Source organism: Vigna umbellata, chromosome 8 (assembly GCF_029865625.1).
Source record: "Vigna umbellata cultivar VRB3 chromosome 8, Vumbellata_1.0, whole genome shotgun sequence".
Classification (NCBI taxonomy): domain Eukaryota; kingdom Viridiplantae; phylum Streptophyta; class Magnoliopsida; order Fabales; family Fabaceae; genus Vigna; species Vigna umbellata.
Window position 1 is genome coordinate 12907348 of NC_142172.1, and position 72089 is coordinate 12979436.

The following is a 72089-nucleotide window of genomic DNA, read 5'->3' on the forward strand; positions in this document are numbered from 1 at the left end:
TTTGAGCGGTCAAGATAAATTGATATATCTTATGAACCATATATCTAAATTTCAGATCTAACAGTAAACAAAGCGAAAATTAATGTTTTTATTAAAGTAACTTAAAAATGGACTTACAATATTGATGAAGTTACTCAAAATGTGAAATTTATCTCTCCAAGTATATATCTCTAATTAAAAATCTGAATGGTAAAAAGAGAGTAAGATTTTCAGAAATCATATATATAAAAATTTTAGTTTAATCTAAAAATAAATCAAGTAAGGATTGAGATTTTAATGAAATCACTTAAAAACAAAAATAAAGTAATAAACAATTTATTCAAAATATCAAAAATTATTTCTTTAATTACATACCTTAAATTAAAAGTATGAACAATCATAATAGAGTAATACATCTCATCAATCATATATCAAAATATAAATTTAATCTAACGGTAAATCAAATAAAAATTAAGATTTTACCTTGATAACTCCAAAAATGGAAAACAAAGACAACCTAATAAAGAAAAACCAAAACCCATACAAATGGATAGATAGTTAATATTTCTAAAATTAGAAAAACCAAAACCCACAGTGGATAGATAATTAATATTTCCAGAATTCAACATAGTCATATTTCATATATTCAAAATCATGAACTTAAAATATACTTCTATCATGCATAAAATAAAATAATTAACTCCCTCTAGCTCTTTTTCAAAAATTTTATCTGGATCGAAGATTTTTTCTCGTAGCCTTCCAAAACCTCTCCTCAACCAAAAAAAACTAAAGTTTTCTTTCTTCCCTTCGTTCCTTCCTTGGTTTCTGCAGATCATCCAATTGCCATTTGTAGGCCATAAAAAATCCTTTTTTTTAATTAATTATTTATAATTATTTATATATATATATATATATATATATATATATATATATATATATATATATATATATATATATATATATGATTGATCACCGAAAGGTGATTTGGCTGGACTTCCCTCTTTCAATCACCAGCGAAAGTCATTTGTCCATTTGCTTTTATTTATTTATTTATTTTAATATATATAAAAATACATTTTGTAGAAAAAGTACTATTTATTAAGATGAATACATGGTCTTACAGGGAGTAACAGAAACTTTCCAGCATTTCATGGCATGAAGGCAAGAGAAGTTTGATCCTCCTCGCATGAAACTAAAACTCTGTTTCCTTAATACATGAATGAAAGAAATATTATACTAATATAACTTATTACATGTAAATGAATCATTCATATAACACTTGTTTTGTATGGTGGAACACCTATCATTGGCTCCATAGGAGCCAGCTGAAGTCGTAGAAACTTGTATACTGATTCAGTTGTCTCAGCGGCCACTCGAACAACAAGACCAGTTTTCTGCACACAAATGAAGTTTCAGCCAGCAACATGTTATTATGTGAAACTCATGAAATTTATCAAATAATAAAAGTGTTTGAAACTTGACTCCTCTATGTCGAGACAAAAGAAGCCAATCCTAATGAATCACAAAGTTAACATTTTACAATTTTAGATAAATAATCAGTGTTTGTTCAATGTGAAATAATATAAACAAACCTTAGGACCAAATGAACTGCAGGAAGCTATGAAGCTTGGTTTCGTAAGGAAATGATCAGCCTTTTCTCTTTGGTGATGGTGACTCAAAGATGTAGAAGGATGCAGTAATTGCTCAGACATAATCTTTTTCACGTTACCTTGCACAAGATTCTGAATATACTGCATTTTTGGCCTAAAAGGTCACATAGTACATGAATAATGAATTCATGATACAATAAGTATTAGTCCAAAGATAAGACAAAATAAACCACTCACCCCAAGAGTAAAATCATTGCAATTACTTGGTAATTGTGCATGTGCTCTTGTAAGTGTCCATTTTTTTCTTTCTCTAATAACATCTGTTAGTAACACGAAGCCATTTGAGAATAATACAGGAGGAAAGGACATTAATCTCAAAATAGAGGGTAGTCCAACACACAAGAAATTTTTATGCTCAAATTTTAGTACCAAACAAGATGCATTGTCATTTCAGAAAGCTGATAAGCACAACATCAGAGGACAGAAAAATGCAAAACGAACATATTCTGCTGAATTCGGATATTCTCATTTTGGCTCTGAACATGATAATGTTAAAGTTTCACACGGTTTAAGAACAACTCTTAAAATGAGAAGAAAGAATTATAACTATTAGAGAAGATTAAAATTAATAAAAGGCTGAAATCACAACACAATTATATTAAGTCACGTGTTTCTCTACATTCCATCTTTCTCTCCTTTATCACAATTATACACATTCTCGTACTTGTTCTTACAAATTCTTCTCATTCAATTTTGAACATCATTGCCTTGCACATTGAAAAATTTTGTTGGAACAGACTTTCAAAAATGAGTAAAATAGATAAAAAGGAAGAATAAAAGAAGAATACAAATTAAATCATTAATGTTAGGAAAAAATAAATAAATTGAGATGAAAAGGAGATAAAAAAACAAGGGAACCCAACATAATTGTATACGATGTCCATTTCAAACATCCCCCGATATATGTATTGTGTGTGTCTCTATATACGAGGAGAGCTAAAAACATCCTATAACTTTTACTAAATATTTAGATAGTTCAATATCTCTCAATTCCATGATTTTTTTTTTTTAAAATACGAATGTTCCATTCACATAAACCACATACACAATTTTATATTAATCAAAATTATTTGATACTAACATTTGGGAGATATAAGGTTGGTTTGAAGGGCTTGGAAGGGAGAATGGGAGAAGTTGTGTGTTCAACTCTCTCCACTAGCAAAAACTAATAACTAACATTTGTCGGTAAAAAAAGAGATCAAAATTGACATAATATATTAAGATATAAATCATTGAACACCTTGCTAATTTTGTTAAATTCTAACAAAATTTGACATGGATAATTGATAGAACTAGGATCAGATCTAGAATAGTAACCAAATAAACAAGAATGTCTCCATTGATCTTAAGAAATCCTCAAACAGAAACACTTCTTAATTGAATTAGTCCTAGGTATTTTGAGGAACCTTAACCCTCCCACATAAATTATACAAATTTTTCCTACCAGCTTCTAACAAACTAACTGACAACTGTCCCAATTAACTATCACACGTTATAATATTTCTTTATTCTTTCTCTTATACACATATTTAATAGAAGGTTGTCTTCTTCTATCAATACCACCCTCAAGGGGGACCTTGCCCTCGAGGTGGAATTCAGAGAACACGTGTTGAATCCGTAACGGCTCGGACAAATCTAGTACAACCAACACTGGCAATGAGGTCATGGCAGGTTTTAACTTCTCAAATGCCACTTGAACAACAACATTCAATTCAGAAACATATTTCTTTAGTAAGGTAGTCAATGGTTGTCCTCAAGGTGAAAATACTTAAGAAAATGTCCAAGAACGAATTATTATTTGAAATTAATAACTATACCAAGGGAGAAAAGCCCCTTTTGCAACTGAATGATCAGATATTTACAAATTCATCTATATTTTCCTCCACTTAACCCTCTATCTTATATATGTAACCACACTACACAACCCTCTTTAATAGTATATGCATTTAATTGTCTAACAAACTATACATATTATAAGCATAACAAGAACAGCAGTAAGACAATTACCGTATCCAGAAATAATGGTTGACCATCTTCTAAGAAAATGTTATTGGTGCTTTTATATAGATCAAAATCCCATTTCTCACCACTTTCGTGGCGCCCACTTGTAATCCAATCAACCATGACCAAATTTGAGTCTGAAGAAACATTGAAGACTTGTTTCTGATAGTATCTTGCAGTGGAAAAGCATGTCACTGGGTCTGGAATGATGGCTAAAAGTGCATTGCTTCCAACTCTAGCCTACTACACAATGATTCAAAAGTTGTCAGTTGTCCCATGAGACCAATAAACTCGCCAATAGTCAAATCTAAACCACGAAAAAATCAAGTTCGTCAAGGCATTTCTGTTGGAAAGTAGAAGTGTGTTATGCCGTAAAAATGTACATTTATTAGACTCCTACTACAAGTATAACACTCTTGTCATGGTCATAAATCTTGTTATTGACATCAGAAATTGTATAGTGAAAAACAATCAATCCTAATCCTTTGTCCCCATCATGCAATATGACTGCTCTAACACAATAATGATGACAATAAAGGCAAAACAGCAAAAGAAATACTCTATTTTTACCTCTAGTATTTGCTGGGAACACTTAGATCCCACGGATTTGTAGACCTAAATAAGGAGAACAAAATTATCAATAACAATAATATAAACATAAGCCAAGTCAAAAGATCAGAATTCACTCTAACAAAAAGCAACAAAGTTAAGAGATAATATACCATGATTGTTATAATTATAGAAATAAGGAGCTAATCTTATATAATCAGGAATGTTTTATTTATTCCCATATCATATTGTATTAGAAGATATCAAATCTACACTATTTATTGTAGTGATCCCTTTTTCTCAATATAAACAAAGACTCGTGCTGTCTCAGAAACACACGGTTTTAGCACAATGTTTCTCTCTTTTGTAGAGTTTAACAATGATAGGACGTAAGCACCCCGGCCAAAAGTCAGCTCAAACAGAGGGAAACCCAAGCTTGGGGGATGAAAATAAAGAAAGAAAAAAAAAACCTATAAGAGAAAACAAGAAATTAGTCAACCTTGGTGGAACCTTGGGTTGTTAACACCATGGTACAAGAATCTCCCACACAAAACTTGCATGAAATGCGATCACCCTACACCTCACAAGGCAAGCACAAATCCATCAGCAAATGCAAATAAAAGCATAATACCAAGACAATGAAAGGGGGTTATGAAAAAAATACAAACTTACAGATACAATTCCTCCCCCATAATTGAGAGCATAAACCCATACAGCGTCAGTTTTGGAAGAACCCACCTAAGCAATCAGCGAGAGAAACAATTTTAGCATTCCAAGCTAAGATTTTTAAAGGGGGAAAAGTATATGTTTAGTTCTTATACTTCCAAACTTTCAACTAAACTAGGTCAAAGCCCCTACACTTCCTTATTGTTCAATTTACTTCCCTAACTTTAAGAAAGTGTAGATTTAATTTCTTTTAACTTGAAAAAAACATTAATGTAATGTATTTTAAACTTAAGAGGTATAAATTATATAAATTTGAAACAAACATAAAGAACGTTTCATACCATAAACATGTAAACCTGTGCAGCTTAATAGAAACATGACTGAGAGTATAAGAAGAATTTAATTTAGATTTAGTATTGAAATATATACAAGTATTACGCAGTCAACAAATCAAAAAATATATTTTTAAAGTAACCAGTACAAAACAAATTCAAAAACTTTCAGCTATACAATAATATAAAAGAGTTACTTATAATGCTCCTGCAAAAAAACTTACACTGACAAATAATAATCAGATATCATCCTTGAATCAACTCTAAATAAGAATTCAACGATCATATTCTGTTATATATATTTGCATAATGAACCAACTAAAAGTGAAATAAATTTTAAAATAGCAACATAATTAGATGACAGTTTATAGTATATTTTAATATAAATAGACCTTTTTTGAACCAAAGACTGATGAAATTAAAGAGAAAACCTTTTTGGGTATGAAGAACCTGAGGGGATATCTTGAGAAACAGGTTGTGGCAGATGATCTGCCTTCCACTTTTTCAACCACCACTGAACCCATTTCCCCTTCTGTGCTTCCTTCATCATTTCTCATCGTTCTGCACCGACCCTGAATAGATTCCAGTGCGTTGGCTGGATTCAACTTGAAAAAAATAATGTATTTAATCTTCTCCTTCACATGATTGGATTGAGATTTTAAAAACACGGAGAAACAGTAAGAAAGATGCTTTACATTTTTATTCAATCAAATTCATAGTTATGAAGAAAGATTGAAACTTGATTTGGTTGAAGGAGTGAGAAACAGAGTCGCAGTGCAGGCCGAGGTATATATTGGACACGCAATTTCGAAATTTTTAGGGTGGAGTAAAAGCTACTTAAATAATTTTAAATTGTTAAACAGTGTATTAAGTAGTTCTTAAATATTACAAATATAATTTACATTTTATAAAAATACATCAATTTAAGAATTAGATTGTTAATTATCAAAAAAAATCAAAATTACTTAAATAATATTGTTATTAAAATTTCCATTTAGAGTTAATCTAAATGTTAAACTTGTTTAATATCTGTTAACTATTCTTTGTGGATCTTAAATATTTTCTTTTCTGCTGGATATGTCCAGAACTTTGTACTTCTTGTTCTCATCATAACTTATCAACTTGTTTTTATAAGTATTATTTAAAGTTAGTCTGATTTATATGGAATTTCCTCCCACCGATTAGATATTGGATAATACATGATTTTTTAAATTGATATGAAAATCAGATGGGAATTTTCATTCTGATACTTGTTTCAATAATTTTTCAATCATCGTTTGTATTTTTATTTTAAATTATTAAAACATTTTTAATTTATTACGCAATTTTAGAAATTTTATGGACTTTTTTAATCTTTAATTTTGTAACTTATTTTTAAAACATATATTTGATATTTTTATTTATTTTTTCTATAATTATTTGAATTCATTCAATTGTTATTTTGTATTTTTAATTGATTTTGCATAATTATAGTATTTTCTTAATAGTTGAAGCTACAGAAAAAAAACAATAAACAGATAAATACGACTGTGGATATGGATCTGATGAGATATGTATTGAGTAAAAGTTTCATATATGTTGAATATAAAAATGATGATAAATCTTACTACGTGATATGTAGTAAGGATATTTATGTAATAACATAAATATCTTAGATATTTTAGACACTTAAGATATTTATCAAAGCTACTAACCACATTTTTAGGAAGGGTGGTTATTTTTATTTTGCTTATAAAATACAGTGACAGGACCAAAGTCCAGGTACGTTCTCTTTATGCTCTAGAGACCCTAGAATAATATTTCAGAGCAGTATCATAATTATTCTCTTGAGAGCTGAGGCTCCATAATTCACATCTGACTTGAGCGTCGGAGTATCTTTGCAGGTACCTCCCCTCCTTTGGCGAGTATGAAGAGCAACAACTGGAGAAGAGCAAGCGTCCCAGATAGCTTCTCAGACAGCCAGGAACAATAAAGACACACCAGACAAATGTACACCGAAACATTTTGGCGCCCACCGTGGGGCCGAGTGTCATCTCACAAAAACCGCAAGAGGAGCACTCGGCCTCGAGGAATCACTTTTTCGGAAAGAGCTACTCCATCAAATCGCTGCATCACTGCCAAGATTCTCCTCCGCGAGCCATTGACGCCACCACGAGCACCTCTGCGAAATCGCGCCCGTGAGCACATCAGCGAAATCGCACCCCTTTGCGGGTCAGATTCAGCGCAAGGTTAACCCCCAAATCAGGTCCGCCCATCAGCCTCCGTCGCGCTACCAGGTGCTGCTGTCACAGGAGCACCATTAGGTCATCTCCCTCGTCTCCACTGTCGCACAATCCGCAAATCAAAAAACCCTAAATTCCCAAATCGCCTCCCAAACACGATCACGCTGATCCTACGACAGTGGTGGAGACCATCGAACTCCTGTCCACGGTGTATCTCAACAGGAACAGCCCACACCAGCACCTTCAATGGCGTCACTCTTCAGATCCCAGAACGTGCAATCTAAATCAAAACCACAATTCCCACCAATGAAAATCCAATTCCACCGGGAATCCCTAATTTCCCAAATTCCACAAACCCGAATTCCCAAAATCGGAGAAGAACAGGAACCTTAAACCCAAAGCTCCGTGTCGCCGCCAGTGTCGCTGCCCTCGCCATCTGCAAGCGTTCAAAATTGCGAGCTCTTCACACCTGAATCGAAAACCCCAAGATCAGAATCGAAACTGAGAACAGAAAAACCCCAAACCGGGCCCTGTCCTGACCACGCATCACCGTCGTGATTCAAGAGCCACTGTCGCGCTCTTATCCTCTTCGGTGTCGCAGCGGTGGCGCCACCTCCGTCATCTCCAAACTCCATCAGGTGCGGCTCAAGCGACAACCACACCAGGGTCATCGCCATCAAAGTGCCACCGCAAAGCCGCCAGTTCATCCCAAGCCTGGGGACTCCATTGTCTTCGATCACCTTGGATCGCGGCTTCCGTCGACAACAACAGCTTCAGGATCGGCCGTTCCGCAGTATGGCTGATTCTAGGGTTTTTTGGGGCAGAGAGGATTTTACAGTGAGGCGGGAAGAAGACGGTTGTCACCCAGGGTAAACCCTTTCGGTGTCTGGTCGGACCCATTCTCCACGTCTTCCGCAACCCTCGCGCAGTCCACGCGTCGTTCAGTTCTGCCTCCACGTCATCCAACCCAATTTCTATTTCCCCAAACTTCAAACGCCTGACGACCGTTCAACATCTGTACGAGCGTTCAACAAAATATGTGTCGAACGTTCAAACAGCTCAGTCTCGCGTACGTCAAGGACGTTCGTCCTGAAACGTACCAAGTTCAGCCTCGCGAACGTCAATGACGTTCGTCCCGTAGCGTCCCAAACCCAGCCCGGCGTACGACAGTAACGTTCGTGCTGCCGGCTTCAACGTTCGATCACTAGATTTCTCTGACGTTCGGCCTAGAGCGTTCGTCACTTCGCTCATCATCAACATTCGGTCTCTAGCGCTCGACCTCACGTGCTACTCGATAGCTCGACAACTCATGTGTACGAGCGTTCAAGCAATCGGCCGTTCAGCCTCGACCATTATATTCGAACGCTCGACAATCACTACATGCGAGCATCATTGCTGTCGGATGTTCGGCCTCGAAGATGTTCGACCATACTTCAACACGAGCGCTCGTCAACACATGTCAACGAGCGTTCACTTGTCAAGTCCATATCAACGAGCGTTCGACACTGCTCGACAATCCCTTGGTACGAGCGTCCAAGCTGTCGGCCGTTCGGCCTCAAAGGTTTTCGCCCTTTCGGTTTCGAGGACGCTCGACATTCAACGGCTACATACAGTCCTCGACGCCGGTCTCGTTCGTTATCTCGGCCTCAACGTTCGGCCATCTTTGGCCTCGACCGCTCGACCATCCATGGCCACGAGCGTTCCAGCGTTCGGCCTTTCGACCATTCGACGCACTCCAAGGTCGTCCACATTGGTCAGCAGCAAGACCGAGTGTCGACCGTGACCGATCGACAAAACCTTCTTTGTCACCGTTCGACAATGTGCAGCTCGACCATCAAGAGTGAACCACCACCAAGGTCGTCCACCTTGGTCGACGACAAGACCGAGTGGCCTCAACGTTCATCCCTGGCAATCAACCATCCCGCCTCAATAACGTTCGTCCACTCGGATCTACAACCATTCGCCCATTCGACTACACCTGATGCTCCCACATTGGTCCTCTGTGACGTTCGGCACCTTGACCTCAGTCGTTCAGCCATCCGCGTCTCAAGCGTTCCAGAATTCGTTCTAAAGGACGTTCGGCTTAACGCATTCGACCGCCTCGACCGTTCGACCCAACTGACGTTCAGCCATCTGGCCTCAATAACGTTCATCCTCTTGGCTTCAATTGTCGTTCGGCCATTAAGTCCCACGGTCGTTCGGTCATTAAGTCTCACGGTCGTTCGGTCATTTGTGCTCATCCCTTCTGCCTCAATTGCGATGTTTGATGTGGTCTCAAGCGTCCACCATTCGGCCATACACATGATGGCTCATCATTGACGTTCGGCTTGGAGCGTTCGTCGTTTCGCTCAACATCGGCGTCAAACGGTCGGCCATTCGTCCTCGCCCTTCGGATTCGAACGCTCGACAGTGCCTGTGTACGAGCGTCCTAGAGTTTGAGCGCCACAGTCGTTCGACCCAGCTGATGATCAGTCATCTGGCGTCAATAACGTTCGTTCTCTAGGCCTCAATCATTAGGCCATTAGCTTTCACGGACGTTCGGCCTAGAGCGTTCGTCACTTGGCCTATCATCGACGTTCGGCATTTTGCCTCATTGATGTCGCCGCTCCCATTCTTCCCCATTGCCGTTCGCCACTTTCCAGGGCGACCATATATCAACACGATCACTTCAGCGTTCGAGCACCAATGTCGCTCGAACACCGCTCGACAGTCCATATCAACGAGCGTTCAGAAAACCGCTCGACAAGCAATGGGACGAACGTTCAACCCATCCCGACGTTCGTCCACTCAGTCCTCAACGTTCGCCCACTCGGTCACCAACGTTCGTCTACTCGGTTCCCAAGCGTTCGTCCACTCGAATAAATAACGTTCGTCCTCGCCATTCGGATTCGAGCGCTCACGCTCGACACTCAATGTGGACGAGCGTTCAAACAGTAGACCGTTCGTCCTCGCCATTTGGATTAGAACGCTCGACAATGCCTGTGGACGAGCGTTCAAGTAATTGACCGTTCGGCCTCGCCCTTTGGATTCGAACGCTCGACAATCAGTATGAGAACGAGCGTCCAAACAATCGGCCTCACATTCGGCTTCTACTGTTCAACCACACATCTACACGAGCACTCAAGCCTTGGACCATTCGACCCCACTGATGATCAGCCAGTCGGACTCAAGAACATTCGTCCGCTAGCCTCGGTTGTTCAGCTATAAGTCTCAATGACGTTCGCCCACATGGCTTCTACCCTTTCACCTCAGTCGTTCGGCGATTTGCGCCTCAAGATTTTCCAACATTCGTTTTCACGAACGCTCGGCCTAAAGCGTCCAACAATCAGCCTCCCTGACCTTCGACAACTCGACCTCTACAGCTCGACCATCTGTCGGCACGCCCGCTCCACCATACGATCCTATTGACGTTCAGCCACCAGGTTTGCAACTTGACCAAACGGTCTCACCTATATGCTCAATATTATTTCTTACAGTGCAGATAAGCATATCTTGTACGTAAAAGCAGACACCTAATAGCCATTCATCTTGAAGCACTCCTAGACCTGGTAGATGTTCGCCCTAGAACACCCAGGTGCATTGAATAAAGGGATACACTCCCGCTGGTAGATGTTCGCCCTAGAACACCCAGGTACATTGAACAAAGGGACACACTCCCGCTGGTAGATGTTCGCCCTAGAACACCCAGACCATCAAACCTAGGGGACCATCCTCTAGCCTAGCTTATGTTCGTCCAAGAACATAAAATTTTCAAAGATTCTGACGTTCGACAACGAAAGCGTTCGTCATTCGACCTCAACGCTCGACAATCAAATGTCAACGAGCGTCCACTCAGTCAGTCGTTCGGCCATAGCGCTCGACAATCAAATGTCAACGAGCGTCCACTCAGTCAGCCGTTCGGCCTTAACGCTCGACAACGAACATTCACAAAGTTGGTCGTTTGGCTTCAACGCTCGACCATCATCAACGAGCGTCCAAACATCGCTCGACATTCATTTCAACGAGCGTTCAAGAAGCGCTCGCCAATGCATGTCAACGAGCATCCAAACATCGCTCGACATTCATTTCAACGAGTGTTTAAGAAGCGCTCGCCAATGCATGTCAACGAATGTTCAAACACCGCTCGGCAATTCATGTCAACGAGCGTTCAAAAACGAGCGTTCAGACTCCGCTCGGCAATCCATGTTTACGAGCGCTCAAGAAGTTGGCCGTTCGGGCTCAAATTTGTTCAACCTTTTGGTTTTAAGCGCTCGACAACCCATGTTTACGAGCGTCAAAAACAGTCGGCCGCTCGACTTCCATTTGCTTTCAACCGCTCAAACTCACATGCCACTCGACCGCTCGACAACCTATGTGTCGAACGTTCAAAACAGTCCTCATGATCGACCTCGCATGCCACTCGGCCTCTACCGCTCGGTCATACGTATCCTCACGTTCGGCCTCACTTGCTCCAGCTTTTTGCCGTTCGTCTTCGCCTCCTTTTGGTCCATCAAATTCAACCACTCGGTCATCCTTGTTTTAAAACGTTCAGTCCACACATGAGCAATAACCAGGAACACGCTCTCTAATTACAGCGAAGACAGCCTCCCTCAAACTCATAAGTCCTATAGTTACCACGTCCAAAAAACGGAACGGTTAACTCGGACTTGGGGGGCATGTTATGTAGTAAGGATATTTATGTAATAACATAAATATCTTAGATATTTTAGACAGTTAAGATATTTATCAAAGCCACTAACCACATTTTTAGGAAGGGTGGTTATTTTTATTTTGCTTATAAAATACAGTGACAGGACCAAAGTCCAGGTACGTTCTCTTTATGCTCTAGAGACCCTAGAATAATATTTCAGAGCAGTATCATAATTACTCTCTTGAGAGCTGAGGCTCCATAATTCACATCTGACTTGAGCGTCGGAGTATCTTTGCAGGTACCTCCCCTCCTTTGGCGAGTATGAAGAGCAACAACTGGAGAAAAGCAAGCGTCCCAGATAGCTTCCCAGACAGCCAGGAACAATAAAGACACACCGGACAAATGTACACCGAAACACTACGAAAATGAGATGAAATAGTCACACTCCCATTTTATCATTTTTCTATCCGGATTCATATAATAGTGTGTCAGATGTAAGATATGTTAAAGCATGGTTTGTTTATTAAATGTGTGGAATTTCTTTTTAAATTTATTAAAATAGAAATCTTTTTAAAAAATCACATAAACAAGTAAGTTGTGTTTTCAAAGACCAAGTTGTATTTTATGCTATCAATTCATTACTTTTATTTATTTTGTTATTTAATAAATAGTCGGTTGAATACATTTTTAGTATAAGAAGAAAAAATCAATTTTAATACAGAAATTTAATTATGTTAAGTAAGTTTTAACCCTATTAATAATTAATGCATTTGAGCACACGTTTAGTCTTTAGAAATTGTGAATGTGACGTATGTTGAGAAAAATTAGAGTTAATATGTTTAATTTAAATGAAACTTTACTTTTTTAATACCCTCAGTGCTTCCTCCAATTACCTTTAACTGTTAACATAGTTGAAACAAATTTAAAAAAATAAAAAAATTTGTATTATGAATGCAATTATGTTTTATATTATATTCAAAAAAATATATTAATACTTATATACTAAACCGACTATTTAAATATTTTTTATTATTAAATGACTAAGCTTTTTCCAATTTTTTTACAATTAAAATTTATTTTTTATTTCAGACAAACATGTTTTTGTTTTTTTAATTTAAAAGCGTGTTAATTATTTAATTAGTAAATTAAAAATTAAATATTGAAAAAGGTCATATTTTTTCAAAAGATTTATATATGTATATAATAAGAATCACATAAATTTTAATAAAAAATATAGAAAAAGGTAAAAAGATGTAACTTCCAATTAAATAATCTAAAATACTATTCAAGAGTTATCATGAGTTTAATGATAGAATAGTTAACAAGTTAGGACATATTAAATATAAATATAGTAATCTAAACATAACCATAAATTAAATTTTATATACAAAATCATAATCCAAAACTATGTACAAAAGATCCTCAAATAGAACCAAAGAAAAAAAAATATACATACTATAATATCTACACATCAACAGTATCTCCACCACCCAAGGCTTGTTTAAGAGAAATGATCATCGCAAAAGAAAACAACGCACAAGAACACTCAAACAAGACACAAATAAACATGGTAAATTAGTGATACAAACTAATCATAATATATATTAACATTTCACACATGAGTCATATTTCACATAAAGCAAACCAAACATCTTAATCATGCCAAAGACTTAGATTGGATTATCCAGATTTAGTATGAATGCAAAGCTATAGCGGGTCATGCACTTGTGGTGGCTTCTACTGTTTTGTAGGGTCATTACCAATGGGTTTCACCTACTACACTCACAAGGTTAGTTTGTACCGTGTTTTAGGTCATATTAGAAGCACTTAGATTAAGACATTTAGCTACTCTCACCATATGATCACTCATTTCTAATTGAGAATGAATGATCATTAGAATGTCAGAATAACCTCAAAGACTAGGGATGACAACGAGTCGGGTTGGATACGGATGATGCCTATTCGTAACCCAACCCGAAAATGAAAACTCCACCCACAACCCGCGCGGATATTTGTAAATATTAAAAAATATATATTTTATACATTTTTAAAATAAAATTGCAAAAGCATATACAAAATTTAATATAAATGAAATAAAATATAAACTAAAATGTAATTTTAATTAAATTTAATGTTAAAAAATATAAATTAGTTTTATTGTAAATTTAATTTAATTAAAAAAAATATAAGTTAAATTATTATTTTTATATTTTGTGGGTAACAGCTACCTGCGGGGTCGGACAGTATAATACCCGCATCCAATCCGTTTATAAGCGGGTATTAAAATATCTGTTACTCGTAACCTGCGAGTAGTAAATATCATCAGGTATCAACTATCCATCGCGAATTTTATCTGCGGATTTTTTTGTCATCCCTAACCAAGACTTGAGCTCTCTACATTCATACCAACAACACTTTGATGAAACTATTAAGAATTTTCCTTAGAACTCTTACACAACTCATTCCATTCAATCATATATTTCAAACTATACCATGGATCATACAATACACTATTATACCATTTAAAATTATGCACATAAAATAAAGGGAATTATAACACCCAAACCTATCCAATTTTAAGCTACATAATTATGCCTCGATGCATAATTCTGCAACATTCAAACCACATAATTAGCACCCCTAAACTCCGCATGACCTATCCTATGCAATTTTACCAACTTTTACCCCTTATATATGAGATTTTAAGCTACTGTGGACATAACCAAATGTATATAAATCAACCTAAACTAGTTTTAAACTATTTTATCACAAGATTCCAATCCAAAACTAACTAAAATCTCACTTTAAAGTCTAAAATTAAACTCCACAAGTTCTAGCTCATATTTGAGCAACGTAGAGACTCTAACAAGTCAGAAATGACTTAACAAAACACTTCAAACCTACCATTTTGACACAAAACCTATAATTCAAAATTTCATTAGTCCAAACCCCCAAAATGAACTCAAAACCAACCAAGACTCCACCAAAGCACTACTACCTCTTTCTAGAACAAATTTTAACCAATTCACAACTCTAACAAATCTAAATCACATCTAAAGAGACTCTAAGACTTGATTTCCTCTTTTTAACCCTTAACTTAAAAAATCACATACCAAAACCCCCAATTTTGACCAAAAACACTTATAACTCAACTTAGTTCAATTCTCTTCCACATTTAACCAAATTCAACACCACCAAACATCTTAACAACACAATTCATCATACAATTGGAGTTTAACACCAAGTCATTCAACATCAACACTCATCATGTGATCAAATTCACCTACTCATTAACAATTCACATTAACTAACATTTCAAGCAATGACATTCAATATCTACAAATTACACACCTTAAACACTATCAATTCCTACTTTATAAATTAACATAAAACAAGAACTAGTTTCCCTTACCTCAAAGAGAACTATCACAACTCTAAGAATGCACAACAGTTGCTTCAAGTATAAGGAACTCGAGGAACGCCTACAAATCACCAAGTTGTGATACGAGTGAGTCCTTAGGACCTTAGATTAACAAAGAACAAGAAAAGAATACAAAAGATGATAGAAATGATAGAATCAGGAAAAAATGATAGAAACTTACTCTAAATCAAAAATGATAGAAATGATAGAAATGATCATAGACTGAGAATTAAAGGAAAAAATGATAGAAACTTACTCTAAATCAAAAACTGATCAGTAGAGAATGAAGATTGTGTTGTCGTGATCTCTTAGACACTTCTTGAACGTCAAACAAATGATTGAGGAATTAGAAATCTTAGAGAGAAGAGAACAAGAACTCTGAGAAAGAATTCTAGAGAGATTATTAGTGTTTTAAATAATGAGACGAATTTAAGAAATTCTATTTGTATTATTAAATTATTTTAACTTTAAAATACTCAGTTTCATTGTTTTAAAATATTTATCAACTCTAATACTCTATTTTTTAAATTCTTAAAAAAAATAAAAGAAGTTTTGAAAAGTAAAAAAACTTAAACATTTTTTTAATTTAATAATCAAATTATTAAAAAAATAACTCAAAATAAATATGTTCACAAAAATTAGAAAAAAAATCATTAACCAAATCACTATAAGAACATTTTAAAATAAAATAATATGTTTATATAAAAGTTTTGAAACATAAAAGTTAAAAAGAAGTAAAGAAGAAGTTGTATTAAGTATGTATGAATTAGTAATTTGGTTCAGGCTTATCTTTCATTTCATTTTCGTATATTTTTTAGTCAATTGAATCATTGCTTAAACTATAGAAAGTGTCATTCAAAATTTAAAAGAAGTTATGTGTCAAAATCTGCAATGTGTCAGATTAAATCAGGATCTCGTGAAGATAAAATTTTTAATATTTTATACATTTTAAGTAGTATTAATGTCAATTTAACATTAAAAATTTAAATTAGATTTATTTAAATATATTAAAACTCAATTGAATGAAAAATGAAGTAAATCATATAACTAAATGTAAAATAAATTACCAAGCCAAAATTAATTTATAATTTTTTTTTCTAAAATCACCTTAAATCAATTCCTTACAATACTATTTAACTAATAGCATTAGTTTCAACTTTTTTTTATTGAATAAAATTGAGTTCTTTTTATATTAATTTTATAACAAAAAAGTTCAATTGAAAATAGTGTCAATATATTTAATGGATCGAGTCTAACAAAAGCTAAACTTTTTAAGTTCGAGAAAATAGCAAAATAACACATTAAAGAAAATACTATATCTATTAATTTTCTTAACCCTCACTTCCCTTGGTCACCTTAAAGATTTTTTGTTATTAACTTGTTCAACTTCAATACAAGAACCATTCGCTTCTCCATATCAAACATAAGTTTTGGTTAGACACATAAAACACCAAAACAGATATGCTAATTCAACAAAAAGGAACAAAACTTAAAATGCATAGGACAAAACAAACAAATTGCTAGTAATAACATTATTTATTCTAGAAAAAAATATATTTTAATACAGATTTCTTTACAATATTTTAACACAACATACATATACTTTTTTATTAATTTATTTATTTATTATTGTATGACCTGTTTTAAATCCAATTAAATAATAACATGTGTGTATCAGAATACTGTAAAAAAAATCTGTGTTATTGGCTTCCTACTAACGGAAAAGGGGAAAAAAGAAGACCATTAATCACTGTAGTCACTTAAATGTCACTGACAATAACAAATGCACATGCCCACCTGTCTCAACCAAACCAAACACAAGTAGTTATTCAATTCCAAAGATCATTTCACTCATTAAAGAAGAAAAAAAAGTAACCATAGCAATATAGGTGAAAGAAAAAAGAAAAAAAAAAGATAAACTTTCTTCATATATTATTAAAGTATAAGCATACAAATTTCTTTCTATGCTGAGAAACTAAAAAACTTAACTTTAAACAATTTTTTCTCACAAAAAGAGACTCATTTTCTCTTGTAATTAGTACTGCACTTCTCTATGGTCCACACCTTCAAATCACCGCAAGTCATGCCATGATCAAACACTTTAGCTCCTTACAATCTACATAACTCTATGCTCTCTATGCTCTCTCACAGCTTTGTTCTTCCATGGCAGCACCAATGATCCACTTGTTTTCCTCTTTGTTATTGTGCGGCACTTTTCTGTGCTTCCTCCACTGCACATTGTCCCTGCTGGACCCGGAGGATGAGGCTGGGATTCTGGTTCAACCTGATGATGTTAAGATGGTCCAAAGCAACAGAGATTCTAGGAAGATATGTGACTTTTCTGTTGGAAAATGGGTTTATGATGACTCTTACCCTCTCTATGACTCTAATTGTCCGTATCTAAGCTCTGTAGTTACGTGTCAAAAGAATGGTAGGCCAGATTCTGATTATCAGAAGTGGAAGTGGAAGCCAACTGGTTGTACCTTGCCAAGGTATATATATATATATGGTTTTTGTTGATGTTTTTGGTGTGAAAAGGCTTCAAATTTTGGTTTTAGATTCTATCTGTTAAAAACTAAGGCTAGTTTTTACAAGAAAATGAACATACAGATATATCCAAAATCTAACTTCTTGATGACATGTGCAGATTTGATGCACTGAGGTTTCTTGGAAGAATGAGAAGAAAGAGAATAATGCTGGTGGGTGATTCGATGATGAGAAATCAGTGGGAATCTCTAGTTTGCTTAGTGCAAGGAGTTATTCCAATTGGTCGAAAAAGGGTGACTTACAATGGACCTGCAATGGCTTTCCATGCCATGGTGAGATATTTATCATAACATGTTTTCTTTTGCTTTTGTGAAAACTATTGACCATGGAGTCTTCACCTGAAGGATTTTGAGACTTCGATTGAGTTTTTCTGGGCACCCCTTTTGGTAGAACTGAAGAAAGGTTCAGAAAATAAGAGAATTGTACATTTGGATTTGATTGAAGAAAATGCAAGGTACTGGAGAGGGGTTGATATCCTTGTATTTGACTCAGCCCACTGGTGGACTCACTCTGATCAAACCAGCTCGTAAGAAAGATTTCTCATTCTCTAAGTTTTTCCATTCTCTCAAATCAAGCTTAATTTCACTGTAAATGTTACTATGCTGGTGATGCATTTCTCTCCAACTCAAGAAAATCAAGAACAGAAATTGAAATTAGTTTATGTATAACTAATGCTCTGTTTCCTTAAGATATGTGATTAAGTTGTATCATGATAAACCAGATGGGATTACTACATGGAGGGAAATAATCTCATAAGAAACATGAGTGCTATGGTTGCGTATCAAAGAGGACTGAGCACATGGGCAAGATGGGTGGATCAAAATCTAGACCCTCTGAGAACAAAAGTCATTTTTAGAAGCATGTCATCTAGGCATAACAGGTACTGTCTGTTTCTATTTGTCTTTTTGTTACATATATTGATTCAATTGTCTTTTTGTATGCAGAGAAAATGGTTGGAAATGCCACAACGAGAAGCAGCCTCTTCCATTTTTCAGTCACCTACACGTTCCTGAACCTCTGGTGGTGCTAGAAGGAGTGGTGAAGAGAATGAGGTTTCCAGTGTATGTGGAAGATATCACAAGAATGACAGAACTACGCAGAGACGGGCACCCTTCAGTGTATATGAGAGTAATAGGAGAAGATGAGAGGCAGAAACAAGGAAAAGGTCTTTCTTCTGATTGCAGCCATTGGTGTCTTCCTGGGGTGCCTGATATTTGGAATGAGATGCTCAGTGCATTGCTTTGACTATAGCAATGGACAGTGTCTACAACAACTCATATACATCATCTAGAGCCTTTCATTTACTCTTTCTTGCAAGGACATGGTTGCTTGTTGCTGTTCTATTTATCAATATGTGTCGTTTGATGGGAAAATCTTTTTTATTTTAATTTTTACTTGAAAGAATGATTGACGAACTATAGTTGATTAATTGAAAATTTCTAATCCAACCAACCAAAATTCTTTGTCATTGCTATTTATGTCTCCATTTTTTCAATAAACTTCTTTTTGTTGAAGACATCAAATATAAAAAATAAAATAAACTTTAATCATGGACGATGCAATACCTTATTAAGAGAAATTATAAATAACTCAAATTGTTTTAAGAGACTACACTGTAAGGCTAACTTACGAAAAGATGAAATTCACATTTATGTAAAATATGTACTTAAAATAGAGAGAGAAAAAGATAAGATGTAATAAGTGGAGATTTAGTAAAAGAACTTTAGCATAGTGAAATGAATAGAATCACCTAATGGGGGAAAGAGAATAATTGAATAGAATGATGCTGTTAGATAAAAGTTATATAGCATAAATAAATCATCATAGAAGGAAAAAAGAAAGAAGAGAAAAGTACAGATACCAAAGATCCTCCATCTCCTCCTTTGCTTTCGTGATTTTTTTTAGAAACTTTTTTATTAAACAAATCTTCTTTTTAAGGAGATGATAGAACCAAATCTTGAAGTGATTTACAGTGTATATATATATATATATATATATATATATATATATATATATATATATATATATATATATATATATATATATATATAGTAATGAAGTAGTTTAAAATTTAAATTTTAGTTAATTATGATCATAATGATGAAATATTTGATTTATGATCATTATATTTAGTTTCACTTATGTCCTTATCTTAAATGACATTCATACAGTTAAAATATCTATACGTTCTTTATTGTTTTAAAAAAATATTTATTATTTTTAGTTTTTGAATAGATGTTAATGAGTTTTACCGTTAAATAATACTTAAAAAAAATCCTCAAATGAATCCAATGCATTTTTATTTTCCTAAACTCATCGCAACAGAATCAAATCTTGGGAGAGATTTTTTACTTTTTTTATTTTAAAAAAGGGAGAAAAAAAAGAAATTGAAATTGAAATTATAGAAAAGTAATCTGAAATAATTAGTTAAAAATGTTGATAATAAATTTTAATTGGTTTTAGAAAAAAATAAAAAATAATTTAAGGGTAAAAGATTTTGGTTTTGTAATAATGATTTTTGTATAATTTATTTTGTTATTATTACAATTTTTTTAGAAAAAATAATGAAAGATCAAATAAAAATGTTATCAGCTATTCGGCAATTTGTTTATAAGTTAGGTCTGATCATATCTAAAGTACTATAATATGAAGGCTGAAAACAAGTTATAAAAGTTAATTATTGATGTCTGGATGAAGTTCATAATGGCAAACTCACGCACAACCCAGTACAAAATGATGTTGACGTTGTGCAAATGGTCAACTGATTTTAAACCTCTTTATCCAAATGTTCAGCGTGAAGAACAATTTGTCAATATTGAATTGTTTGTCCATAAATACTTACATAATACATAAAAAAATATAAAAAGAATTCACTTCAAATATAAAAAAATATATAATTATTCTAACATCTTAGTAGTATAAATATATCAAAATAAAACATTACATAAATGTTAAAAGAACAATTAGGTAAAACAAACATTTCACAAAGAAGAGATTTACTTATGTAAAGATCTACTTTTGTAGATCTATCTAATTACACATTTGCTTCATTCTAACCTTTTGTTGGACAACTTTACAGACTTCTTTTTAACTCACACTATTTTGGTGATCATTGCAAAAAAAAAAAAAGAAGACAATACACAACAACACACAACAGACAACACAAAAGTAAGGATAAGTTAGTGATACAAAACAAATCAATATATACATTAATATTTTCCACACGAATGATATTTATTATAAAACAATCCACACATCTTAAACATGCTAAGACCTATACTGTACTATCCGAATTTAGTATGAATGTCAAGCTATGGCGAGTTGTGCACTTGTGATGGCCTCTACTGCTTTGCAAAGCCACTACCAACGGATTTCACCCTACCACACTCACAAGGTTAATTTGTTCCACGCCTTGGATCTACTAGAAGTACCCAAGACTAAGACCTCCTACTATTCTCACCACATGTGTCAATCTTCTCTACTTGAGAATGAAAGACCTTGTCAAGAAAATCTCCAAGACTGAGTTACCTACATCCATACTAATAATACTTGAAACTACCAATAAGAAGTTCTTCCTTGGAACTTTTTTTCACAACTTTTCATTCATTTAACCACATGTTCCAAACCATACCACACATTCCATACAATACCAAACACACTTTAAATTATCAATGTAATTATCATCATATACATAATATTGTATCTAATTCATATTATAAATTAATTCATACTTCACAATAAGTAGTGTATGGTATACAATATGGACTGAACGATTAACAATCAGCACCGTTCGGTCCATCCACTCAGGGCCATTCGGTCCATCCGCAACATCAACAATGTTGGGTCCTAATTGGGCCAACATTCTAGTTATTATTGGGCCAGTAATCCAACAGACGATAACCAAGATATCTCATTAGAGATATTGATAAGCCGTTTATGAGTAACTAACCAAATCTCTAGGTAAGTTTGTTTTTATTTGATCTATGAAACACTTATAAATACAATGACAGGGCCAAAGACCAGGTACGTTCAACTCACAGTCCACTACATTCTACTTACGTTCGATCAGAACTCAAATACTCAACTATGATAAACAGTTCATAAAATCGCTCCTAACTTGAGCATCAGAGCACCGTTTGCAGGTACCTCCCCCTCCGGTCGAGAGTACAATCGAACGATCAAGAATAGAACTGAGCGGAACAGTTAACTCAAGCATTGTTAGTGGGCACTAAAACTGCTCGGTCACTCGCTATTACCGTCCGACCAAGAGTGAAAGGGTGCAGAGCAGGCGAATCAAGTGTCAGAAGGCAAGAAGATCACGTCAAAAAGGTACGTCTCTCGGTCCTACAAAATATCTACCGAAACATTTTGACGCCCATCGTGGGGCCGAGAGCAAGCTGAAGAAACCCAATGATGACCATGAGAAACACGGAGGAGCAACAAAGCTTCAGGGAGTTGATCAAAAAGACGCAGATGCAGGTGCAAGTGCAAGCACAGTTGTTGGGGATGCAACGGAAGCACGAAGGTCCAACAGTCCCATCACATTAACCCGAACGGTTGGAAAAGGAGGGAACCAATACTCCAGCAAGTCGTTCAACCTACCAACCTGACAGTTTCCATTCGGCCATTCGGCCTCACAGGTATTCGGTCATTCGACCTCATAGGTATTCGACAACTCGGCCTCACAGGTATTCGGCCGCTCGGCCTTGCAGTACAGATCATAGGATCATGCACATAAATCACTTGGCCAATCGAGAGCTTACCGGCCAAGCGGCATCGTGCTGAAGCTGCAAGGAACTAGACAAGGACGCAGTCTCAACATCATCATGACAACCAAGCCCTTACATATTGATTCTGATTGAAGAAACTCTTACCATCAACGTCAATAAGCTTCCACGGCTTTACAAATAACTATTTTGATATAACCATCTTAAATTCATTTTATTATTTAATATTATATTAATACTTTTAAACTATTTGGAATATTTGTGTTACCCATCTCAACATATAAAAACATCCTCTATGATTGATACATCACCTGGGTACATGATATACACCGAACGGTCTTCATGACATAGACTGATTTAATTTAAATAACTTAATTTAATATTATAATATTGTTCAACATTTATTCAAGGTCCAATGACGCACTCACCACTTAACCAAATTTGACATCAAGTGTTCAACCATTCAACTATTAGGTCATTCGACCTCACAGGTATTCCGCCATTCGGCCACTCGGCCTCACAGATACTCGACTGTTCGGCCTCACAAGTATTCGGCCATTCGGCCTCACAGGTACTCAGTCATTCGGCCTCACAGGTACTCGGTCATTCAGCCTCACAAGTATTCGGCCATTTCGCCTCACAGGTATTCTGCCATTAGACCATCAGGTATTCGGCCCTTCAGCTTCAACTACTCGGCCTTTCGACCTCAACTACTCGGCCTTTCGGCCTCAACTGCTCGACCTTTCATGGCCTCAGGTACTAAGCAAATTTGGCATCTAGTATTCAAACCGTTTGACCATTCGACATCACAAGCTTTATGCGCTTCTCTATTGCTTCCTTGTTATTTTCAGATGTGCCAATTGCCAGCAAGCAATCAAGTCGATCGCTCTTATCCATATGACTGGAGAAAGTTTGTTCAGAAAATTATTACTTATAGGGTTCGAGGACCGTAAAGCACCTACAAGCTCATTTGTGACACATCCCAATATGAATTCCAGTTTTGGTCTCCAAACATTCAACAGAAGACCGAGTGGTCTTACTTGCCTGGCGATAGGACCCAGCGTACAAGCCACTTGATCAAACGAGAGCTTACCGCTCGGTGAGGAACGTTCTCCGTGAACTCTCACTCGAGTCTCTTCGACTAAATGGTCTCGCTTGATTGACCGACTGGCCTTATAGCCTAAGGTATTTTGATGTTGATTGTCTTGTAAATGCATTGGATTCATTGTCTACACTTTTTTTGACAAGTTAAAATTCGAGTTGTTATACTTTTTTCAGTGCAGGTGATAGGATCCTGCAAACCACTCTACCAAGAGTAATACGAAAGCCGAGAGGTAAAGCCCTCACACTAGGAAGTTCTCCAAGAATTCCTAGGTAAAACCGAGTGGGACGGTCGTTCCCGTCGCCTAGAACACCTAGGTGCGAAAAACCTAGCGAGACGGTCGTTCTCGTAACCTGGAACATTTAGGTGCGAAAAACCAAGCGGGACGGTCGTTCCCGTCATAGGTGCGAAAAACCGAGCGAGACGGTCATTCTCGTCGCCTAGAATTTCTAGGTGTTATTCGAAAAATTTCCCAGCAAAGCCTAGGTGGCAAGAGCCGAGTGTTAAAGGCACGCCCAACCGAGCATCTTCAATAAAGCAATTTCATCTGCTTAGTTGTCCATCCTTATAAAATGGGTTAGTCATCTACATTCTTTTTTGACAGTTCATATTCGATTGTTATTTTCCTTCAATGCATATAACAGGATATTATCGGTCATTGATCAATACGGGAAAAAGTTCTAAAAAAGAACTTCCATCAACTGTCGCTCAGCCTAGTAAAAAGTTCAAAAGGGAACTCATAAATTCCACCGTTCGGTTAGAGGTGAGCAATGACTAAAAGTAGCCTCCCTTAAACTCATATAAGTCCTATAGTTAATCATGACTAAAGTCGAAACGCTTAACTCAGACTTGGGGGCATATGTATGGTATATAGTATGGACCGAACAGTTATCAATCAGCACCGTTCGGTCCATCCACTCAGGGCCATTCGGTCCATCCGCAACATCAACAATGTTGGGCCCTAATTGGGCAACCGTTCAAGTTATTATTGGGCCAGTAGTCCAGCAGACGATAAAATAACCAAAGATATCTCATTAGAGATATTGATAAGCCGTTTATGAGTAACTAACCGAATTTCCAAGTAAGTTTGTTTTTATTTGATCTATGAAACACTTATAAATACAATGATAGAACCAAAGGTCAGGTACGTTCAACTCACACTCCACTACATTCTACTTACGTTCGATCAGAACTCAACTACTCAACTGTGATAAACAATTCATAAAACCACTCATAACTTGAGCGTCAGAGCACCTTTTGCTAGTACCTCCCCCTCCGGTCGAGAGTACAACCAAACATTCAAGAATACAATCGAGTGGAACATGCGACTCAAGCATTAGTGGACACTAAAACTGCTCAGTCACTCGATAATACCGTCCAGTCAGGAGTGAAAGAGTGCAGAGCAAACAAATCAAGTGTCAGAAGGTAGGAAGATCACGTCAAAAAAGTACGTCTCTCTGTCCTACAAAATATTTATCGAAACAAGTGGTATAAACAACTCATTCCAACACTCACAAGAATCACATGAAATTGATGGGATTAAAAAAAAATCTTGCTGATGTTCGTATATGAAATTTAAAACTACTACATGATAACATTTATACTTAATTAGTTTTAATCATAGAAAAAGATTAACGAAAACATATGTTAGTAATATATAATAATATAATATGTTAAAATGTTATTTTAATAAAAATGTAACAATTTTATGAATAATAAATTTGGTAGAAAACAATGTTACGTTTCAACCAAGGACCTCACACGTGGAAACAAAAGATTTTACAAAAAAAATCTAAAAAAAACATATTAATACGTGATATATTTTCTAATGGAATAAATATATTTTCTGCCTCTTCGGATACAACAAATTATGAATAGATTTGGAAAGAATCGGTATATAACGAATAAATCTGGCGAAAAGTGATAAAAAAAAAATGAGAGAAGTAAGAACAGAGAGGAACATCTTGACATAATTAAAATTGAAAAGAATCATAAGATTATATTAATTAGTAAAAACATCCTATAATAGATATTTTAAAATTTAAAATGATAATATATTATAGTAGCATATTTTATCAAATTTTAAATTTAAATAAAAAATATGTAGATAACAATAAATTATTTTTTGTGTATTTGAATATATTCCTCTTTCCAAAAAGGAAGAATGTATTTATCAAACTTATGACTTATTTTGATTATCTATCATAGTAGTCTGGTCTATTTTGGCATATTTTTTCACCTAACATATTATGTTTAGGACGTTATGACAAACTTATTTTATCACGTATCATAATATGTATATAATATGTATAAGTGGATATTCAATCTACCATGATAGATAGTCTAAACTTAAAAAGTTTGTTTTTATTTTTTAACTTTTCCTTATTTAGCATTTTATATCCATTCAATCTACTTAAAATCTCAGCAAATTCAACCGACCAAACTAAGGATTACAATCGGATCGGATACGAATAGTGCCTATTTACAACCCGATCCATAAAATGAAAACTCTACTCACAATCCATTCGTTACACGTACGAGTATCCGTTTCAAAAATACTTACAGATATTTTAGAACTTACGGATATTCCAAATATTAAAAAAAAATATTTTATATATTTTAAAATAAAATATAAATAAAATTTAAAAATATATAAAGTTTAATATAAATAAAATAAAATATAAATTAAAATTCAATTTTAATTAAATTTAATCTAATAAAATATAAATTTATTTTATTTTAAATTAAATTAAATTTAATAAAATATAAATTAAATTGTTATTTTATTTTTTTAGGTAATAAGTATAATACAAATAGTAAATACCTGCGATTTATCCACATATATTCGTATATGCAGATTTTTTTTAGCATCTCTAAATTAAACCATTCATATAAATAATTTTATATATTAAATTATCTAATAATATTTAAAACATTATATTATGTAAATAAATCTACGTCCAATTTTTTTCATTGTTATGAATATTGTTTTTTGTAAAATACAATCAATATATTTCGTCTAAATGAAACTGATATTCCTAAAATTTTGGCGAGATGGGATGAAGGTGATTAGCAGATTATTCTGCGTTCCCTGCAATGATTAAAGAAATATTTATGAGCATCCTTGAAGCTTATACCGATGTAAATGATAAAGTTTTTAAACCATACAAACTGTTGCAATTAAAATTGGTTTCAAAATACAGTTCAATACAACACTACTTTTGTCATATTACTAATTAATAACAGACTCTCATATCCATAATCTAATGTCTATAAATATACTTCATTATAATTTTAGTTATTTACTTTTTGTGAAATCTGTAAATTTTATCTTTGAGGTTTTAAAGTAATGTTGATTCTTATAATTTTTCAAAAAATTGTAATTTTTTTTTAAAATTTTGTATTCAATTTTGTTCCCTATGTTTTGTGAAATTCATAATTTTAGTTTCAATTTTTTTCACATAATTTTAATCTCTTAATTTTTAATTATTAATAACTTTATTGATTTTGTTTAAAACGTATTAACTGTTACATTTAATATGTCTGGATACTTAAATGCAAGGGATATCATAGTTTGAACACTAATTAATACATTTTTTAATTAATTAAAATATAAAAATTTATTCGAGATTTATATCTCTTCAGATAAAACAAGTAAAAGATATTTCACAATTTATAAAAAAAAATTAAGAAAAACATAACTTAATACGCTTAAAGAATCTTTCTTTAATTTACGTAATCAAATATTTTAAAATAAAATGAGATACAATTAAAGTTATCAAATAAACAGATTTTACGAAATATAAAGACTAAATTGTGAAAGAATAGTTATAGATTTTACAAAATACTGTAACAAAATAAAATAAAAAATAAATCAAACAAAACACATTAAAGAACAGTATAAATATGTTCGCAAAACATAGTTTCAAACAACTGTTTTGTTTTTATCAATTTATTATTTGATAATTAATTTATATTTTAGTTAAATATCTCAATTTAATATTTTATTATCGAAATTCAGTTCTCAATTAATTCGATTGTACTGAAAAATTGATTTCAAATCCATCGTCTTCTTCAAGAATATCAGAGGTGGAGTCAAGGTCAGGCGCGTGAACAACTAACTAATCAATCACCCTTTTGTGTGCGACTAAGAATACCACTTTGAAATCTGACAATTTTCACAGATTCGCAGGTGAATTACTCATCACCAACTTTTACCTCTTTTCTTGCTTCAAATCAATTGCTGTCACTTGCAACCTTTGTTTTCCTTTTTTGCAAATTTTTCTTCAGTTTTGGGGACTTCAATTTTGTTACCAGAGAGAAGCACCTGGAAAGTAATACAATGGTATGTTACTTTTGTGTGCCCTTTAGTTTCTAATCGTTCTTTACTGTGTTGAACCATGAATTATGGTTTCAAATTGAAAGTTAAGAATTTGCGTGTTTGTTTTGAAGTCATTCCAAGTTAAGGGAGGGACCTGGAGCCAAATGTTGTTTTCTATTTGCTTTTAGGTTGTGAAAAATAATAAGAGGGAAAAGGGAATTGATAAAAATAATGATGGTCTTTGCTGTGCTTTCATGAGAAAGAAAATAGGAGATGTATGCCTGATAATTAACCTCTCTGGTCCCAAGATTTTGATAGAACAGAAGACCCTTGCCAGATGTTAGAACTTTGGAGATCATGAAGATGTTCATAGCATGCTTGACTTTTGTTTCCTTTAAAATTGCAATTGTGTTACTGAGGTTGAATCTTGCTACATGATGGTCATTTTGGTTTGTGTCTGGAAATGAATAGTTTACTTTCTGTTTTCTTTCTATTTCATTATCAATTCTAGAGGCTTCAACCGGTGTGCTTTAGCATCATTCAGTTATAGATGGGGATTTGGTTGGTAATCATTGTTGGACATCTGTTTTGCATTGTGAAAATTTGGAGTGATCTTATTAGAAATGTTGATAGGGAAAATAGGAAAAGGGAAGAAGACCTTTCTAGGTCTGTTATAGCAAAAGAAATGAAAGAGGGTTAAATTGTAATTATTATGTGATTGGGTAGTTACTTATCTTGGTTAGTGAGGACATTATAAATAGGTCCTCAGTTGTAAGTGGGAGTTAGCTTTTGAGAAGTTAAACTTTGTAACTGTATAAGGACATTGTGAAAAAGAGATTGTTCCTTTTGGGGTAACTGTTGTTTACTTTAATGCCTTTGTTTTTGTTATAATCATAGAGATAAGGAGCTGATCCTATGTAATAAAAAATATCTAGATTATATATGTTTTTCTATTTATCTCTATCATATCTTTGTTATTAGGGGGTATCAAATCTCCTCTATTTATTGTATTGATTCCTCTTTCTTAATATAAAAAAAGCATAATCAGTGCTGTCTCAGAACATGGTTTCAGCTCAATGCTTCTCTCTTTCTTAAAGTTTAACAGTTTTCATGAAGTGTGAAATGACACAGAAGTATTTCAGTCACTATGCTATTGCAGCAGAGAGTGTGTTAGGATTTCTAGCTCTGTTTTGTTGTTGTCCAAAAGGGATTCTTAACAGGATTCCTAACATATATCATACTAAAATTTTGTTTATTGACAGGATATGTACATTCGAGTTAAACGTAGTAAGACAACATACTTCATCCGGTGCAAGGCATCTGATAAAATTATTGACATAAAGCAGAAGTTGCAAGAACTTGTTGATCAACCAACTAATAATCAACGGTTAATTCTACCTGGTACAGGGGAAGTATTAGAAGACTCTAAGACTTTGGCAGATCAAAAGGTAATGTAATATTACATTTTCTGTGGTGTATAACTTTTATATATTCTTTATAATGTTTGTGTATATGTTAGGTTATATCTAATTCCTGGGTATTTTAACAAGTCAATTCTTAATCTACAGCTGGCCAAAATATACAAAATAGTTTAATAGTTTTGCTCCTCATATCATTTACACCTGCATCTCACAGGTGTTGACAATTTCCTATATTTTTTTACTACACAGGTAGAGAATGATGCTGTTGTAGCACTGACCTTGAGAAAAGGTAATGTATATTATTATTCTTGAAACTAATCAGTGAGTTCTTGTTTGATAAGAAAATGTGTCCTCTACTTTATAGCTAGACCATATTTATATTCCTGTTATTCAAGAATAGGAGTGAATTGAAATCTATGTTGTAAAGCCAAGCCAATCCCACTATTTTAAATTTATTTGGTATTGTGAATTGTGACGGTGAAATAGAAGTGGAGGCAACCTCACAAAGCACATGACATTACTCTTAAGTAAAGTTTAGATGTAGTATAGGAAATGCAAGCTCAGCAAGAGGTGCCTCAATCCTAACATAAGGAGAAAATTAGAGACCATACCTTATAAGTCACATGGTTTAAGCGTCCTGGGTCCATTTCACAAAAACAGAAATTTTTGTTCTGAAAATTTTGTTCCTGTCCTCACCAAGGTGAGAAATTTTACAATGTTGTTTTAGAAATAGAACGACTAATTCTCTTGATTATATCTCCTTCTATGCTGTTTAATATACACCTTTTGAACTAATCGGTGACTAGGATTCAAGTGGGGTTGATGAAACGAAGCATGTGCCTTAACTGTCTTCGTGACCATGTCACTCAAGCTTAGTGGAAAGTTTCATCACGCAACTATAGACCAGTAGTGCTGTGTTGTATGAAACCGAGTGTTGAGTCGCAAGAAGCCATTAAGAAAATAAACTCACGTAGCATAGATGAGAATGTTATGTTGGATAAGTGGACATATTAGACAAGATAGAATTTTAAAGGAATGCAGTAGAAAGAAAGATGAGATAGCATCTGCTGTAGAAAAAATAGTAGAATCTCACGTCAGGTGGTTTAGGCATGTATACAGAAGGCCAGTAGAAGCCTCAAGTTGGGAAGGTAGACTGTAGCCCTATTACTAATGGTAAAGTGAGGCTCAAAAAACTTACAGGCAAAACCATTGAGAAGGATTCAGAGGTCAATGGTTTCTCCATGGACATAATTTGTCATAAAACTTTGTGACAACATTTAATCCATGTAGCTGACCTCATGTAGTGGGAAAAGTCTTGTTCGTTATTTTGTGAATTGTTGCTCCATAAGTTCATTACCTTTTGAGGCTTCAATGGGACTTTTTGTTTGGCAATGGCTTCCCTTTATCTACTGTACAAGCGTCTGACAAGTCCTTTTGGATTTTTTTTTGTTTTACCAAATAGAATATTATTCAAATGCATTATTCTGCTTAACTTTTTTTTTATTATTATTATTAATATCATCATCATCATTGTTATTATTATTATCATCTACTCATGGTTCTGAGTTATGAACATGGAATCATTGAATTATATAATTGATATCATTCTGAAAATGGCAGTCACAAGCTGTTCTTGTCTATTTTAGTGGTGGAACCAAAGTCTCAGTTTTTGCGGTATTGTTATTCCCAACAGAAAAAAGAAACACTTATTATAGGTTATTAGCATGCTATGATTTCTTGGAATTGCACGCATTATTTCTTTAACTTGAAAGGGACCTACTAACAACACTTTATAACCTCGAAAAATGGTTTCAGTTGGATTTGCTGCTACTGTCAAGGTCAAAACTTATTGTTTCAAATTTATCTAAAACGCATCATGTGCTTTTTAACTGGAGTTTACTGAGGTTTGAAAACCAAAGAGGCCAATATGGCAAAGGAAAACAAGATTCTTTTCAATCCAAAAGTTTGCAGTTGTCAAATGAGGGATTGAACTTAGATTGTTACTGGAATTAAAGTTGTCTCATCAAAGTGATAATTCGCTTATTAAGTGTTAACATGCATGTAGCTTATATTCTCTAATCCACCTTATCTACTTGTTGCAGATATACCTTTGACCACATTTTCTGTAAAAGAATCATTCAACACCTTTAATTTTCAGTAACAACATAACAAAGAGTTACACTTTGTTGTTTTCCAGATGATAATGAGTTTGAGGAGGTCAACATTGTTCGGCCTAACGATTTCTACCAAGCTCGGGATGCAGATGGTGCCAGTTGGTAAAGCCATGGCTAACTCGCATTACCGGTACCCTGCTCATGGAATAATTGATAAATATTCCTTGTAACACTTTAAATGAACTTTCCATGTTATGTGCTAATAGTACTGTTTCATTAATTTATCAGTTGGCATGATGAAATCCGTAATGGCTCAGGAAACATTTCCCCAAACGATTGATCAATTGTAGGAATAATTATGTACTTGTTATATAATACTGAATGCATTGCGTGAAGAGAATATGGCACTTTCTGAATCTTTTGAATCAAATTTGTTGGCTATAGTCTAGATTGGCTTTATACCAATGTAAATGTAATGCTGGAGGACTGGCATATTAAGCTTAGTCATAGAGAAGACGTGAATCATTTGCATAATATTGGCCATTGGGGGGCAGGTACTCTTAGTTTCTATATTTGTTAAAATTTTTGTAGTTTAGTTATTGTACTTATAACCTATTTTAGTCCTCAAGCAAATAATATTTTCTATGTATTAGTTCCTGCTGCCAATTGTTCAATAACTTAGTTAAATTTAGATGTTGAACACTGCACAATTTTGATTCCTTGTTTGTTGCAAACTTGCCAAAAACTTTTACTGGTTGTTAAATCAGTGAAATATTGAAAACGAATATGGCTGCATCAGCTCCTGCAATAATTACTGTAAGGAACATCTTCATTTTAAATTTCTGACAATTTTAGATCTGTCATAAACACTCTAGTGGTTTAACAAGTTACCAAAATGTTTATAATAATCTTCCATCGTGAGTTTTAATTTTATGGTGGTATTTTAGCATCTAAATTGTACTTGTTAGGGAAAGAAAACTATTTCTGATTCAATTAGGATATCTGACCAACAAAATGGTTGTCTGTAAACTAAACCTTGATTAGAGACTCTCTACACATCTCTTACCTTTAGTGAAAATGTGAAATCTTAAATTTCATAGTTGACCCATTTCTAACATAACTATCTTCCTCTCTACTTCTGAGGAACAATATCAACCTCACTAAAAGCTTGCAGAACTAGCATAAACTCACATTCCAATCAAAGATTAATTCAACCTTTTGTTCAATAGTCAAAGTAGCAGTTAGCAATTTTAAATCCTAAGTGTTTGATATCCCATTATATGCCATAAAACCACAATACCTCTTGGTCCATGAAAGAAGCCAACTAGAAGAATGCTCAGGATTTTCTCAAGCCACCCCATCAATGGAGGTTCCTTCCAGTTAATCTACATAGTTCTTGGTGTCTTCCTAACATGAAATTAAAATAGTAAAACCATAAACTAACTCCATTCGAAATAGAACCTGTAAGTGTAATTAAAGCCTTGATCATGATCCATGCTTGATAAATACCATTACGATGGTCCTAAAGATGTTTATTGTTGCAGAGAGATATGTTTTTTGTTGCAAAAAGATGTTTATCGTTGTAGCAACTGATAACAGTTATATCGTTCGGTCTCATTAATCTATACCGCTTGGTTGTATTGATTCAGTTCACAAGTCTCTTGACCGATCGTTCCATCTTGTGCTGACTTTTTACACCGCTCGGTCTAGCTAACGAGTACTGATCATTCTACACCGCTCGGTCTAGCTAACAATCGTTCCATCTTGTGCTGACTCTTTACACCACTCGGTCTAGCTAACGAGAACGATCGTTCTACACCACTCGGTCTAGTTAACGAGAACTGATCGTTCTACACCGCTCGGTCTAGCAAACGTAAACCAATCGGTACCAATCATTGTACTCTGCTCAGTCTCTCCTATCTAGATTGTTTGTTCTGTTTTTGTTGTTATTCTGTTATTGTTTCTTTCTCTACTTGTACCGTTTTAACCATTATCAATAAACTTCTCCTTTTCTCTGCCACCTTTTCTCTGGCTTCTCTTTTCTCTTTTCTCTTCCCTTTTTCATTACTGTATTAAAACTCTGTGATGGTATCAGAAGAAATTTCTGCTGCTCTCTGATTTCTGCACCGTGTTCTTGTTTCTTTTCCCAAAAAATGGCTACCTTTGACACACATCCACCCATCTCTAACCCTACACATTCATATCTTTACCTTCATCCTAATGAAAACCCAGCCATATCCCTCGTCTCTTTGACCGCAAATTATCATTCATGGAGAAAATCCTTTCTCATAGCTCGTTCTGCAAAGAACAAGGTAGAATTCGTTCTTGGATCAGCCCCTCAACTCGCCAAGACTGATGCTTCGTTTCCGGCATAGTTTTCGATGCAACAGTCTGGTAGTTTCCTGGCTCCTGCATTCTGTCTCTACTGACATTCGTGAAAGCATTATTTGGATGGATTAAGCGCTCGATATATGGAATGATCTGAAGAACTGCTTTGCTCAAGGTGATCTTGCCAGGATATCCACTCTACAACTGGAAGCCGCTACATTGTCCCAAGGTGAGCTTTCCGTTACAGAATTTTTCACGAAACTCAGAGTTCTCTGGGATGAGATAGATAGTTTTCCCCAAATCCCGTCTGTACTTGCAAGCCCAAATGTTCCTGTGCAGTTTCTTCAATTCTTTCCCAGCGAAAACATGAAGATCGTGCCATGCAGCTTTTACGAGGTCTAAATGATCACTATACTAATATACAATCTCATGTTCTTCTTCTTGATCCTATTCCTCCCATTTCAAAAATCTTTTCTCTTGTTATTCAACAAGAACGCCAATTAATGACTGATTATATTACTACATCTGTTAAAGCTATTTCTTTGTCCAATTTTCCCTCTTCAACAAATACTTCTAATTCTGTCATTTGCACCTATTGTAACCGGATCGGCCACCAAGAAAATACCTGTTTTAAAAAACATGGTTTCCCAAGTCATGATAACCGGAGTGTCAAAAACACAAATAACAACATTCGTAAGGTCTGCACATATTGCCACAAAACTGGGCACACCATAGATGTTTGCTTCAAGAAACACGGTTATCCTCCTGGTCACAAGTTTTTCAACAACAAACCCGGCCAAATTCATAATGCTATTTCATCTTCTGATAGTCAACCGAACCCTCTTTTGCCGAACGGCTTGGACCAAGAACGCCCTTTTGCCGAGACCGTTCAACTCACGCCTCAACAATATCAAGTTCTTGCACAATTGTTCAAACAATCTGAGTCCAACATTTCTAATGTGCACGTTAACTAAGTTGGAACTGTTTCTACAAACATTTCTCCAGGTAATATTGTTTCAATTTTTCAAGTGCATTATGGTAATATCTGGTTACTTGATTCTGGTGCAACTGATCACGTTTGTATTTCTTTAAAATCTTTTACTTCTTATCAAAAGATTACTCCCATTCCAATAACTATACCTAATGGCAAAATTATACATGCTCGTTACAAGGGTACCGTTCGGTTAATCACTAAAATCAATCTTTCTAATGTGTTATATGTTCCTGATTTTTCATTCAACCTTATCTCTGTTTCACAACTTATACAAACTCAAGAGAAGATTGGTTTGATTAAACATCACAATGGCTTATATCTCTTTGACTCATCTGCTTGTATAAATAACACTAATTGTAGTCCTGTTATTTGTTCTATTCAACATCCAAATTTATGGCATGCTCGTCTTGGACATCTATCACATGCTAGACTACACTTCTTGCAAACCAAACATACATAAAAAAATGATGATACTCAAATTCCTTATGATGCGTACCATCGGGCCAAACAAAAGAAACTTCCTTATACTGCTAGCACATCTCATTCACTGAGTTCTTTTGATCTATTGCACATTGATATATGGGGACCCAGTACTGCTTCCATGAATGGTTTTAAATACTTGCTAACCATAATTGATGATTTCTCTCATTATACATGGATTGTACCTATGTTAGATAAATCTTCTGTCAAAACTCACATACTCAATTTCCTTTGCTATATAGAAAATCAATTCAATAAAAAGGTTAAAACTATACGCACCGACAATGGTGTTGAATTCATTATGCATGATCTTTTCTCAAGCAAAGGCATTAATCATGAAACTACTTGTGTGGAAACCCCTGAACAGAATGGAGTGGTTGAACGTAAACATCAACACATCTTAAATATTACTCGTGCATTACTTTTTCACTCACATCTGCCAATTGCTTTCTGGTGTTAAGCAGTTCAACATGTTGTTTTTCTGATAAATCAAATGCCTACACCTGTTCTACAGAATGATACACCTCACGAACGACTTCATGGATCTCCTTGTGATCTCTCAATGTTACGTGTTTTTGGCTGTCTTTGCTATGCCAACACTATTCACTCACATCTGCCAATTGCTTTCTGGTGTTAAGCAGTTCAACATGTTGTTTTTCTGATATATCAAATGCCTACACCTGTTCTACAGAATGATACACCTCACGAACGACTTCATGGATCTCCTTGTGATCTCTCAATGTTACATGTTTTTGGCTGTCTTTGCTATGCCAACACTATTGCTGCTCATAGAAAGAAGTTTGATGATCGTGTTGTCCCTGGTATTTTCTTAGGTTTTAAACAACACACAAAAGGTTACCTATTTCTAAATCTCAAAAATCACAAGGTTGAAATATCCCGTAATGTTGTTTTTCATGAAAATGTTTTTCCCCATCATCATACTCATGGACAACTCTTTATCTTTACCATTGGCAATTCATTATACAAATAATTATGATGATCTTTTACCGCTCGGTTCTACCAATAATAATACTTCACCGATCGTTCCTTACACTAATGATACTCTTCATAACACATCCACCAATATCAATCAAGTAGATGACACTGGTAGTGATACCTATACTACCATAAGACGATCCTCTAGATCTCATAAGATCCCTGCTTATTTAAAAGATTTTCAAACTAACAGTGTTGTTCGGTATCCCATTACAAATTACCTTAGATACGATCGACTCTCTACTCATTTCAAGCATATTATTTTATCTATTTCGTCAAATGTTGAACCAACATGCTATTCTGCTGCTTCTAAACAACCCCAATGGGTTACTACCATGCGTGCCGAACTTGATGCTCTGCAGGCTAACAACACTTGGGAGCTAACGACTCTACCTCCTAACAAAACAACTATTGGATGTCATTGGGTTTACAAAATCAAATACACTTTTGATGGATCTGTGGAACGCTACAAAGCTCGATTGGTCGCCAAATGATATAACCAGATTGAAGGTCTTGATTATCTAGATACCTTCGCCCCCGTAGCCAAACTCACTACCGTTCGGTTTCTTCTTGCTATAGCTGCATCTCAATGTTGGTCACTCAAACAATTGGATGTTAATAATGCCTTCTTACATGGTGATCTTCATGAAGATGTCTATATGAAAGTTCCTCCTGGTCTTACTACTTCAACCAAAAATCAGGTTTGTAAACTCTAACGCTCTTTATATGGTCTTAAACAGGCTGGCCGACAATGGTATGCTAAACTCCATCATTTTTTACTTTCACATGATTACACTCGTTCCACTTCTGACAACTCTCTTTTTCTGAAACATGATGACAATCACACTACGGCCCTTCTCATCACCGGTAACGATGATGGAGAAATTCAACACATCACTGATCTTCTTCATTCCACATTCCGCATAAAGAATCTTGGTGATCTAACTTACTTTCCTTGGTCTTGAGGTCGCACGTAACTCCAGAGGGATACACCTAAGCCAACGTAAGTATGTTTTGGATCTACTTGTTGAAACCAGTATGATTGATAGCTCCCCTGTCCCTACTCCCATGGTTCCCAAACAGTCTCCTGCAAATACCGTTCGATCTTTAGATGATGCTGCCACTGCCTCCTATCGTCGTCTCATTGGAAAACTCATCTACCTTACCACCACCCGTCTGGATATTACCTTTGCTGTCAATCACCTCAGTCAGTTCATGTCTACTCCTACATCTGCCCATCAACAAGCTACTACTCGTATCCTACGATACCTCAAGGGTACCCCTGGTACTGGTGTTCATCTTCCACGCAACTCTACTGTTCAACTTAAAGCTTTTTGTGATTCTGATTGGGCCACTTGCCCTGATACTCGTCGTTCGGTCACTGGATTCACTTTCTACCTTGGAAACTCCCTCATTTCATGGCGTTCCAAGAAACAACCGACCATTTCTCGAAGTTCTTCCGAGGCTGAATACCGTTCGTTAGCCAACACTGTGTGTGAACTTCAGTGGCTCACTTATCTACTTCATGATTTACACGTCCCTTACACGTCTCCCGCTCTCGTCTACTGTGACAATCAATCTACCATACAAATTGCTTCTAATCAAGTGTTTCATGAACGCACAAAGCATATTGACATTGATTGTCACATTGTTCATGAAAAGGTTGCAACAGGACTGATCAAGTTACTTCCCATCTCCACAACCATGCAAATAGCTGACATATTAACAAAACTGTTACCTCCTCCTTGTTTTCAACTTCTTCGTTCCAAGCTTGGTCTACAAAACATTTACGCCCAACTTGAGGAGGGCTAATAACAGTTATATCGTTCGGTCTCATTAATCTATACCACTCGGTTGTATTGATTCAGTTCACAAGTCTCTTGACTGATCGTTTCATCTTGTGCTGACTTTTTACACCGCTTGGTCTAGCTAACGAGTATCGATCGTTCTACACCGCTCGGTCTAGCTAACGATCGTTTCATCTTGTGCTGACTCTTTACGCCACTCGGTCTAGCTAACGAGAACCGATCGTTCTACACCGCTCGGTCTAGCTAACGTAAACCGATCGGTACCAGTCATTGTACTCTGCTCGGTCTCTCCTATCTAGACTGTTTGTTCTGTTTTTGCTATTATTCTGTTATTGTTTCTTTCTCTATATATTTCTTCACTTGTACCGTTTTAATCATTATCAATAAATTTCTCCTTTTCTTTGCCACCTTTTCTTTGGCTTCTCTTTTCTCTTTCTTTTTTCATTACTGTATTAAAACTCTGTGAGCAACCTCTAAATCTTGGACTTGAACACTGAACTTCTTCTTGAAAAGCTCCATAATCATGAGTACATGGATGACAATGATTTTTATTACCTAAATGCAAGTTGGAACAAAACTTACTTTGATGTAATATTTAGATTAGTATTTCACTCATTTTAATTTTAGGTGTTAATAGCAATTCTAAGCTTTGATCGTATTTGGGTCTATCAAGCACAAAAGGAATAGGGAGCTGTGACCAAGGGAGTTGAAGAAATCAAGACACATGACTGACATTCAATCTCAATAATGGACCATACAACTTTGGCAATTACCTCCTGCACCCCATCAATTTTTTCCATAAATATAAGGAAAATACTTAAATACCCTTCGTAATTGCATCATATACCCACAGGCTGTCCACGACCAGAGAAGGAGAGAAAATTACAAAAGACTCCATTCCGAAAGGTTTTTCTAAAAAATATTTCGTATGTTCTAGAAAGTTTTTTCCGGAATTCATTTCAGAAAATTATTATATGTATTTTGGAAAGTGTATTTCAGAAATCTGTTTTGAAAAATACTTTTCAAAATGTATTTCACGTATTCTAGAATTTTTATTTTCGAATATTTCATTTGTTCCGAAAAATTGTTTCTGAAATATTATTCTGGAAATTCCAAACGTTCTGTTCCAGAAAACTTATTCTGGAATTTATAATATTATAAGGATAAAATGATTATTTTAAAAAATTAATGAAGTGCATGAAAAAATTGATGATGTGCAGGAAGCAATTGCCTACAATTTTCACATGGTCAAAGTTAGAATTTTGCTTGCTACACCCCATGATTACTACTTGCACCTGTTAACAGCAGAAGACTAAAGTAACCAACCTTCTTGCTCCACCAAAGTTCTCCACTTTCATTGGCACAGCTTCTTCTTTTTCCACCTCCATGGACACTCGCATCTTCTTCTTATACCTCTTCTGAAGCACTTTCATTCATTAATGAATACCTTCTTCAACTGCATGAACATGGGTACTACAGTACAAAGATTAAAAAGAAAAAAAAAGTGTTATTCAAGTTTGTATATATAGTGATTAATGAATGTGTATCATTAAAGGGGTGAAATTGTTAGGTGTTGGTGCTATGAATGAGTTCTTTTTAGAGCATCGGTATGGCATGGCCCACTAACCACATGTTATTTTCTTAAAATATACATTTTCAATTCTTCAAATTAGGAATGCAAATTTTGTATTTTAAATTATACAGTTTTTATTTTATACATTCTTTACTTTTTATAATTTAAAATATAAGTTTTTTAATTAATATTAATTAGTTAACATAAACAAAATCTAACAACTTTTAAAAAATAATATTGAGATTGATTAAAAGCTCATTAATATTGATATTTTAATTAATAATGATTTAATATTTAAATAAAAAAGTATTTAGACATTTTATATAAATTATACTCCAAAACTTATATCATTTCATTTACTATCACATAAATATTTATTAAAAAGAAGAAAAATAAAACACAATTGAAAGGACCAAACCGAACCCACGTGAGTAAACAAAGAAAATTTTCTAAAAAGATTATATTGAACATGGAAAATGAAATCTATTATGAAAAATAAATTCTAAAATTATAATAAATGGTAAACGAGGATATGAAGTATAACTTTATGTATTTATTAAAGCTAAAGTAGTATATATATATATATATATATATATATATATATATATATATTATATAATATATATATATATATATATATATATATATATATATATATATATATATATATATATGTGTGTGTGTGTGTGTGTGTGTGTGTGGATTTGCTAACTTGTACACGTTCCTTTTTCGGTTGTAACATTTTAGCAATGTGTATCAGGTTTTAGTAGATAAAAATATTATTATATATCATGGATTTTAAGTTTTAAGGTTAAGGGTATTTTAATAATTTTCATTCTCAAAACTACAACCCCTCATTCCTCTCAACCCTTTCTCTTTTATCTCTCTCACTCCAACATTTTCTCTGTCATCCTACGGTAGTCCCAATTTAAAAAATTAGAAACACTCGCCTAACCCTAATCTACCTTCCTCACTTATCCTATTTGTTTCTCTCTCAACTTCATACTCTCTCTCACCCACACACAGTAACCCGCGACATCGCAATTTGTTGCTCTTACTTTGTTCATTCATTTGTTTTCCATTTTAATAACAAAATAATTGATGATGTTGATGTTGATTTTTTATCAGAGGGTTATGTTATATCTCTGATTGTTATTAAATTTCTTTTTTAAATTTTAGAATTAGTAGTTTATCTCCAAGGAGATTTGATATTTTGACTAGTAAGTTGTCCAGATATATTTTCCAGAAAGAAAAAACCCTTATGTGAAAAGGAGATTTCGGAAGGGGTAAGTCATTGTTCAGAAAATGAAATATACTTTTCACCTTCCTTAAAATAACCAACGTCAAAACACAACAAAAAATGAAGTTTCTGCACATTGTACTAAATGATTTAACTGAATCAAATTATTGAAGAGAGTTATGAACAGAGAAAATTGTTGTTGTTGACTCTGTCCCCATATTCAGAAAAGATATCACTGCTCGTTCTCACTCGAATATTTCATATTGATAAGCATTTTTTTCATTTCACTTTTGTAAAAAGAACAAAAATATTCTAACAAATTCACATCTTCTAGATTTGAGCAGATTATAGAATATTGAGTAGTTTTCAAGAAGAACTGCATTGACATACCAACTAATTAAAAATCAACCAGAAATTAGTTATAACGAACTTGTTAGCTCTCAGTTGGACCAAAAAATTACATTCCAAAGTAAATTACATCATGTAAGTTTATTTTAAACAATTCACATCTCCAACTTGGTTGGTCAATATAAACATGATGTTGTCATTCTTATTTATCATTTGCCGCAAAAATGAAATTAAGAAAAACAAAATGCACTCAATTTCAAATTGGAATTTAAACTTAATAAATTTGTTACCATCATGTTCATAGTTTAACTTCTACTCCTTTCATTTCTATGATTTTATAAAAATTATAAACATGTTGTTATTCTGATTTAACATTTGCCACAAAAGTGAAATTAAGAAAAACAAAACGTCCTGCATTTCAAATTAGAATTTAAACTTAATAAATATGTTACCAATCACACTCATAGTTTAATTTCTACCGTAAGGACGACAGAGAAAATTTTGAAGTGAGAGAAATGATATATAAATAAGGGTTTGGGAGTTTCTTGTTTTTTTTTTAGTTTCTAAAATAAAAATTTTAAAATACCCTTAACCTTAAAACTTAGAATGCATGATATATAAAGATATTTTTGTCTACTAAGACCCGGTACTAAAATGTACCAACTCAAAAAAGAGCGTACGCAAGTTAGCAAACCCATATATATATATATATATATATATATATATATATATATATGTATATGTATATATATATATATATGTATATGTATATATATATGTACACATATGTATGTGTATGTATGTACACATATGTATATATATGTACACATATGTATGTGTATGTATGTACACATATGTGTATGTATGTACACATACACATAGACACATATACACATATGCACATATACACATATACACATATACACATATACACATATACACATATACACACACACACACACACACACACACACACACACACACACACACACACACACACACATATATATATATATATATATATATATATATATATATATATTTGGTTTAGTACCATTTTGGTCCCAATTTTTGTTAGCTTTACTCGAAATGGTCCTAATTTTCTTAAAATGTTCAATTTAGTCCTTTTTGCAAATGTCGTTTAAATTGTTAACGGCCAAATGTCCACCTATGCAATCAGTGAATGACATATCATTTAATTGTTAACCTGCCTTGACTAAAACATGACGCAGCCAACGAGGGACTGCCACATGGCAACCTTTTCCCCACCCAAAAAATTAGGATTTCTGAATGCAAGGGGGAAAGGGCTTCTATCGTCACACGAAGGAGAAACGACGGTGGAACTCTATTGCAAGCGCGACTTCATTGCAGGTGGGTTCTTGCAGGCTGCTGCGATTAGGGTTGAGGGCGCGAAGGTGGTGGTAGCCTGGGTGGTATTCGCGACAGCCATGGAGGTTTGAACGGTGTAAGGATTTTTGTCACGATTCTAGTTGTAGCTCGCCATAGTGGCGATTTGGGTTTTCTGCAGCTTTACGAAGACGGTGGAGGCGCGAGGGAGGAGATGATGACTGTGCGGCATTGGCGGCGACTAAGTGAAGTTCGCATTGGTGAACGACGCCGCTTGTTGCACGAAGAAGAAGCTTTGGATGGTTGATGGTGGCGATTTCGGAGGTTGTTCTCGTAGTGTGGCCTAATGCGAGGTTAATTGTGGTTGGCTGTTGGGCCGCCATGGTAATGGCTTGAGAAGGAGAGGCAGTGTCGTTGATGGAGATCCACGGTGAACGAATGGAAAGATGGTCCTGGTGGTGTTTTTGGGTGGTTGCTGGACGGAGAAGATGAACACCGGTGGTGGTGGCAGGGTTAAAGTGTCCACGTCATTCACTGATTGCATAGCTGGATATTTGGTCGTTATCGATTTAAATGGCGTTTGCGAAAAGGACTAAATTGAACACAAATTGTGACCTTTAGGACTACATTGAACATTAAAAAAAAGGTTTAAACATTGAACATTAAAAAAAAGGTTTAATAGCCTAACTAGGACAAAATAAGCTATTAAGCCTTAAAAAAAATGAGGAACATTTCGAACAAAGCTGACAAAAATTGGGACTAACAATGGTATTAAGCCTTCATTGTTTCTACGTAAAAATCTGGAAAATATTACATTTTTTTTCTAGTTATGTGAGGAAATATAAGTAATTGACATTTTTGTTCTAACTTTTTTACATATCTAGATAAGCACGTGATAATTTGTTTTTTTTGGCATGTGAGTGTTGTGACCATTTTACAACACTTTTATTTATTTTTGTCCCGCAATCGTTTATAGGTGAAAGAGTAATTTATGTGATTTTCTTTTATCAATATAAATAAATATGCGTGAAGACCTGGAAAATGGTATTTTAGAAGTGATAGTAAATTAAAAAATAATGAAATTTTATTATTTTAATATAAAAATAATTGTTATAAACGAGTTTCGTTATTTTAAAATACATCATCTTTCTAAAAACTACAAGGGTTCTTGTCCCACCATGTTCATATATTTGAAGATCAGAGAATACTTGTGTGATCGTTGTAGTGAGATCTTCAAGTCTGTCCGATCAGTTTTTCAAATAGAGTAAGTGAGTTTTCTATCATTTTATCTAGTTTCACATTCTTCAATGAATGTGAGGTTTCTCTTTGTTGCATGTTTGGTCTGAGTTTTCTGTTAGGTTCTCTATTGATTAATGGTTCTAATTATATACCCCGATCATGTTCTTTGAGCTGAGGGAACATGGTAGTGTTCTTTATAACCAGTTGAACTTTCTAACAGGTAAGGGAAGCTAGTGTTGTATTTAATTTTAAGCTATAAAGTATGAAATGATAGTAGGTAGAATGTGAGTACAATGAATGTTGAATCGATTGCTTGAAATGAATATGATTGAATTAGGTTTGATTAAATTGAATTTAGTTGAATAATTCTGATTGGATGTGATTATTGTGTGGAATATGTTGTTTGCTTTGAAATGGTTACTTATGAATTTGGTGTATGTGTTGAAAAGAAAGAGTATGGATTGAAACAAGAGTTAGTTGATTTAAAAGAAGGGTGTTGATAAGTGATTTTAGAAGTATGAGTTTAAAGGGATAAACAACAATATGGGATGTTTTATAGAGTTATTTGAAACTTGTTCAAGTCATGTTTTGAAGGAAATATGTTGTAGTATTGATTGAGAGTAAATAAGAGGTGTTTTGTATGTATTCTTGGTTCATTTTGGGGTTTCGACAATTGAGATTTTGAGATAAGGGTTAGATGAGAAAATCAGAAGTCCAGGGTCATTTCTTAGGTTATTTAGGACTTGTATATATGTTAAATTAAGTGAAATTTGATATGGAGTATGTATGTTGTTATTGTATCATGTTTTAAGTTCAACTTGGAGGTTCGAGATAGTGAAAGTCTAAAATATAGAAGTTGTAGTGAATTTGAGGTGTTGGGAAATGTTTTTGAGTTATTTATGAGTTGTTACAACCTTTAGTTTACAAAAAATTGAGAGCGAAAGGGTTGATTTGAGTTTAGGCTCTATTTAGAATTGCCATAGTGGTTAATGCACCTAGTCTCATGTATATTGATCAAAGTGGTACTTGGTTTGAATTATAAATGTGTTTTCATATGAACCCTAAGGTTTAAAGATCCAATTTGATAAGTAGAAATAAGTCTCAAGTGCATCAAACCAAAAAAACATAAGTGTTGTCTTTTGTCACAACGCTTAAGCGCCTCTGTTGGGGCACCTGAGCGTTAGTTTTCAGAGGCCAAGGCGTTGAGCGCTAACATTGGGGTGGGTGTTGAGTGCCAGGCAACAACACCTAGGGCTCTGAGCGCCGCACCCTGGGCTCTTGAGCGCCATTTCTCAGGTCTTGGTTATTTGGTGTTTAGGCTGTATTGTGATTTCTTGATCATTGTTTATGGTTCCATGATGAATTCTTTGAGGTTTCATGTGATATTATACAATGTTTATGTGAAGTATTTGCATATATGATTATGAGAGGATATGATGATGATGAATATGTGGTTGATTAAGTGAATGGTTGATGGACATAATTTCATGACCCTCGTGGAAAGGTTACATGGTGGTGCCCTGTATTGTTGTAAGTATGAATATGGGAAGCTCAGTCTTGGGGTTCATCCTCACACTCTAATGATCATTCATTCTCAATTAGAGAGAAGCGATACATATGGTGAGAGTAACAGAAGGTCTTAGTCTTAGGTGCTTCTAGTATGTCCTAAGGCGTGTTACAGACTAACCTTGTTAGTGTGGTTGGGTGAAACCCGTTGACAATGGCTCTACAGAGCAAAAAAGGCCACCACAATGCAAGAACCGCCATAGCTCGACATTCATACTATATCCGGATGATCAAGTCTAAGTCTATTACATGATTAAGATGAATGTTTATATTGTGAATTGTAATACATGATGAAATGTTATTTTATTGAGATAAACTATTTACCACTAGTTTGCTCTTGCTTTTATGTTCTTTGTCTTTGTATATATTTCTCTTTTATAATCACCTTAAATGTTGTGAGCCTAGGGAAGGGATATCTCTTTGGTCGTTTCAGTGTGAAGAGGAAGATGAAACAACAATGTAGATAGGTTTGTTCATCAAGTGTATAATCTTCTTCTCTAAAAATCTTTAATCTCTTATAAGTTTTAGCTATATAACGTTTTATTTTAGTAGTTTATACTATTAAAATCGGATGTTACACACTGTTATAATTTATTATGATTGTAATGTTTATTGTGTTTGGTAAAATGGTGAATAATCTTACCAATATTATTTTTTTTTATGATTAATTTTCATAATATCATTTCAACGAAATCAGATTGAAACATTATCAAATAAATATTTAATTAAACTATTTACCTGAAGTCACCATAATTTAAAAATCTGATGAATACATATCTAGATTTGTTAAAAATGGTAGTGTGCTTTTTTAATCCCCAATAAAAATATTTTCTACTGAGTTGTATCTTTGTCACATGCATGCATGCTGTTCTGTTTTATCATTCCTTCATTTTTCGATGTAATATATTGAGAGGATTCTTAAACACAGTGTTTAAGTGTAATAAATGAAGCTCTTCTCTGTACAGTCTCACCATTAAAGAAAAACAAATCCTTTTTTACAGAACATAAATAAATTTTTATATAAAGATAACAATGAAAAAATAAAAATAAAGAGTCCCTCTATGGTCGATTAAAATTTAATTTCATCATCTGATTATCGAGATTGTTTCTATTAAATAACTGTTTAGATGTAAGAAAGTATTTGTAATAATGATATATCAGCATAATTCTACTGCCACATCATCCTAGTGTGAAGAAACTTCGAACTTCACAAGTTAAGGCAACCTAATGGATAATTTGTCACTGTTTGGTCATTTGTACGAGAACAACATAATGGAACCACCATGTTTAGAAGAACAGAACATAGGTCAGTATGGTCTTTCTGTACCTCTTTTATCTTCTTAATTTACTAATCCGGAACGCAAAATTACATTCCGGAATTAGTACCTTCTGGATTTTCGGATGAGATAATCCAAAAAGTGAAAAAGAAAATAGGTAAAGTAAGATCAAGGTGGTAGCCATTGTATATTATTCTCCATATATATAAACTTCAGAACTCTATCATTTAGTTTGAAGATGTAATGGAATGGTTCATATTGGGATACCGAACAATGTATACATAAATTATAGAGAAGAATAAATTGGCACACCCGGTAAGGTGGCTCCAAAATCAACAATAAAATTGTTGCCTGTGACATACTCTGAAGAATCATGAATAAGATAACGAACTAGAGATGTCAATGCTGGATCCGAAGTACCTAATCTTCTCAAAGGCATTATTTTCCTGATCACACCTTCAAGCCATTTCTTTTGCATTAAATTTTCAGTGATTTCAGATTTGAAAATTCCAGGGCATATTGAATTCACTCTAACTTTGTGCACTCCCAATTCCATCGCCATGACCTGTCAAATACCATCACCCTAGTTATAGTGATATCAGTATGCTGTTTATTCAATATGACACAAGTAGTAAAATCTTTACCAGCTTCCAATTTGTGCATTACTCCATCTATATAATTCGTTGAATTTGAGTATAGCAATTTAGAGCTCAATGCCATAAGGAGCTATACATCGTATTATGAGAAAAGAAAGATAGTTGAAATGTATTGAGAATTATTACGAACATCTGTCTCACTGGAATATTAAGAGCAACAATAGGAAGTTTGATTACAGTATCTTAATTATATAGGAAAAGATTCCGTAGTTATTTCTATTCAAGCTACTTCCTTACCTTTAATGCATATGATTCTGTACGTAGGTGGTTGAAAAGCTAACCAAAATTTAGCAACAATCCGAATGTGAGTTCTCATATTAAAACTTCATGGATGCAACTCTTTTCTACTTTATCTAAAAAGTAGCACTGCTATTAAAAGAAAGAGACCATAAAAATTAATTGACACTCGGTGCCTAATTCCTCCTTCTCCCCTATCATGGTATGCATTGAAATTATCGAGGATACTGTGAAATACAATATTTCAAATGAGGCAAAGTAGTAAAAAATTGATACAATACAAGACATATATGCCGTTGACATAACTGCAGCATTAACTTCACTAACTTTAGAATCATGCCAAGTAATGATTCACATATGATGATATTATAAGAGTGTGCCGTTATCACTAAAGTTGTAAAAATGAATGTTAAGTAGTTTTGTGAACTGTAATCTGGAAATATCCCAAAAATTCTTAATTGAATGGTAAGGATTCCACTTTCTCATTTTCTTTATCACGTCAATAAAGATAGCTTTACTGATTTTACGATGCTAAAGGGATAAACATAATCTGATCTCATACGGAAACTACGGAAGACGAGGGGATCATATAGAAACAACAAAAAGAAAACAGATACTTGTTTATAAGAAAATGAAAATTATACGACTGAAACACAAATATTCGATAACAACTGATTTTTGTGATTATCCCCTTCTCCTGTACAATTACCCTTTCATTCCCTCCGCCCTCCACCTAAAACTAACTAACTAGAGTTAGTTATTAGTTACAGTATTAGGCCCAGGCCTAATTCCCCTAAGACCTATTTTCTTATTCTTTCTTTCTTCTGCCTTTTCTCTGACTAAAAATAGAGATCCCTATCCGACTTATTCTTATTCAATCTAATTAAAGTATCCTGATTAAAATAACTACTTTATATGCTTACTGTTGTGATAGAACGAACTGTAGATCCAAACTAATTTCTATATCACCTTTTATCTTAATATTGGCAATTTTTCATTTCTATATAACCCTGATAAATCAGATAAATCAAACTCTGTAATTGTATATGTTAGGAATGAGTGCTGGCAAAGATCTATAGGAGGAAAGGGTTTGCATGCATAGGGAAAGGAAAGCATCAAAGTTGTAACAGGTTATTAGGTGGATAGGAATGTCCTGTTATTTACTTTAATGTAATTCCTACAAATAAGTCCTCTTTCAAGAAAAGGGGAGAGGTTGCTAGGCAAATTCCAGTGTAATAAGGAGAAAGCTCCTTTGGGTATACTTGTAGTGGATGATACTTGTCTAAGTTCTCTTTCTATCAGCAATCAAGAAGCATGTTCAGTATTTCTTTTCTTTGTTTGGTGTTAATTTTGCCTAGCAAGAACTATTATCCTTACATCAGAAAAAAAGAACCTAACAGTATATCACAACACATCAAACAAGTTTCATCATCTTGATTCATTTACTTTTTGCTATGATGCAGTTGTCATAAAAATATTAAGAAATCAAAAGAAAAAAATAAAGAGAAAATTAAAAAAGATGGTTAGATTTTAAGAAAAAACATCTCAAATGGTACAATCACCTTGGTCAGCATATTTACTCCTGCCTTCGAAGACGCATAGGCAACAGCTCCAGGCAATTGCCCCCGATTTAAACCAGCAACTGAAGAAACATTAATAACTGATCCCTTTATCTGGGCATCACACATGCGTTTGCACACATATTTTGACACCAACCAACAACCGGTAACGTTAGTCTTGAAAACCTGATCCCACTCCTCCTCAGACAATCTCAAGGGTGATTTAACACTTCCTACACAAAATAAATAGTGAAAACGCCACTACAATTTTTAGGAAGCAATCAAGTGTTACAATGTGTTCAAACACTTCAGTTATGCCCCCAATGTTAGAAATAAACAAATAATTTCTTCTCTTTTTTAGCTTGAGTCGCTCTATAATATTCAATACTTTTGGTATTAACCGTTAACATGACTAAAAAGTCAGGTCTAAAATTTTAAAAATGACCTGTCCCTGGTCTGAGTGAAACTAGAATTGAATCCTTTCAGCAAGTTCTAATAATGATCATAATCGGGAAGGAGAAAAGCTTTCTACAATTGACTAATAACGTTTAATCATCAACAAAACAGAATCACATGTCATAACCCAAGAAAATAACAATGGAGACTAACACAAAAATTTTGAACATTACATACACTATATTTAAAAAATTAAAAACCAACATAATATATAATGAGGTAACAAAAACAAAATTTAAGCCAAATAATAAGAATAGAAAATGTCCTAGTGGATTACCTCTGACACCAGCGTTGTTAATCAGGGAATCAATGCGGCCAAAGGCGTCCCAGGCTTTCTGCACGGCCTTGTCGATGGTGGAGGCATCGGAGGCGACATCGAGCTCGACGGGCACTGCGCGAATGTTTCCGGCGGGGGAGGGCCAGAGGCGGTTGATTTCGTGGCAGAGGGAAGTGAGGCGATCGAGGCGGCGAGCTGCTGCGACGACGTAGGAGCCAGCTTTAGCGAGGTCGATGCAGAAGTCTCGTCCGATTCCGGAGGAAGCACCAGTGACAAGAACGACTTTGTCTTCTAGCTTGTGCCATGGCTCCAGCACTTGTTCTGCTGCTATCAGATTCATTTACTTATGCCTTCAATCGGTGTTTCAATCACAACAAGATCCTCTGCCATGGATAATAGGGATGTCTTCGCCCACGGATTAAGCCTATCATCAACTAAAAAAAAATCATTACCTTTTTTTCGTGATCTGCAGGTGATTTTGCTGGATCGTCGTTTTTTACCTTTACGATAATCGCATATATTTTAGAAAAATATGACTCAAACTTTGGATGAACATTATATTTTTGGACTGAAATTTTAATTAAGTTATCATATTTTAAGTAATATTAATTGAGTTTTTTTTTTTAAATATGTAATAAATAAGTGTTGTGTAAATGATGGAATATTGATTATGAAAATTATTTTATTATGTGGAATTAAAAATTATTTTATTACGTAGAATTGATTAATCGTGGAATTTCGTATTTTAATTTGAAACCAAAAAATATTTTATAAATTTTTTAAAATAAAATTAAAAAGTATATAAATTAAATTTTAATTTTAAATTTTACAAATAATAAATATGTATCATATAATATTTATATTTGATTTATCATATTAAAATATTTATTGTTTAGTATTTCTAAATAATAAATATTTGAAGATATTAATTATTTACTGCTGATTTTCAGACACATTTATTATGTGGAATTAAAATTTATTTTATTACGTAGAATTGATTAATTGTAGAATTTCGTATTTTAACTTGAAACCAAAAAATATTTTATAAATTTTTATTTTAACTTGAAACCAAAAAATATTTTATAAATTTTTTAAAATAAAATTAAAAATTTTATAAAATAATATACATTAAACTAAAATTCAATTTTATCTAAATTTAGTTTAATAAAATGTAAATTAAATTTTATTTTTAAATTTTACAAATAATAAATATCTATAGTATAACATTTATATTTGATTTATCTATATAAACAAATATTAAAATATTTATTATTTCATATTTATAAATAATAAAATATTTGTAGATATTAGTTATTTACTGTTGATTTTCAGACACATTTATTATTACCCATCAAAGCTATGTTAGTTTAGAAATGAGAAGTAATGAGGTAGGATGGGTTGAATTTGTAGTTTTAGAAGGGGATGATATCTTTATTTTTTAGTTTTTCTTTTTCTATTGGGTAAAATCAAGATATATAACATTATAAAAATTATTAATACTAAATATATGTAGATATACACTTTTATATATATATATATATATATATATATATATATATATATATATATATATATATATTCATATTTATATATCGATAAAAGTAACACAATAAAAGAAATGTAATACATTTATAAGACATATTTAGTCATAAATATGATAACTATAGTAAATAATAAAGTAATAAAATTATAATATTAAATATTTAATATGGTCAAAAACTAAACTAGTAATAAATTATAAGAATAAATATTTAATACGTTCAAAAATTAAAATAGTATATTTTTATAGTTTAATACCAACAACAAATATGAAGAAAAAGTTTAAAATAAATTTAAAGAATACAGATAAGAACTTACAAAATAAAGTATTAGAGTTCGTAAAAATAATAAGATCGAGTATTTTAAAATTAAATAATTCAATAACATAAATAAAATTTCTTAAACTCATCTCATTATCTAAAACACAAATCATCTCTCCAAAACTCTTTCTTTAAGTTTTCTCTTTCTTCACTCTAAGAAATCTAACTCATTGATCATCTGTTTGACGATCAGGAAGTGTTTAGAAGATCACAATTGAGTAATCTCCAACATCTACGGATCAATTTTTGGTTTAAAGCAAGTAAGTTTTGGCTCCTTTTTGCTTTTCACTCTTAGGTTGAGGTCATGCATAATGATTTTTTATCGCATATGTGTTTTGGTCTCTTTTCCTGGTTTCTTGTTGATTAGAGGTTCTAAGGATTCTCTCCGATTTCCTTTATGTGTTTTGTAGGCGTTCTTAGGTTTCCTTGAACCCTAAGTAAGGGTTTCGGCGTTTTTGAGCTAAGTAGCTTCGGTGTAAGGTAAGGAAAACTAGTGTTCATTTTTAAATTTTAACTTTCTAGTATGATTTGTTGTTATTTGAATAATAAGATGACTTAATTATTATTGAGATATTTATTCAATTTTGCATTGTGTTAGATGAGTTTAATTGGTGGCATTAAGCTTGAATGATTGGTATGATTCTATTTTGGATTGGATAAATCTTGTGAATGGTTGCTGGTGTCAATGTTTATGGTATGTAATTCATGTAGTGAGTAGAAATAAGAAGTAAGTTGAGTCATGAGTTGTTTTGGCCTAAAAAGGGAGTTTTGATGGGTAAGATTTTGAAGTAATGGTCAAAAGGGAGAAACTGAACTTTTGAGTTTGTTTTAGCTTAAACCAGTTTTGTAGTTCCTATTTCTGTTGGGTTCTCTCAAATAGGTCATGTTCTTATTTTTTTTTCCAATTAGGTCCCTAAAAGTGAAATACTGAAGCAATTGGCTTCCTATCGTTAAATTGGATTAACGAGGTTAACTTTTTCATGAGCTATCAGTTTGACATGGAATATTTTAAATATGTGGCCATTATGTTATATTACGTGGCATATGTAGAGCAGGTTACGTGAAATATATAATTAAAAAATATATTTTGTGATTTTTTCCATCAGGACCGTTGTTTCTCGTGCAACACAGCAGCGCCACCAATAATCGCAATTGTCACCGACGTACAACCAAACTCTAGCCACCACCACGTCATCCTCCGCAACGCGAACTCACCACCATCAGCACCATTCAAGCTCTAAACGTGCAACCATGGCAGCCTTCTCCATCATCCTTCTTCGCGTCATGATACCTGCACACAGTAAAGCCCAGAAATCGCGAAATCCTTGAACGTTAATCGCGATCGTTGTTGTGACACTACATCATCTCCATCAACGCAGAACCCTAAATCGCGTTCGAGCTCTCCAATTGCATCTGAATTGCAAACCTTATTCGCGCAAAACCCAGAATCAAGAACTCCTTGCGTCGCCGCGAGACCACGCCATGAGAGCTCCAACACCTTCATTTCTCCTTCCTCGAGCAATTGCGAGAACCAACACATCCTTCATCTCTGCAAGTCTCCTTCTTCACAAATCCACCAACCTGCAAACCTAAAGACATCACAAAATACAGAAATAGAAACCCATTGCGAGTTCATCTTTCTCGCGCAAACAGAAGCATGAGAAAACCCCCAATCTCAAAGGAGAGGCCCTGGGAGACATTTGACTTCACTCCAATCTCGAACTCTATGAATCAGTGATTTGTTGCGTCTTTAATCTCGAATCCAATTTGATTTTGATAAACCCTAATTTGGTGGTGCTTAATTTCGTATTTTAGAAACTTTTTGGGTTTCATTAACCCTAATTTCGTGATGAACATTGAGCATCAATCGTTAGGGTTGAAGATGATGAAAGGTAAGGTTGAAGATGATGAGTCCTAATTCGATTTTCAATTCTCAGAATTCTTTTTTATTTTTTTAACTATATATTCCACGTAACCTGCTCTAAATGTGTCATGTCATTTAATGATTCCCCCTCACACTGACATATCACTTGAAAGTTAACCCTGTTAAGCCAATTTAATGGTAGGGAGTAAATTGCTTCAATTTTTCACTTTTAGGGACTCAATTGGGGAAAAAATTAAGAAAATGACCTATTTGAGAAAACTCAACAGAAATAAGGATTGCAGAAGTGGTTTAACCTTTGTTTTATGATCATTTGAAACTTTTCTAGGTTGTTAGTTAACATAAAATCTGATGTAAAATGGGTTAGTAGTTGATAGGTTGAGTTTTTTTATAGTTTAAGATTTAATTTTAAGGGTTTTAACCACTGAGATTCTAATTTTGAGGATCTATGCATAAGGAAAGGGTTTGGGGTTTGTTTAAGACTCTTAGTTTGCATAAATTTGAGTTAGAAAATGTTGATTTGAGTTTAGGTACTTTTGGAGCTGTCAAATGGACCTAATGCATCTAGTTTTAGGTCTAATGATCAAAGGAGTACTTTTGTTTTAACTATAAACGTGTTTTTACTCCAATTCTAAGGTGTAAGGAATTCGTTTGATCATGAGAACAAGTCTCAAGTGCATCAGAAGCCATATTCATAGTGTGTTGTCAACTGATATGGTGCCTAAGCACCCTTTTCTGGACATTACGCACCATGATTCGATTGGCCTTGGCATTGAGTTCCTGTTTTTGGCGTTGAGTGCCACTTTCCAATGGCTTGAGCATTGAGCACTACCTTCTGGGCGTTGAGCGCCACTTCTATGTAAGGGTTTAATGGTTTTTTTTTGTGTTGTTTAGTGGTTCTTCTTGAATTGGTCTTGTGGATTGATGGATATGTTGTGGTTTTATATGATTTACTTACTGTGTTATATATAAAGGATATGTATGTGGGTGAAAAAGTGTGGAAAGGAATTCCAAGGAAGAAATTCATATTGGTGGTTTCAAATATTGTTGGTATGAATGCATGAAGCTTAATTCTGGGGGTTATCCTAACACTCTAATGATCATTCAGGCTCAAATAGAGAGGGATGAGTCATGTGGTGAGAGTAGTGGGAAATTCTAGTCTGCGAGCCTTTCTCCAATTGGCAAAGGACGCTTTAATGGACTAACCTTGTGTGGTAGCTTTGAGTAGGTCAGTTGTTCCACCACACAAGTGCAAAAGTTTCCATAGCTCTATGTTCATACTATATCCGGATAGTCCAATCTAGGTCTTGGTGTGATTAAGATGTTTGGATTGCTTTATGTGATATATGACTCATGTATTAAATGTCAATGTATATTATGATGCATTTTGTATCACTAGCTTACCCTTATGTTTGTGTATTATTGGTTTGTTCTTATGCATTATTGTGATGACTATGATCATCTGGTGGGTGTGAACAAAGGGAGGACCAACAAATGTTTAGTTATCTTTAGATTAGTTGCAAAGTATATAGTTTTGTTGTAGTTGGTTTGTATATAAAGTTTTAATTTATGGTTATATTAGATTATTATAATGAAACTTTTATTTCTCGTCTTATTAACTATTTCTATGTTATTAATTATGTGATAACTCCTTTATAGTATTTATACTATTTGAATGGAATGTTACAATATAAAAGTATTACAATATATTAAAATGACAAATACAATACATACTTAACCAAGTAACTTAAAAGAAATATTAATTGTAAAATCAATTATTTGAAATAACCCAATTTTATGCATAACTAAATGCAATAAACAATAAACAAATTGTTACATTAAATTATCAAACATCAAACATGTAAATATAAATATATATATATATATATATATATATATATATATATATATAGATATTTTGTATCGTCTTCTAAAATAAGACTTTATCCAAACTAGAACTTTAAAACATAAAAAAAGATGGTTATTTTATTAGAACAAAATATTTTATTATTTCTATCTATAATCATATTGGTCCCCGCATATTCTTTGGAAGTTTCACTATTGCTTCTTATCAATCCTCACATCATCTTTTGAACATGTGAATAAGCATAATTGTAACAAAAGGATAACAACACACAACAAATACAAATATAAAAGTAAGCTAGATTTTTACATTATGGTCATAATAACAAATCACACATTAATAAACAGAAAACAATCCAAATTACTTTACAATCATAAAAACATTCATAACTTTTTCATACTCATCATACATCAGACATGATCTCTAGAGGACTCGGTATATTGATTAGAATTTGAGACCTTTCACATTGTTGGGTTTATATAGGAGGGAGTCCAGTAGGGAGGCACAACACTGATGATATCTAAGTCCAACTACATAAGAGATTGAAATCACTCTCAACCCAAAACCTTAAGACAATGGGTTAATGGGTTTTCACCTTTATATGGTGCTCCACTTTCTCATTTCTATCCAATATGGGACTTAAATTCACACTTGAATTACCAATAATCTTCCCCTCACGGATGAGTCTCTTCCACATTGGTACACTCCCCCTCCCAACCACGAGTACCCCTTTGTACCATCGTTCATCTTAACAGGACATGTTTACCTACAATCCTTGTCAGGAAAACTTTCGATATAGGGACGATATTGTACTTGTTTGAGCCGGTCACCTAAAGTTTGATAATATTTGTGACTTGATTATAAGCAAAGATGCTCGCAAGAGAAGTTTAGTGAAATCTTCCGGTTCTAATTCTAGTTCAACATTGAATGTTGAAAATAGAGGAAAAAATATCTAGAAAGCATATCAAAGTTTATAAGGAGACCGTAAACAAAAGTCCAAAATGATATCACCTATTAGAATTTTCAGAAAAAGGGTCACTTTACAAATCAATGTTGGACTTCAAGAAAGAACAACAACAAAAAGAAGCAAGATGATGATGAATTAGCAAATGCAACAACTGATGAAATTGCATATGCACTATTATGTAGTTTATATAGTTCCATTAACTCGTGAATTATGGACTCAAGTACGTCATTTCATACTACACTTTCCTTAGAATTATTATTTAACTATGTTTTTGGAATGTTTGTGAAAGTTTACCTTGTAGATGGAAAATCGCTTGATATTGTGGGAAGAAGTGATATTAACATTAAAACCTCTAATGGAAGCGTGTGGACTTTGAATAATGTCAGAAAAATTTCTGCCTAGAAGAGAAACTTAATATTTATAGGACAATTGGATGATGAGGGGCATTACACAATTTTTGGAGATGGACAATGGAAGGTAATGAAAGACAATCTTGTTGTTGCTCGTGGAAAGAAGCAAAGATTTCTTTACATGATTCCTGATGAGGATATGATATCAGTTACAGAAGTTGGCAAAAATTCCTCTTTGTGGCATCAAAGGCTTAGGGATATGAGTGAGAAAGGAATGAAACTCATAATCTCAAAAGGTAAAATACCTAACTTGAAGCATGTTGACATTGGGCCTTGTGAACATTGTATCTTTGGAAAACAAAAAAAAAAGAGTTAGCTTTTCCAAAACAAGTAATACATCTAAAGTTGGAAGACTAGAATTGGTGTATACAGATGTTTGGAGCCAGCTCTAGTGAAATCCCTTGGTAGTTCACAATATTATGTAACCTTTATTGATGACTCTACAAGAAAGGTATGGTTCTACTTTCTTAAGAATAAATTTGATGTCTTTTTTATGTTTAAAAGGTGGAAAAAGGAGGTTAAGACTCAAATAGACCTAAAAGTTAAATGGTTGAAATCTAATAATGGTGAAAGATATGATAGTAGTGAATTCATGGATTTTTTGTTCAAAGAATGGGATTAGAATGATCAAGACAATTCTAGGAACACCGGAATAAAACGTTGTTACATAAAGAATGAATAGAACCTTAAATGAAAGAGCAAGATGTATGAAAGGAATACACCTTTAGAACTCAATTAAAGTTTTGAAAAGGGCAATCTTCTCGTACAGATGAAGAAGTGTCTAAAGTTCCATATGCACATGTAGTAGGGAGCTTGATGTATGTTATGGTTTGCACCAGACCTGACATAGCACTTGTAGTGGGAGTTGAGTAAATTTCTATCAAATCCCAGAAAGAAGCTTTGGGAAGGTCTAAAGTGGATGTTGAGATATTTGAAGGGCACTTCAAAAATGCACTTTTCTTTTAGAAGAAGTAATCTCACATTACAAGGATTTTCTAATGCAGACTTGAGAGGAGATCTGGATGGTAGAAAGAGAACAACATATTACATTTTTGTATTGGGTGGTACAACTATCAATTGGAAGTTTAAACTTCAAGGAAGATTTCCCTCTCAATCACTAAAGTTGAGTATGTAACTATCTAAGAAGCAGCAAAGGAGATGATATGGTTGAAGAACCTTCTAAAAAAATTAGGAAAAGAGCAAGATGACCCTTCATTGTTCAGTGATAGTGAAAGTGTTATATATCTTGCTAAAAATACAATTCTTCATTTTAGATGCAAGCACATTGAATTGAAGTACCTAACACACATGTTATACTCACCCTCTCTCTTTAAGGATTCTTGTCATATCATGACTACATCTCATACCAAGAAGTATAATAAGGTAAATCATCCATATGTAGATTTGACCCTTAATGCCAAACATGGATTTGAGGGGATAAAGAGGGAGAAAGTGAGGTTGTTTGAAAGTAAAGTTTTTAAAAGTTTGTGAATGATTTGATGGATAAAAAATATTTTAATGAATAAAATTATTATATTACAATTTTACCCTTATAGCTAAAATTAATGTAAAATAAAATCTAATTGTTATTATTATTATATTATTAATAACATTAATGTGAAATCTCTTAAAAGCTAAGGTTTATAGGTTTTTTGCGAGTGAAAGTTGTGATTAAGAATTTAAGAAGCTTAAGAACACTATTGAGGTGAGGGAAGCTAAATTTAAATCAAGTTCAAATTAACTATGGTTTTGAATCATCTGTTTGTGAAGTTGTAACCTGTGTTTGTGAATTCAAGTTGCTTGAATTTCTGGTTGTTATGGTTATATTGAGGTGCATGAACCTTAAATGTCATATCTTTGATTGTGTTGTAAATTTGAAGGTTTTCTATCAGTTCTACTATAAATGGATTTAGTTGATTGATATAAGTTTTTTTAATACAAAATTGGTGAAATTGTAATTTTTTGTGACGTATGAAACCTCAATTTGGGTGTTGATTTGGTTGGACTGTTTGGAAAACACAAAATTTGGATTCTTTGAATTATACAAACTTGTTAGGTGATAGGTCCTCCATTGGGCAAACTATGTAATTCAATTTTCTTAAGAGCTTTTGCCACTAGGAGAGTGGGTGGCTGTTGGACAAAAATTTAAATGATTTTTGTAACGTCCCATATTATATATAAATATATAATATAGCAGTCTACATTTTTAATATAGGAGAATAGTTAGAAGAAGACTGTAAATAAACTATTAAGATTACAGTCATCCAAAAGAAGTCATAATTTAAAACTTAAACACATTAGAGTATTTCAAAATGATAGTACTTAATTTAGAAATTCCTAAACAAACTAAGCTGCAACATCATCACCATCCAGGGCCTGCTCTAGGGGTACCTCATCCACCTCTGCTTACATCCAAGTGGATGATCATTGCAAAAGAAAAACACACACAAGCAAAACACAAACACAGAAGCAAGGGTGAGCTAGATATACTAAAATCATCTTATAACAATCACATACAACATGCAAGTTTAATTCAAAGTTAATGAACCATACAACACCACTTGTTACACTTTACACTTGACTCGTCCGGACTTAGAATGATTGTCGAGCTATGGCAGGTCATGCACTCGTGGTTGCCTTTACTGCTTTGCAAAGCCATTGCAATGGGTTTCACCCTACCACACTCACGAGGTTAGTCCGTTATCACTCACCTTGGGCCATACTAGAAGCACCCAAGACTAGGACCTCCTGCTACTCCTCACCACATGGATCAATCCTCTCTACTTGAGAATGAAAGACCATTGGAGTTTCAGGATAACCCCCAAGATTGAGCTACCATGCAAATCATTCTAAAACACACCAAGGGCACCACCATGGACCTTCTCCTCGAAGATCATGGAATTACGTCCAATAACCACACTTGTTACATTCAACCACCAAACATGTCTCATACATTCACATACTTTCAATATAATCACATTACCACCATCCTACTATGCATTCCAATCATTCCACACACTTAATTCAACCAAAGAAAGAGTAAAAGAGAAATCTGGACTCAGAGGATTCGTAGAGCGCATCCTACTTGCAAGGCGAGACAAGAGAGTCTCGCACAACGCACCCCTTAATTCGCTATGCGAATTGACTCGCAGCATGCACCAGAATTCAAACCTCTCGCATAGCGCACCCAGGTCGTTATGCGAGAGCCTAGAAAGAGACTACCCCTTCCAAAGACTCGCTATGCGCCTAAACTCGCCCTTCGAATTAAAATATTAGTAGTTCCAGACCATTACAGGTCGCATAGCGACAAGATTCGCTATGCGAATCACCAGACAAAGAGCAACACCCTCTAGTCATTCGCACAGCGCACCAGCTCGCACAACGCACCAGCTCGCACAGTGAATGACTCAAACAGAGAGCACCCTCTACAAGGACTCGCTATGCGAGATCATTCGCATAGCGAGTCTGCATAATCTGCAGAACGCAAATTCTGCAAAATTATTCAACTCCCACACTCTTTACCATTTCTAGTCCTTTTCCTCAACTTCTAACACCTCTAATTCGTATTTTATACTTAATTAAACTTGTCTAGATGTTTATAAACGTTCCTACTACAATTCTAAAGTGCTTTAGGCTCAAATTCTACTCTAGAACACCAAAATCAACAACTTAGGGACCCAAATCCAATTCTACTACTTGTAACTCGTTTTAGACCAGTTTGAGGTTCCTAACAAGTCAAAATTGACCTATCTGAGCTACCCAAACAGCCCAATTGCACTCAAGATCTCCAATGCCCAAAATCACTACCTCACTTCCTCTCATAGTGGCCTAAAACCCTAATAGAACACCAAGTTTCCTACCTAATCAATGTTACAACAGATCTCTCACCTCAAGCACTTCAACATAGTAATTACAGCAATTAGATACATCTAAAATAGTTTGGAAACATTACACTCCAGTTCCACAGTTATAAAATCCAGCACATGCAACTAAGTCTTCCCAAATCAAAACACAATACCAACAGCACAACAGTAAAAAACTCAGCATACATACATCACATGCAACCAATTTAAAACGTATCCTAGCTCCCCTTACCTCAGAGATGTCACAGCACAGCTCACAACACTGCTTCCACAGTACCCTACTCGGTGAAGAACCTCAACAAAATCCTACAGACCACCACATGGGTGATAGGAACAGCTCTTAGAGCTAGGATGGAGTAGAAAAGGAAAAAGGAAAAAGCACAAGACACATGCAACCAACAGAGATTGCATGTGCTAGGTTTAAGAACGAAGAAGAGCCTGCATGCGGGGACTTACCAATCTAGAACCCGAAATGAATTGGTCAATTTCGAAGCCCTCTACGTTGCGGACGTTTGGGCGCCACCTGATCGGAAATCCACTGGCTCAGTGAAGAGGAATGGAAGAGAGAAGGTAGAGATGTGGTAGAGAGAAGGTAGAGAAAAGAGGAAGAACTGAGTTCTAGAGAGAGGTTGGGTGTTTATGCTAATGGCTAGGATATATTTTAAAAATCCATTTATACTGAATCTGGTCCCATTAGGATAATACACGTAACCACTCTTTTAACCCATTTTCCAGGTCCTCACAATTTTATGCTAGTTTAGTGTTATGCATTGACTTGGGACACTCTTTTGAAGTCATCCTTAAGCTCTACTAGACTGACAAACACATGTAGAGAATGAGGTCTAGGTGGGAAAGAGCGAAAGAGGTTCCTATCACTGGTTCTGAGGTCGGGGACCTATTTTCTTTTAAGCTATAGAGAATTTACCCTATCATGAAGAGAAGGAAACTATGTACTATTAATAGTAAGCTACACTTAAGGATTTTAAATTTCATTTGGTGACAAGTGCATGGCTTCTAGAGTCTGAGTCAATACATAAGTCGAGATAAATTGAGTCTAGAACATCCATTTATGAATTTACAGAAGTGTGTGGTTGATTTTTTAAGTTTGAATTCATGTGATTGTATGATTATCAAAATTTTCAGTAGCTTCTACATGTCGTTGTGTCTCTTTTGCTATGATCACTTTGATGTGTGAGCATATGAGAGTACATGTGGTGAACATATCCATTAATAGACTAATGAATGATTTTGGCATCCTTTTTGAATGTTCATACATAGATATATCAAAGAAGTATAGTTATTAGTCTCTTGGAAAGTATTTGGAAAGACTTTGGAAACTTTATATTTTGAAAAACTTTACTTATGAAAATACTCTACCTACATTATTATTGTGTATTTTATGTATGAATGTTGTTAACCACATGACCAGTGTTCAATCCTAAATCCTAAATTGTATAGTGGCAAAATATTTTTTTAATTACAATTAATAATAATAATAATAACAATACTATCGTTGTTTTTATTATTACTATTATTAATAATATAATTATTATTATTATTATTATTATTATTATTATTATTATAATTATAATTGATGGTGACACATCATAACATAAGAGTTATTTGTAAAAGAATATGTAAAAAAGAAGAAGAGATATATGTAAAGGTTATGAGCAAAATTGTAAAAGAGCACTTGATTACCTGACTTTCTCTCCTACTTTCTTCATTCACGAGGGCATAGAAATCTTTGAATCTCTCTCCAATCCACCATCTTAAATAAGCTTGAATCTCCTAAAGCAAAATCCTACATCACTCTCTCTGAATTCCCCAAAAATAATATATTTGTTAAAGCAAACATAACATAAGTATTTTTCTCGAGTAAGGATAGTCTCAGTACAAATTCTAACATTAATACAATCTACGCATGAACCAGACATAGTAACATTTTCCCTTAGAAATTACTACATTTTCATTTCATCACATGCAACATATTAATCACAACAATTTATTGGAATTACAAGTACTCATCTACAATGCAAATTTCCCAGTTTTATAACTCAGAAAACAACTTTATAAAACATAACATATAACACATTTTCACTTCATATATATCAAGCTAACTCAACAAAAATAATCTATACATCTAAAATCATAATCACAATAAGGCAACCATTCAATCTAAAACAAACTTAATATATGAAGACAAATAAACAAAATGATAAGGCAATATAACATTCACATAGAAATATTAAATTGTAGATACTGAATTAAAAAATATAAAATGTTTAAATACTTTAAAAAAATTAATAAAAACCCAACTAAAAGTACCTACATTTTTTATAAACTTTAAATTTAATTACTTCTACTATAAATTGAAACATATTTGCAAAATTATAATTATAATCAGCATTTACTCATGAAGAAAAATGTAAATAACTTAAATACTTTAATTAATTAAAGGCTTAATCTTATAATATTATATTATTATAAATTTATAATCTTATAATTTTATAATCTCATAATTTTATAATTTCATAATTTTATAATTTTATTATTATATAATTTTATAATTCTATAATTTCATAATTCTACAATTCTATAATCTTATAATTCTATAATTTTATAAATTTATAATTTTATAAGTTTATAATTTTTTAATTTTATAATTTCGTAGTTTTATAACTTTATAACTTGTCACATCACCATAAAAGCACTGCTGAGTCACCTGTTAGCTTTCATAAATGCACCCACGCCACACGTTCAGTGCAATTAAAACGCACTCACATTCTCTGACGCACGTATGCCATGTGTCAAATTGGAATGTTCTGAAATCAATAGTGGAAGCCAGGTGTCAGCGTGTGAGAGAATGTTCGTTTGACTTTGGGAAGGGAATTGATTTTTCTGAAACACTCCTTCCCATTCTCTGCGTTCACCTTCTTCTTCCTCAGAAATCAAACTTCCATTTTCTCCTCCTTCTCTCTAAAACCATTTCACCTTCTCTCTACTGTAATTCACCACCCTTTTCTCCGATCACGTTTCAGAACCGTAGGAACGTTCCCTGCGTCGTGAGCTCCATCTTGGACCGAACAACTTCCAATTCTGTAACCGGTAAGTTTCCCAACCTAGACGTTCGTTTCTGGATTTCCTGCGAACCCAGATTCAGCTGCATGCAAGGGTGTAAACTAAGTCCCTACGTTTTCTTTTGGTTAGTTTTAGTTGAAGAGCTTAAGAGAAAAGTTGAGAATAGAAAGCCACATTTGGACGAGTCAAGATCACTCACTCTTAGAACGATCACTACTGATCCAGGTAAGGGAAGCTTATTAAATTTAATTCCTATTGTTTGCACTGTACTGTATGCACGTTCTGTGAATTGTATGAAGTATGATTTATGATATTTGATTTTTGGGTATATGAATATGATCATGAGTTGATGTATGAAAATGATGAAATGTACTATGGTATGATTAAACTGAAATATGAGATATATGATAAGATGAATATTTGAAAGTATATGCTGAGAAATGTGTAATGTAAATGAAACTTTGATTATGAATTTTCTTATGATATTGAACGTTCGTCATCGAACGGTCTTTGACCGTTCGGTGTTCTTGCCAAATTCATTTGAAAAGGAATTCTTTCATTTGAAAAAGAATTCTAGTTGAGGACGAACGCCCTCTTGTATTAGAGCTAAGTTTGAGCGATCGGCCAAACATAGATATCCTGAGTGTTGTGTGAGAAATTGAGAAGCTTATAAATATACATTTGGACTCTTAGTCAATTGGAATTCTAATTTCACTATCGTTTAATTCCCTACTACTTTCCTTTATTATGAACTCAAATCAGCGAAGGGTCTCGACCCAAAGCGTACGTCTTAAGTGGCGCTCGGTCTTATACCGAACGCTCGTTCTTTCCCTTAATTACCAAACAGGTAGAAATAGCGTTCGTCCAACACTTCAATAGCGTTCGTCCGAAAGTTCAGTAGCTTTCGTCAAAAACTTCAATAAATATATATTACCGCGCTCGGTCATTGACTGACGGTTGGTCTCTTTAATTAAATTGTGCTCGGCATAATTATCTAAACCATTTGTGGTGTCTCTATCCATTTGGATTCGACCTAGAGTTATTGTACTTAAATTATTCTAAATATTATTCGAATTGTTCTAGAATCAGTTCATTTAACTGATTGAAGTGGTCACAATGTTCGTCATCGGAAAGGTGTTCGTTTTCTTATGGTCAGTAACAAGGAATTCTCTATATCGTGTTAACGTTCGTCCTCATTCTTAAGAGGGCTGAACGCTCGCCCTTTTAGGGAACTAGAACGGAAGATGGAAATGATATTAAGATGAAATATTAAAATGGGTGAACGGTAAAAGTGATGAAATTATGGTTATGGATTTTGAACGAGCGTTCCAGGGAGGAACGACTCTTGTATGAAAGTTGTAATGGTAAAGTATGAATGTGGACAAAGCTTAGCTGGCGATTCATCCTGATGTTCCGTGAGTGCTCGTCCTCACGTAGAGGTGAGTATGTCATGTGTGGAAACGACAGGAGGTCCTAGTCCTTAGGGGTACTTTGGATGGAAGGGACTAACCTCGGGTGGCAGCTGATGATAAATGCCAGTTACTACACCACCTGGGTGCACGAACGTCGTAGCTACACAGAATTCATACAGTCCGGACAATCAGTCTAGTATCAGGAATTGATTGAGTGAATGAATTGATTGAAGCATATGTTATGACTTATTTGATTTGTTTGATATGTTATGAAATGTATGTTTTACTTGAATTAAATTCAATAAGCTTACCCTTCGTTTTCCATTGTGTTGTCTGTATCTGTACGTCCGTCGTGTCCTTGCAATGATCATCCGTGTGGATGTGAGCAGAGGGAGATGCATCTCTGGAGGAAACGCTTGAAGAAGGAATTCTGGCTGAAGAGAATTTAGTGGAGATTGAAGTGAAGGCCGAACCGTAGAACGTTCGGTTATATGTTAGTTTATCTAAGTTAGCGGGCTGTTTTAGAGCGAACGCCCTTTTGTTTATGATAAATTTTGGAACGTTCGGTGTTTTTCTCAATTTTGTAAACCGTTCGTTCTTATTGCTTAGTGAACGCTCGTAAAATTGTAGGTAACTATGTAAGGTCGTTCGGTCAAGAGCGTACGTTATTTTCCTTACTGTAAGACTTATTTGATATATTAATATATGTGAATATTCTATTATATGGTTGATGACTGTATATTTTTGGGATGTTACATTAACTTATATCTTATAATCTTATAAATAATCTTATAATATTATTATTTTATAATCTTATAATATTATAATTTTATAATCTTATAATATTATAATTTTATATTTTAATATTATAATTTTACAGGGTTTACAATTTTAGAGTTTTATAACTTTATAACCTTATAATTAATTTTATAATATCAATACATAAAGTTTTACGGTTTTATAACTTATAATTGTATAATATTATACATCTTTAACTTCGTTCACAATCTTTCTTAATTTCTTTTATAAAACCTCACTCACAATCTTTCATGATTTATTTGATCGAGTTGAAACTTTGACAACTGTAAGAACCTAGAAAATAGAGTATTATAATAGATAGGTGTATTAAAATAATGAGACGAGCTTTTTACTTTAAAAATAATCTTATAATATAAATAGAACTTTTTAAAGTTCGGTTCATTATCTTAAACACTTCATATCTCTAAAACCTCCATTCTCTACTCGTTCTATGCCTTCTCTCTAGCTTTCCTTCTTGCTGAGTTGTTGGATTGACGATCAGGAGGTGCCCAGACGTCCACAGCGTAGAGGGCTCATAACTGACCGATCAATTTCTCGATTCTAACGGGTAAGCTGTTCATCCCTTTTTCTCCGTTGTTTCTGAACCTAAACCATGCAATCTCTGCTAGTTGCATGTGTCTTGTGCGTTTTCTTGTCCATTCTCTGTCCAATTCTAGCTCTAAGAGCTGTTCTTGATCACCAATTGGTGATTTGTAGGGTTCTGTTGAGTTTCCTTGCGGTGTAAGGTACTGTTGAGGTGAGTCTGTAAGCTGAGCTGTAAATCTCTGAGGTAAGGGGAGTTAAATATTGTTTTTAAAGTATTGCATAAGAATATATGCTGAGTTATGTGTTATTCTGCTGTTTGAAGCAGAAGTTGTATTTTTGGAGTGGATTGAATTGGATGTATGTGAATGTCTAAATGTAAAACTGGGAATTGATGTTTGTGAATTGATTTGGATAAGATATATTGTTGTAATTGAGTTATTAGAGATGAGAAATCTGTTATAACATTGATTAGATAGAAAGCTAGGTGAATCGGTAGTGGTTTAGGTCATTTTAGAGGAAGTGAGGTAGTGGATTTGAGAGTTAGAGGTAAGGGGATCATTTGTTTTGTTTAGGCAGTATAGGTAAGTCAATTGTGACTTGTGTGAGTCTTTTAAATGGTCAAAAACCTGTGCAAAGTGGTAGAATTAAGTTTGGGTCTTTAAGTTGAGGAATTGAAGTTGGTTCATAATCACTTTAGATTGGTGGTAGGCATGTTTAGAATTACTTAAACAAGTTTAATTAAGTATATAATACAATCTAGGAGTGTTAGAAGTTGGGAGAAATGGTTAGAATTGGTATGTTGTGGTTGAGTTGCATAAATCTGCAGAATTTTGTTCTACAGATTATGCATACTCGTTGTGCGAATAGTTTCGCATAGCGAGTCGCTATGATGAGTTGCTCTTTGTCAAGGGCATTCGCACAATGAGTTGATGCGCTGTGCGAATGACTTGAGAGGTTGCTCTTTGTCTAGACATTCGCACACGAGTTTGGCCGCTGTGCGAATGGTTGGAGAAGGTTGCTCGCTGTCCAGTGGTTCGCATGGCGAATCAGGGCGCTGTGTGCCTGGTTGGGGTCTAGGGTTATTTCTGATTTTATTCGAATAGCGAAAAAAAGAAGCATAGCGAGTGGTTTGGGAAAGTTGGTCTCTGTTTGGGTTCTCGCATAGCGACCTGGGCCGCTATGAGAGAGGTTGAGGTCTGGTACCTCTGCGAGTTAACTCGCATAGCGAGACAAGTCGCTATGCGAGGGACTCCTGGTTTCGCCTTGCGAATTGGGTGTGTAGAGCGAAAGGTTTGAAACCGTTTACTCTTTTATTACTTTGTATTGAGTTCGATTAAATTACTTGGGGTGTGTAGTGTGAATTATGTTTGAAGGTGGATGTTTGTATATAATTGAGAAGTATTGTGAGTTCAATTACAAATGAAAGTATGTGATTCAAAGGGGTGAATGTAAGTTTCATTGTAGAATCTCTTGGTGAGATTCGAGGTTGTTTAGAGTGAATGCAGGAGCTCAGTCTTGGGGGTTATCCTGAAACTCCAATGGTCAATCATTCTCAAGTAGAGAGGATTGAACCATGTCGTGAGGAGTAGCAGGAGGTCTTAGTCTTGGGGACTCCTAGTATGCCTCAAGGCCCAGAACAGACTAACCTCGTGAGTGTGGTAAGGTGAAACCCATTGGCAACGACTTTGCAAAGTAGTAGAGGCCACCACGAGTGCATAACCCGCCATAGCTCGGCAATCATTCTAAGTCTGGACGAGTCAAGTCTAGAATATAACATGTTAGGATGTGTGATCTAGTATACTTTGTTTGAGTGAACTTTGTATGTTATATGCTATTATAATTGTATGATTTTTGTATATCTAGCTCACCCTTCTGCTTGTGTTTGTATTTTGTTCGTGTGGTGTTTTCTTTTGCAATGATCATCCATTTGGATGTGAGAAGAGGTAGACAAGGTACCTCTGAAGCATGCCTTGGAGGGTGATGACGCTGCTGTTAAGTTTAGTTAGGATCCTTTAGTTGTTTTGTATAGTTTTGAAATATTCTATTGTATATAAAGTTTTAAATTTTATAGTCATTTTGGATGATTGTAAGATTAACTCTTTATCTGCAAGTCTTTAACGGTTCTGTCATATTATAATATTGACTACTATTTATATAGTTTATACTATATATTTTGGAATGTTACAAGAACTTATTCCAAACATTTAAGATATATATATATTAGTCTCTTGCAATTCCGATAATTTTATATTTCTCTTTTATGAAGAATATTTTTACTTGATTCGCACTTATTTATGATTTTGGTTTGTTCTTATAATAAAAGAATATATATTATGTATATGTGTGCGTGTGTGCATGTAGGTGTGTGGGTTAGAGAAGGTTGAACCCACTCTTCTAGCGTCTGATTCTTATCTCTCGCTTTTTTATGGTAGCTTATTTACAACATTCTTGTAGTAATTGAAAATATATTATTATATGAGAATTGTATATATTTAAGTTATTGTTTTTACCTTTGTTAGTTGTTATTTCTCTTTGTTTTTAGTTATTTCTTCTATAGATGAGTATGTAAGTGGTGATTGTGCTAACCAGTAAATATTGGACTGAAGTTTAGTTTCTTTTGAAAAAAAAAGTATATTTATATGATATAATATAGTTTAATAATCTTGTATTATTTTGAAGAAAATTATTAACATGTATTTTGAAAAGGCATTAAATTTTGTAGCAAGAGTATAACTACTCTATGTTTGTATATTCTTTAATCTATATGGCGAGATTATTTAATACTTAACTTGTAATTGTAATGATCCAAGAGGACAGAAATATTTTATTTTCTTACACCATTACATATCATATCTAAAAGAAGTTATAATTATATATAAAATTATTTGACATTAAAGGATAAATTATGAAATTAGTGGCGAAGAAACTGAAATATATGGGGGTAATACATGTGTAAAATGAAGCATTGATTACAGTACAATATTTTAGTTTAGGTTTTGTGTAAAAGGGTTGTTAAATGAATCTAAAATCTAAGTTTATTATGCTTGGTTTATAGGGAGGAAAAAATAGGCAGGCCAGGTATGGTGGCTCCAGCATCGACGATAAAATTGTTGCCAGATACGTATTCAGAAGAATCATGAATTAAATAACGAGCTAAGGATGTTAATGCTGGATCAGAAGTACCATAACTTCTCAAGGGTACTGTTTTCATCGCCACTGTTTTCAACCAATCTTTTTCCATTAATCTTTCAGTGATTTCGGATCTGAAAAGTCCAGGTGATATGGAATTCACTCTGATTTTGTGTGCTCCCAATTCCAATGCCATCGCCTGCCAAACAACATATTACACAGTTACAAAATAAATAACTTAATCTGCCTCTCTTTAATCATTGTGAAGTCATCTTTCAGAAAACTAGACCAGAAAGCCAGAAAGTCATAAGCCATAAGCCATAAGCCAAAAGTCAAGACAGATTAAATAATGGTAATCCTTCTGTCAGGCAATTAAATAATGGCTATACAAGTTTCAATATCAACGATTTTCTGGTGACTTTGTACTATTACACAATGGAATTACGAATACAAAATCCATACATTTTTTTACATGCAGTCCTACTACTATGAAGACTTCAAGACCAATTTAATATAATAACAATACAATTTTCTGTAGAAATATACAAAAAAGAAAAAGAAAAAGAAAAAGAGAATCTAGTTAATTTGTAAAAGATATTTCAGGTTACTTTTGTAGAGAAATTTGTTCACATAAATCTTGATCCTAAACTAACAAACAAATAAGAAAGCAGAGTGTTCTCTAATATTTTATGTCAATTTTATCTTTCAAGTTTTTAAACTAATAAAGTGATGAAATAAGCAAACGTGTTTCTTTTAGCATGGAGCAATTAAAACCACAAGTAATTCTGACTTTTAATTAAACAAATATCTGAACAGTAGAAGTCAACGACAATTGTTTTCAAAATTCCTGTGTTGAAATGGAATATTCCCATTCAACAGAGCAACGATAACCACAAAGTGAGATGTAAAGAAATTCAATGTGGAAAGGAAGAGATTCAAAGTGGAAAAGAGAAATTCAAAGATGATTGTCTAGCTTTAGTTGGTTTCTTTAATTAAGAAAAATAAAACGCCAAGTGGTTATGGTTTACCTTTGTCAGCATATTGACTCCTGCTTTAGAAGATGAATATGCAGCTCCACCAGGCACTTGACCACGATTCAAACCAGCAATTGAAGCAATGTTGATGATTGATCCTTTCCTCTGAGCGTCACGCATGCGTTTACATACGCTTTTTGAAACCAACCACGTCCCGGTTAGGTTCGTTCTGAATGAATGGTTCCATTCCTCCTCAGACAATTCCAATGGTGACTTCACAGTTCCTTCACGCCACAGAACCATGAAACACCACAACTTTCCACAATCAGTGAGTTACCAAGAAAGTGTATGATAGACCACATCTCAATTGTGCAAATCACTTGCTTCTCAAAGTGAAAATTTGTATGAAGTAAAGAGAGCCATTATAAGGTCGTGCTATCTTTGAGCACCAAAAACGTATATTTTCTCCTTGGTTAAACCAGCGAGTAAATAATACCAACTTTTGGGTAAAAGAAAACTATCCTTTAAAACCACAAAAACAACGTAATCAGAAATGGAATGCAATTATTCAACAATGGCATCAATTTCTCCAAATCACCGTGCACTTTAACCAAATCTTCACTTGTCAATGTCCTAATAGTGACATTTCAAGTGTCGAAAACAATATACAGTTGATTTTCCCTTTCGCACACACTTCATTCCTTTATCAGATTCAAAAACAAATAATCAACCATTTTCAGTGAAACTAAATTACAACTTATCCACCAATTTTTAAATATCACCTTTGAACTTAAAACATGCAATTATCATATCAGCAAATCACAGATACTCAGAAAATAATTAACTAACAAATTAATCTTAAAATATTTGCTGTTTACAAATAAACATATATAAGAAATAAATGATTCATAAACTTGCGACAAAATATAAATTTGTTCTCAACCCAAAACCTAATAGACAGTAAATTTATATATATTTCTTTTATAAATTATTCATTTTATTTATTTTTATCTGGTCTTCAAGTCACTCTCCTCTTAAACGATATTTCCATACCTCTTCACTGACAAGAAGTTCTTAATAAATAAATTACATAAATAGATAATCAAAATCCCTAAACTCCTTCAAATCCATTTTAATAAAATATTTAACACTTAGGAAACTACCTGTGCAGTTCTATTAGATTAAGAACCAAAAAAATCATAGTGGCTAATTAACATTCGG

At 34.0% G+C, this 72089-nt stretch overlaps 6 protein-coding genes and 1 pseudogene across 9 annotated transcripts in view; 4 read left to right on the forward strand and 3 right to left on the reverse strand.

Annotated features, from left to right (window-relative positions):
* Positions 1-1168: 1168 nt before the first annotated feature.
* Positions 1169-6029, reverse strand: URED (urease accessory protein D). Of its 2 annotated transcripts, XM_088095769.1 has the most exons (9): positions 5893-6029; positions 5629-5802; positions 4872-4937; positions 4699-4773; positions 4221-4265; positions 3657-3890; positions 1827-1909; positions 1572-1743; positions 1169-1373 (listed from the first exon to the last, which is right to left on the reverse strand). In XM_088095769.1, exons 2-9 carry the CDS (start codon positions 5752-5754, stop codon positions 1248-1250), a joined length of 927 nt encoding a protein of 308 aa, XP_087951895.1. In that variant the 5' UTR covers positions 5755-5802; positions 5893-6029; the 3' UTR covers positions 1169-1247. The 2 variants fall into 2 exon arrangements, with proteins under 2 accessions (XP_087951895.1, XP_047174117.2); XM_047318161.2 differs by having other exon boundaries at positions 5629-5986.
* Positions 6030-17471: 11442 nt separating this feature from the next.
* LOC124841814 (protein trichome birefringence-like 36) lies at positions 17472-19475 on the forward strand. The gene is made up of 5 exons (XM_047318162.2): positions 17472-17962; positions 18118-18289; positions 18362-18543; positions 18739-18897; positions 18962-19475. Exons 1-5 carry the CDS (start codon positions 17634-17636, stop codon positions 19260-19262), a joined length of 1143 nt encoding a protein of 380 aa, XP_047174118.1. The 5' UTR covers positions 17472-17633; the 3' UTR covers positions 19263-19475.
* Positions 19476-27862: 8387 nt separating this feature from the next.
* LOC124841818 (Ubiquitin-like superfamily protein) lies at positions 27863-32354 on the forward strand. Of its 3 annotated transcripts, XM_047318169.2 has the most exons (6): positions 27864-28038; positions 28137-28191; positions 29430-29615; positions 29838-29877; positions 31786-31892; positions 31991-32354. In XM_047318169.2, the coding sequence occupies exons 2-5, from the start codon at positions 28189-28191 to the stop codon at positions 31866-31868; spliced, it is 312 nt and encodes a 103-aa protein (XP_047174125.1). In that variant the 5' UTR covers positions 27864-28038; positions 28137-28188; the 3' UTR covers positions 31869-31892; positions 31991-32354. The 3 variants fall into 3 exon arrangements, with proteins under 3 accessions (XP_087953941.1, XP_047174125.1, XP_047174124.1); XM_088097815.1 differs by having other exon boundaries at positions 27863-28038; positions 28164-28191; positions 31786-32354; XM_047318168.2 differs by having other exon boundaries at positions 27866-28038; positions 31786-32354.
* A 1501-nt stretch (positions 32355-33855) lies between these two features.
* LOC148194028 (uncharacterized) lies at positions 33856-35198 on the forward strand (annotated as a pseudogene).
* A 1637-nt stretch (positions 35199-36835) lies between these two features.
* On the forward strand, positions 36836-37465 carry LOC148194029 (uncharacterized). Its single transcript, XM_088097093.1, has 2 exons — positions 36836-36982; positions 37241-37465. The coding sequence occupies exons 1-2, from the start codon at positions 36836-36838 to the stop codon at positions 37463-37465; spliced, it is 372 nt and encodes a 123-aa protein (XP_087953219.1).
* Positions 37466-47061: 9596 nt separating this feature from the next.
* LOC124841816 (uncharacterized) lies at positions 47062-50609 on the reverse strand. Its single transcript, XM_047318165.2, has 3 exons — positions 50084-50609; positions 49354-49583; positions 47062-47463 (listed from the first exon to the last, which is right to left on the reverse strand). The coding sequence occupies exons 1-3, from the start codon at positions 50421-50423 to the stop codon at positions 47185-47187; spliced, it is 849 nt and encodes a 282-aa protein (XP_047174121.2). The 5' UTR covers positions 50424-50609; the 3' UTR covers positions 47062-47184.
* Positions 50610-69612: 19003 nt separating this feature from the next.
* LOC124841817 (uncharacterized) overlaps positions 69613-72089 on the reverse strand; it is a 3591-nt gene continuing 1114 nt past the window's right edge. The window contains exons 2-3 of the mRNA XM_088095967.1: positions 70923-71152; positions 69613-70093 (exon numbers count right to left, since the gene is read on the reverse strand). Coding sequence (XP_087952093.1) covers positions 69815-70093; positions 70923-71152 — 509 coding nt within the window. The 3' untranslated portion in view covers positions 69613-69814. The remainder of the gene's footprint in view (positions 70094-70922; positions 71153-72089) is intronic.

What these genes read in the sequence shown, in the direction of transcription:
- LOC124841818 (XM_088097815.1), top strand. An exon ending in AGACTTTGGCAGATCAAAAG is followed by an intron (nt 29,616 to 29,837) that starts GTAATGTAATAT and finishes TTTACTACACAG; the next exon opens with GTAGAGAATGATGCTGTTGT. An exon ending in AGCACTGACCTTGAGAAAAG is followed by an intron (nt 29,878 to 31,785) that starts GTAATGTATATT and finishes GTTGTTTTCCAG; the next exon opens with ATGATAATGAGTTTGAGGAG.
- LOC124841816 (XM_047318165.2), bottom strand. Translation starts at nt 50,423, where the DNA reads ATGAATCTGATAGCAGCAGAACAAGTGCTGGAGCCATGGCACAAGCTA. An exon ending in TAACAACGCTGGTGTCAGAG is followed by an intron (nt 49,584 to 50,083) that starts GTAATCCACTAG and finishes TATTTTGTGTAG; the next exon opens with GAAGTGTTAAATCACCCTTG. An exon ending in GAGTAAATATGCTGACCAAG is followed by an intron (nt 47,464 to 49,353) that starts GTGATTGTACCA and finishes GGTATTTGACAG; the next exon opens with GTCATGGCGATGGAATTGGG.
- LOC148194029 (XM_088097093.1), top strand. Translation starts at nt 36,836, where the DNA reads ATGCGTGCCGAACTTGATGCTCTGCAGGCTAACAACACTTGGGAGCTA. An exon ending in AACGCTACAAAGCTCGATTG is followed by an intron (nt 36,983 to 37,240) that starts GTCGCCAAATGA and finishes GGTCTTAAACAG; the next exon opens with GCTGGCCGACAATGGTATGC.
- URED (XM_088095769.1), bottom strand. Translation starts at nt 5,754, where the DNA reads ATGAGAAATGATGAAGGAAGCACAGAAGGGGAAATGGGTTCAGTGGTG. An exon ending in GGTTCTTCATACCCAAAAAG is followed by an intron (nt 4,938 to 5,628) that starts GTTTTCTCTTTA and finishes CTGATTGCTTAG; the next exon opens with GTGGGTTCTTCCAAAACTGA. An exon ending in ATGGGGGAGGAATTGTATCT is followed by an intron (nt 4,774 to 4,871) that starts GTAAGTTTGTAT and finishes TGTGAGGTGTAG; the next exon opens with GGTGATCGCATTTCATGCAA.
- LOC124841814 (XM_047318162.2), top strand. Translation starts at nt 17,634, where the DNA reads ATGGCAGCACCAATGATCCACTTGTTTTCCTCTTTGTTATTGTGCGGC. An exon ending in ACTGGTTGTACCTTGCCAAG is followed by an intron (nt 17,963 to 18,117) that starts GTATATATATAT and finishes TGACATGTGCAG; the next exon opens with ATTTGATGCACTGAGGTTTC. An exon ending in CACTCTGATCAAACCAGCTC is followed by an intron (nt 18,544 to 18,738) that starts GTAAGAAAGATT and finishes ATGATAAACCAG; the next exon opens with ATGGGATTACTACATGGAGG.